The sequence below is a fragment of the Musa acuminata genome, chromosome BXJ1-8, assembly GCF_036884655.1.
Source record: "Musa acuminata AAA Group cultivar baxijiao chromosome BXJ1-8, Cavendish_Baxijiao_AAA, whole genome shotgun sequence".
In the NCBI taxonomy this organism is placed as follows: domain Eukaryota; kingdom Viridiplantae; phylum Streptophyta; class Magnoliopsida; order Zingiberales; family Musaceae; genus Musa; species Musa acuminata.
The window spans coordinates 42,687,439-42,746,001 of NC_088334.1; the positions used below are offsets into that span (position 1 = coordinate 42,687,439).

The window sequence follows — 58,563 nt, forward strand, 5'->3', positions numbered from 1 at the left end:
GCAGCGATGGCTGTGGCGGGACATGATTGCTTTGTTGCTTTGGATTAATGTTGCCGAGGTGTGCCGAGGTAGAGGAAATGACAGGCGACTGCCAGCTCAAATAGGAGAACACTGCGAAACAGGATAAGTAGCATCGGCGTCGAGCACCTAGACGAGGTTGTGCGGCAAGGATGGCAGCAGCAACACTTCTCACTCGAGTGAGATATGGGAACGAGGAGGAGAGGTCGCTGGCCGAGGAGCAATTGCGAGGACGACGGCCACCACGGTAGTGTAGGCGAGGTTCTTGTGAGGGCAGGAGGTGGCCGAGCAATCTCCAACTCTGGAACAGGAACTAGCGGAGCCGGAGGAGAGGTAAGCAGCAGCACTGCCCTTTCAAACTGAATAGAAAAGAGGAGCAGTAGAAGGCTTTGATAGAACTACCTACATCCGCGAGGAAGAAGGCTCTAATATCATGTAAAGAATTAAACGAAGAAGATAGAAAGATAAAAATCATATAAGAAACTATGAAATTTATGAAATGTAATTACCTAGTTCATTTAGATAGTACGCTCTTGATAGCTATTTATACACATTCAATAGGAAAGATTTTTCTCACCTGCTCAGAGATTTTCTCAATTACTTAGAGATTTCATCAACAGCCTCGAGGAAATCTTATCTGCATATCACTAAATGCAAGATCACTAAATGCAAGATCACAAGCATGAATTTATACGAGAGAACATGCATGACAGATCAAGACCTCTTTATCATTGCAAGATTCAAGATCATGAGTCAGGCAGTAGAGATCAAGAAAGAAAACGAGAAGGCACAACCGACTAAGAACTCTGTCGTTTCAAGATAAAAAAAATCACAACCATGAACTTATACGAGAGAATAGGCATCATAGATCAACAACTCTTTATCATTTCCAGATTCACGATCACAAATAAGGCACGAGGGATCAAGAAGACACGGATCTCAGAACCAAGAAAGCGAAAAGGCATAACCGACTAAGAACTATGTCGTTTCAAGATAAAAAAGATCACAATCATGAACTTATATAAGAGAATACACATCACGGATCAGCTTATCATTTTAAGATTCAAGATCACAAATGAGTAAGTCTGATCAAGAAGACACGGATCTCGGAACCAAGAAAACGAAAAGGCACAACCGACAGAGAGCTCCGTCGTCTCAAGATAAGAAAAATCACAAGCATGAACTTATATTAGAGAATAGGCATCATATAGATTAACAACTCCTAGCATTTCTAAATTCAAGATCACAAACGAGTAAAGCACGAGAGATCAAGAAGACACGGATCTCAGAACCAAGAAAACGAAAAGGCACAACCGACTAAGAACTCTGTCGTTTCAAGATAAAAAAGATCACAAGCATGAACTTATATTAATTAGAGAGTAGGCATCACAGAGCAATTTATCGTTTCAAGATTCAAGATCACCAACGAGTAAGGCACGGGGAATCAGGAATAAACGGATCTCACCTTGTAAACACATCAAAATCAGCGGGAAACCAAAACTCGGGTTTCCAGGTCTGTGATCGGCCGCAGCCAACCGAATCTGGATCCCAAGGAAGCTCAGCAACAACGCCCTCCTCAAGGGAAGGCATCGAGGGGTTGGGAAGAAGGCGACGATCCGCATCGGGTGGTGGCAACAGCGTCGGGAAGCTTGCGAAAGGGAGGAGCAGGGCTTCTCGAGGAAAGCGGCACCAAAGGGACCTCGAAGAAATGGGACGGTACGATGAGAAGGTATGGGGATTAGGCAACATATCCACCATCATTTATATAGCACGCACGAGCGGTGACCGATGTAGTGATCAGGCGTCATGATCTTTGATCATTAAAGAATGGACGGGCGAGATTCTATCTTCACCACCGCCAGATCGATTCGGAACCATACTAGCGTCACCGGGGAGCACTTGATCAAGATCAAGATCAGACCGTACGACTCTCAAAGAAGATCGGAGCGCTTGATCTGAAATTAAAGGAACTCGCCGCTTCATCCTGTTTTGATGGGCATGGAAAAAAAGGAATAATTAATTCTAATTAGAAACTAGGAAAACATGTGCGTTTGGTCCAATGGTTTGTCTACAAATTTTGAAGTCTATTATATATTTTCTTTTTGTTTATCTTAAAATGCTAATCACGTGTTGTTGTTTTGATGTAGGAATACATGTGATGATTACCACACGCCAATTCCTTCTTTGTTGGGAAAACCCACAAATGTTACTTGAAATGGGAAAATTAGAGTAATTTTAAGAAAAACTGAGAAGCACATTAACTCAAAACAGTGTTTGCCTTCAAAAGATTAGTTTTGGAGATTGAGCTCCCAAACGCCATCAGAATCCTGCATAATTTATCATCTCTTCGAGGTTTGGTGGAAGTGACAGCGAAGGAGATATCTGATACGCTTTGAATTTGATTACGGCTGGAAAGAAGGAATGGCCACATCACCCGGGATTTGCACCGGGGGATATGCATCCGTACGTCTGACCTGAATCAAGTTTTCGGATTAGGATCTTTCTTGGGCTAAGAAAATGTAGAAGAAAGTTCCACAGAAATCTGAATCAGATATGCGCAGCATGAAATGTCCAAGAAAGAGAGACACCTGCATGCAGTAAAGTTGAACCACAGCAACTTGGAATTGGAAACAAGGAAACCAACAGAGTACACCGGAGAGCAACACGATCGAGATGTGATAGCTTGAAGCAGCCGAACGGCAACTTCTACGGCTTCGTCGAGACTCTACGGGGAGACGTAGCTCATGAACTCGTCATCGCGGAGGAGCGCGGCCATGGTCTCCGGCGCCAGGCACACCTCCAGGTCCACGCTGCCACCGCCCTCCCGCCCCGGGAACGCCGACATCTTCCCGTCGAACTTGTTGGCCCGGCCGCTCCGCACCGCCGCCGCCTGGCCCCATCCGAAGTCGTTGCCTTCGTACATGGGAAACCGGTGGGAGCTCCCCATGGTGATCCCCGCGCCGTCGGGGTTCCCCAGCGGGAAGCACCGCGGCGCCGCCTCCCACTCCGCCACCACGCGCCGGACCGCCTTGTTCCCGTAATCCGCCACGCTGCGGTGCAGCAGCTCCGCCGCCCAGCGGAGGTCCCGCCCCGCCACCTCCGCCACCAACGCCTTCGTCGGGGTGCTCTGGATCGCGTTTCCGAAGTAGTTCGCCGCCACCCGCGGCGCCACCCGGCCCCGGCAGTTGACCGCCATCCGAAACGTGGTTGTGGCCTCTGCTGGCAGCCGCGTCCGTGCCCGCGTCACCGACCGCCAGACGTGGGCGCACAGCGACTGGAAGGACGAGATCTCCTCCTCTTCGTTCGACGCCACCGTCTTCCGGTCGTAGCTGTTCTCGCCGTAAATCTGCGTATTTGGGAGGTCTCCGGCGGCAACACTTTTGGCGCGGCAGTTGGCTCTCGATTTGAGGTCGACGATGGCCTCCCGGCTGAAGTGGAAAATCCGCTCCCGAAGTGGCGCATCCACGGGAAACGTCACCTCCGGGCCACGGCCGCCCGGAAACTGCAGCACCGCCTTTGAGCCGCCGAAGTAGTTGCGGCGAAAGTCCGGCGGCGCGGGGGAGCCACCGCGGCAGAGCTCCGCCCATGCGTTGAAGAAATTCCAGAAGGACGTCCCATCGACGATGGCGTGGTTGACGGCTGCGCCGAGGAAGAGAGCGCCATCGGCGAGCTCCGTTAGCTGGAAAGCGGCCAGCGGGCGGAAGTGGCCGTGGAAGCTGACGGCGCCGTCGAAGGGGAAGAGCGACTTGACTGCCGACGGCACGTCGGAGGAGGGAGGGAGGAGGTCAGGGAGAGAGAAGGAAGCGGCAGTGGCGTAGGAGAACTCAGCGCCGGCGTCATTGCAGGAGATGAAGATGCGACCGTCAGGGAGGGTGCAGAGACGGCCGGCGAGGGCAGGGAAGAGGGAGAAAGCGCGGGAGAGGGAGGAGGTAAGGAGGGAGACGAGCGAGGCGATGGGCACTGGCGGAGGGAGGAAGAAGAGCCCCTTCTGTATGTAGTGACACGACAGCATGGGGAGGTCGGAAACCGAGAGCGGGAGGTCGCCGAGGTCGGACTCGCGGTCAGGATAGACCGTGCATTTCGATACAATGGCGACAGCTGCTGCAGGAGCAACAGTAGAGGAGGTGGAATTAGGACCAGTAGCGATGAGAGAAGCAGCAAGAGAAGAAATGGAAGAGGAGGAAAGGTTTGGAGACATGGCTAATTCCATCTCTGCTGAAAGCAGCAGCTGCTCTCTTTGCACTCGGGGTGGTGGTGTGGGCTGTGGGAGGGAAGCTGGGACTCGGGGAGAGCTTATATAGGGGAAGGAGGGAGATTAGGTGCATGCGTTTCGGCACTAATCTCTCGGTTGCAGAAAGAGAGAGAGCAAGATTGGGGGACTAATATCAGGGAATGATGTTTTCATCTTCCACAACAAGTATTACTACCTTAGGGCCTGAGCATTGCTTGCTATAAACTAATACAATAATCCATCAGGCTTGGTTGGTGGATTATTGTAGCAACCAGACCCAGTTAACGAGCAGTGTCATGTCATGCATGTATAAAGAAATAGGAGTACTGCAACCGACCATCTCTGGGTGTTTACTGAAGAGAAAAAAAATTGGAGACTTTTCATTGACCTTCCTTCCTGAGGAGCCAACCAAATGTTGTGTGTGATAGTTCTCTGTTTTTCCATGGATCTCCCAGTAAGATTATCGGAAACTATCTGAAACCTACTACAATGTGATTAAGATCCATGCAAAAGAAACCGATCAAACCCAAGAACAACAAATGAATCACTCACCATCGTCTTATTTGGCGACTGCTGAAGTCCACAATGTCATCATCAAAAGCAAAAGAAACGGGAAGAAAAACTACGTTGGTTCATGCAACTCCAGGACTCGATAGTTAGCTGTGTCCAGGCTGCTGGTTCATGAACTCTGAGATCCTCCTTCCAATGTTTACCGCCGCCCAAGAATCTTTGTTGAAGGTGGCGCTCGGTACTCGCCACCGCAGCTCTCCGTGTCCAACTCACTTGTCGTAGAAGGTACATGGATTCATCCTCGACTGAGAAGGGACAACTATGTCGGCTCTTTAATCTATTAGCGAGATGAGCTGGAACGTATCGGTAGATCCCCATGAGACCAAGTAATGATCGAGCACTCGAAGGCTCTTCTCCCATCTGGCCATGAGAGCAGTACCAAGTCAACGTCTCTTGGACGCAATTAACAAGTGCTGCGTAATGGGGAAGATAAAAACTCGAGTGCCTCTCCCCCCACGTGTAAGTGCCGACCTCCCTCCATGCAGGACCAGACGCGACGGGGGATTTGAAGGACTCGTGGACGGCGACGCAAGTGGTCCAGCTTCATACTGGCCAATCTCACACCCAGGCTTCATAGTTATCTACAGGAATAGGTTATCTCGCGCCGCCTCTGAGTTCACTCGATGACAGTCGATGCATGGCAGTTCCTCTTCCTCGGAACCATCCACTTTGACGTCTATGCAGCAGTCGGCTGTCGGTCGAACGGAGGAGGCAGTGTTTGCACGAGAGAAGCATTGTCCATTGGGACATAGATGCATGGATGTCTTCTGAAACAACGGTGAGGAAACTGCTTAAGTAACTGCAAAGGTGAGCACATAGACGTTCGACAAGCAAGGCTGGATAAAGAAGCAATCGATGGCATCGGTGGTGGTTCGAACAAACACAACGGAGCTGTGCTACAAAAGAATCGTAAGACTCACTGTTTCAATCTCTAGGAAGAAATAAGGGATAGGAAGAAAGTTGAAGGTGATTGAATACCGTTGACACGCACCGTAAGTACATTTTTCACGCTCATTCACCAGTGTTTGGCACAAGTCAAGCGAGCTGAACTCTCTGTCATGCAAAAAAGTTGGACGCAAATTGAGAAATTTTCTGTAAGAACACTATCAAGAGACACCTAAAAACAAGACAGTACACAGTAAAAACCAAAGTGCACAGTAGATTTGCTGACGAAAGAAACACGAGGCAAGATAGAAGCAATGTCCCACTTGGATAATACCTCCGTCACGTCCACAGTCTAGACAAGCCTGTTACTTCCCTAGAATACTCACTCGATGTTCTATGAAACGCCAAAAGAAGGATCAGCGAGAAACGCAATGTTCGACTTTGTGTCCTTGTTCACTTCAGCCGTCTTGTCTTCTCAAACAATGCACTATAAGCAAAAAAACCAACAACATGTGTTCTAGTATTTCTTCTATACAATTAGAAGGAACAGTAGTAGAGATCACGATGAACAGGCTTGCGATGGCCAAAGCAAAATGACAGCCATCACAATCATCAGCTTGCAGAAGGAACCACGGAGACTGTCATTCATGTCTGATGCAAAGCATCACACGTCGAAGTTAAATTCAGCATGGCCTCGTTCAAGGAACCTCATCTCCTACAGGATATGGAACTCTTGACTTATCCACCAAACTAGCTGCTGCACGACACAAATAGGCCTGCGATAGGTCACTTAGATTCTAGAAAGGGCATCCGAGTTCTTTTTTCTCAGTGCCTTTTGATGTGTCACGGTTGACAGGAAAAGAAGGGACACAACAAATCATGCCATGACATGGCACTACCATAGGCTGGCAGGTCATATAATGAAAGAGCGCCTGTTTCTTTCACCAGATACGATGTAACTGAGCGCAAAACATGATGATCCACTCAGAAGCATAGAAAGTATGAATGCCTCCTCGGCATGGCGAAACTTGTTTTCTCTTCTGCTACAGATCAAGCCGATCGGACGAATTGCTGCACGGGTATCAAACGTATCAAGACGACGCAATGCTTTTCATCATAGAGAAGTGGCGAAGTGGTCATCTTCTCCGTGGAAATGTTGAACTGGTTCTATGTAAACGACGGAGAGGGATGGAGAAACAGCGGGCGGAAGCAACTAAGCAAAATGATATATATATATATATATATATATTTGAATGGCTGATTTAAAATACTTAAGTTAGAATTAACAATTATATATATATATATATATATATATATTTGAATGGCTGATTTAAAATACTTAAGTTAGAATTAACAATTATATACGATCAAACCCTCATATGTAACCCGTTGGAATGTGGGATTAATTTGAGATGTTATATCTTCTCTTCTTAAACCTCAACGAGAAAGAAAAATACGGTTATAAAATAATATTCTGTATGGTAAAATGATTAGAAAGAGAATAAAAGAGAAAAACCCTTTTTTTCTTGGGTTAAATCACCTGCTTTTTGTTATTTTTATTGAACTTTGTCCGTGGGCTATTAAAGCTAACTTATTGGCCATGGCGCGCGTCTTATTGGGCCGATGAGATGCTACTTACTGCGCATCCGCTCTCGAGCGCCGAACGTGGATCTTGTAGATGACCGCGTTCGGGGCCGCGTTACGCGTGGCGTGCTCCCCGGTTCTTAGCTCCACGCGTGTCCTTGCTATGGAGGCACCGGAGTTGCATAAGAGCTCACGAAGGAAGGAGATGTCGTTCCCAGGGAAAAGATGGAGGGCTCTGCGAAAGAGAGGAGGGAGGAGGCGGGGAAGGAGGGGCAGCAGCAGGTGCAGCTGCCCACAGAGAGTAGCCCCTACGTGAAGTACGAGGACCTGGAGGAGTACAAGATGCAGGGCTACGGCGCGCAGGGGCACCAACCGGTCGTGGACAAGTGTGGCGGCGGCGGGACCGACGCCCCGACCATCTCCGGCAGCGGTCTCTCGGAGAGCCAGGCCCACGCTTCCACCGGCACCGGTCGCCAGGGAGTCCCCTAGTTAGCTAGAGATTTCCGTATGTGGGAACTTGGTGTGCGCTTGCATCCGTGTGTCATCGTGCATGTCGTCCATGGTTTTCCGTTCACATGCTTCGTGTCTTTGGAGAGAAGAAGATAATGAAAAGGAGGAGAACATGAAACTTTCCCACCGCTTCAATGCTGCTGCCGGTGGCAATAAGAAGCCGAGTGCTGTATGATCGTTGTCATCTCGATTTTGTTTCTCGTTTATTACGCTCGATCCAGGAAATAGTCAACAGCTCAGGTCAACTCTTTGACACCACTAGTAAAAGATCATGAGGATGATATATATATACATATATAGCAGATGGAGGGGTGATGGAGGTGGTCAAGAGAGTGGGAGAGAGAGTGGTAGAAAGGGGAGAGGGAGAAGGCAACGGTGGAGGTAGGGTGGAAGAAAGAGACGAATATAGAGGAGGAAAGTAAAAGGGAAGATGAGAAAGGAGAAAACCGGGGAGAAACAGAAGATGACATGGGAGGAGTAGTAAGAGTAGAAGAAAGAGGTGGTTGGGAATGAAGGAGAAGGAAAAAATGACAATTTAAGAAAATTAATGGATACTATAAGTTTTAATTAAATAATTAAGATTTAGTTGAATGGATCTGATTTATTTTAAAAGAATCTTTTCATTTAAAAAAATCAACCCAAACATAATAAAAAATAATAATAATAATATTTTTAATAATTTAATAAAAGATATTTAGATAAAGTAAAAAAAAAAAAGCCATCTGAATAGACCTTTTTTTGGGGTAAATTGCCCATTTATATTGGAACAGCAGTAGTAATCCCGAGTACGCACCAAATGGTAATCCGACTTCCGGAGCAAAGGCCGCTCGCCTGCTTCGTCCACGGTCGATGAGAACGAGGTGGGTCCGCGTACTAATTGTTAGTGTTGTAGCAGTTCACGTGTATCGAGTCAACACGCGACCACCGAACTTGTTTCCGTGAGAGCGGACGATGTGGTGTCTCTTGCCTCGTCCGAGACAGGTGATCTCCGGGCCTCGTCCGGGTTGGCGCGGCAATCAGGAGGATTCAATGCCCATCGGCGGATAAGTTTCGTCCATAACCGTCCATTCTGTGCCCTTTTCAATCTCAACCGTCTAACTGGTCTGAAGATGAGTTGTGATCCTTTTGAGCCCCTCTCTTTACCCGAAGAATTTCCCGTGCCGCTGCCGAACAGCTTTCCCTTCTCCACGACATGAACAGAGCTCGTACTGTTCCTGCATCAATAATGCTTTTTTACTTGGCTGAGGGCTATTCGAACGTCTCGTGTTCGTCCTTTGTTCTGCCCTTCTTTTCCCGTGTGTGAATCGTCAACAAGTTGATGTGCACGGCCATGGCTCCATTCGTGCAGGACTTCCAGCAACAGTTGATGTTGCATTTGTCCGATCGTACCAATTGAATAATGCAGAGGCATGAGTAAAGCATCATATTGCATATCACGTTCTTCCCATTCATTACAAGACACAAACAAAAAGCACAACCAAGCCTGCCGCATGCAAAGCTTTGTGCCAGGGTAAGGAGGAGGAAATTAGGTGGCCCTTTTTGAGTAGAAGATGAGGCAGATATCTGGAGGGTCTTATTACAAACACAAAAGAAGAGCTTCTGAATCATTTATTTCATTCTTCCTGCCTGCTATCCATCCTTGCTTTCGATCGAAGCAAACCAACATTTACCCCCACTTCAGAAACCAATATAGGTGTCTTATTGCCAATAGAATAGACACCTGCTGCTCCCACCATTCCGCTCCTTCTTTCTACATCAACAACACAACTAGTAAAGACTCAATAGGTCCACTCCTGAGGAAGCCCACTGACAGGGGTCGTCATGGCCGAAGGCCGGGGAGGAAGACTGTGGTGCCTCCCCGGGTTTCTTGGGCCCACGAGTGCATCTGATGTAACAACACTTCGATGAGAACAGAGATCAGAAACGGTGCACAGGTGAGTAGAACCGTCACATAACTTGCCTTGCTCGAGAACAAATCCGCCAGGGCAGCCTGTCTGTGCCTCCAGATTCAAGTTCAACGCCTGAACGACTCTTGCCGGAATGAACACTGTTGAACAAGCTGCAGCTATCACAAAAAACAGGACAAAACAAGCAGAAACCTCCCATCTTTAGCCAGATTGTAATCCATCGTTGACTAATCTTCGACAAGCAATATGCTGTGATCAAAGCGATAGGCAAAGGAGAAGCAGCGAGCGGCGTTACCTGACTTCTTCAGTGGTTCGGTCTTGCTCCCCGCAGTCCGGGGCAGGAAGACGCCGGTTCCGATGGACTCCTTTCTCGCGCCAGAGCTACGAAGGAAGACGGCTCTCATCCCAGATCCATGATGGGGTCGACGCTGCATCTGGAACGGAGGGCATCCGGAAGGAAACGAACCCAAGGAGAGGGCGCATCTGTTCCCTCCATGGCTCGCTCCTCTTCTTGCTTTGATTTGCCTTTCCCATCCCGCCGACAACTGCTGCTGCTTCGGGTGAAAGATCAATTTATTGGAACCAACGAAGTCAGTCGTACAGATCGCAATTTTAACGGGACAGACTTATGGGAGGAATTCTGCGCACGAAGAAGACGCACTCGAGCTGCCTGCAGCTGGTGGCGGGCGAGGAAGGGACTGGTCGACTTGCTCGTGCATGGCTTCCTCGGTTGACTCAGAAGCTCGTGTTCGTAGACTCGCCACCGACCATGCTCGGCATCGGTAAGCTTGGACCACATCGTCTGCTCCGCGGCCTCATGGAGCGGATCCCAGGCATCCCCCTTCGGCGGCTCCAGCGGAGAACACGGAGGAGAAGACCTCGCCGTAAGTCGATGCTTTAACGGTGAATTACGGCGCAAAATCAGCGGGGCTTTGACGCGAACCAGGCGCGCAAACATCGAGGGCTTCACAGATTCACTTACCTTCGCGTCGTCGCCCGCCGACAACCCAAGAATCCCCGAGTCGTCGTCCAGGAGGAAGGAGTGAGCCATCTGTCGTGCGAGGCCGGCCAAGTAGTCTCCCTCCTCGTCGCTCTCGCTCTCCGTCACTGGCTCCACCGCTTCGGCGGCCGGTCTTCTCTCCTCTCTCTCCGTAACGAACACGTCGTCGAGAAGCTCCGAAGGAAGCTGCAGACTCCCCACCCCGAACTCCTCCGCCATGTCTCGGAGCACTGCGGCGATGCGTAGCAGAAGAGGAGACGCTAAAATAGCAGCAAGCACGGACCGGGGGGTCTTTTTTGCTGGTTGCAGAAGAAACAATAATAGCCGACAGCGGGCAAAGCAAGGCTGGGTTTCGTCTGCCTTCTGTTGCTCCCACTCCCTTCGCTTTGGGCCCCAAATCAAGAAAAAGCAAGCAGTGGAGGCAAGAGAGAGAGAGAGAGAGAGAGAGAGAGAGAGATCGGTGCGCTCCCTCCCTCTCTATGTTCGAAGTCGGGGCAGAGAAGGATTTATTGGCGCCACTCACAGAAGACGACCCAAAGCATCACCTTCCACCATTTGTGCGTACGTTGTGGTGTAGATTAGGCCTCAAAGAAAACAATTCAATTACTTGAACCATTACAGCAGAGAAGCTTTGGCCATGCAGAATAGAAAAAAGAACCCTACAAGGAAGGAAACAACAGGACGAAGACAACCCCACAGCACAGTATCAAAACACTGTGTCCAAAACAGATGCCACCATCTTGTCTAATCCAACCTCCACCTGCTTAATCTCGGCAGCAATCAAATGTTAGCTCAACAGATCCAGGAAGAGGCGCGCTCGACGACGTGCTCCCTCCTACCCTTCTCTTTTTGTCTACACGTATTAGAATAAAGGCTGGTGGTGGCAGGTCTCGGTGCGTGGAATCCGAATCCTGGGCATCTGAGTTCGTGGATCACGAGGCATCTTCTCGATACGACAGCCGACCGATCTCTAGTCGCCTGATTCGGGTGGGAAGCCGGACGGCGAGTTACACGTTCGAGTATGACGAACGAGACACGTCTACACGTTGACCTTTGTATTTTATTTCGTTACGATTTATTAGAAAACATTGTTATGATTTCAAATAATAATCTATCTATGACCGTAGTTGATATGGTTGTAAGGGTGCATCAAATCAAGATAGATGTTCCACGTCAACGAACAAAGAGGCCATCACAGCAACGATGGCAGAGCAGGCGAGTTAGGTTGTGAGAGATGAATTGGTTGCGATGATTGATGTGATTTAGCGGGCGAAGCGCCTGAATTGGCTCAAATGATTGAGGAGTCGTCGGATTTGGGATCGCGTGAGGTGGTCCTCAGATTGGTTGTGCCTTTCGATACTAATAGGAAAAACATCGTTTCTCGTTATTCAATGTATGATCTTAATACGATGTTTAAGATAACAAAGAAGATAGAAATCATCCTCCATGTGAACAATGGTCCAAAATAAATAATTATAAATTATCCTCTTATCACCCGTATGAATATAAAAAAGCTAACGAGAGATTGTTAAAAGACGATTAAAAGTTATCTTCTCGTAGAATATTTTAAGAAATATTTTGACCTTTTCGATAATATATAAAAGCTCATATTCAATATAATGAAAAGAGATCACCTTTTTACCATTCTCGTCCATACTAATATATCTCGGATTCCTAACTTAAGCGTCGGAAGGATCAGGTCGAAAAACCTCTCCCGATCTCTATCTTCATGCATGTGGTATCTCGAGAGCTCGACGTTTTCACCTCGGATAACCCAATGCATATATGTCCAGACCACATTGGGCTGATCAAGACATCAACGACTTCTTCCCCTATCATTTTGACACCAAAAGAATGGCTCGATATTGCATGAACGATCATCTATCGACTCTTTTAATGAACACTTGAGCGAAGAGGCTTTGATCCTGACCCATAATACTTTCACCCAAGAGGGATAGCGACCACTTTTTTTGCATATGGGTGCATCCACCTCAACATAGATATCGACGTAATACTGATGTTTATTCAACAACTAGGGCTCTCACCCCAGGGACAACCCACCTTGAGCCACCTGATCGTTCCTACCGAGGTGTTCTTAAATCTCACTTAATAAGTATAGACACTAATATGCATGATAAAGGATATTGCTCTACTTTTGCCCTAGTTAACCCAACAGGCGATGCCACCGGCTTAGTTGTCATCATTGGCTCTATCACAATTAGCACTAGCACCCGTCAAGGTTCCTTGTGGTGTTGACATCATAGGAGCACTCGAGACCCGTCGAAACATTTGTTAAGGGGCAATTTAGTCTCCAATCTTGAATTTTATCATATTGCACTATCACTCTATCCTACTTGAATTTGAGGCCCAATCGGCAGAGCTGATGGAGGATTCCCTATGGGCCTAACTATAATAGATAGACTAGTATTTGAAACAGATGCGATGAGAGTTCCAATAATCGAAGGGGAAAGCCTTGATCGATCCCACCTCGAGTCGATCATCGATCATCTATAAAATCTAAGAGAAATCGATTTCAATGAACTTTCTACTAGTCATATGTGTCCTGTAAGCCAATCACATGAGTAATGACATGTATGACATGATATGCACTATTTTTTATATTAATTAATATTTTATTATTATTATTATTATTATTATTATTATATATATATATATATATATATATATATATATATATATATATATATATATATATATATCCATGGATCTATGCAATGAGAATCGAATGAGATCACGATAATATGATCGATTCGTCTTTAAACACAAACCCTAAATAATCCCGATCATAGGTTACTCAAGAGGGATATTGAGATAACTAGATAGACTTGTATGTTGTATACTCGTTCATATGATGGAAGCGACTGGTCTCATAGTTGCTCATGTGGAGACACTATGGATACAATGCAAGTGCTCATAGGAGAATGAGTTCACTAATTGATCCGCTCATGGAATGTTCGATGGTTAATAATGTCTTATTATTAGACATAAATTCTATTGTCTCAATGATGTATCTGATCTTTAGACTTTAGATGTCAAGAATATCATAAATGAGTACTCCATTGATACCGAACTTATAGGCTTGAAAGTTTCAGATCTAACATAATCGATCATTAGGAGTGACAACGAACCTTATGAGGGCTATTACGTATCGATAGAGGATTATCCGCTCTCGATATTATGAGAAGAATATTTCATGTGTTCTTGCTCATACAAATCCCTAGTTATAGTCATTCGAACTGAGATAGAAAGAATTCTCCGAGATAATCCGATTAGAGCGAGACTCGAGTAGAAACTGTATGGGCTTGACAACACCATACCCGGTATATGGTCTCTGGGATATTAGATGAATGAGAGACTATATATATACGATAATTGAGAATAAATAGCTCTAAAGGATTGAATTCCCTTGTATCGTCTAGGGATTGCAATATAGTGGCCTACTACGTCCGTAGTTGATGAGTCGAGTGACTTATTATAAAGATAATAATTCATTAAAATAGAAGGAGTTCTGATAAGTATAACTTACGGCCAACTCAATTTTAGGCCTCGAGGGTTAACACATATGGTAGGTATTACGACGAGTAGAGGTTCGGATATGAGCTATTCGTTGGAGCTCTTATCTTATTAGATATTTAAAAAGTTCATGAATTATTGGATCCTATGAATGAGATTTAATAAGAGCCAATGAGAGATTATTGGGTAGAGACTCACTAATATAAGGGCTTGGGTAGTTGGATGGAGATCCAATACCTAATATGACAAGATCTATTAGGAATAAGTTGATAGCGAGCTTCTATAAATAAGAGGAAACCAAATGACTATGAGTTATACTTTTTGGCTATCACATTTTATTCTCCTCTCCCCTTCTTATCTTCAACATACAACCCCTTATTTGGGGCGTATAGACAGTAAGAAGGGGTAGCCCCTTCTTCATTACATGGTGTGCATGAAGAGGGAATTTAGACAATGATTTGAGGAACGTCTTCACAATCCCAATCGTATGGATCATTAGAGAAGGACAATTGACCTCTTTCATTCTCTCTTACAGATATATAGGAATTCAGAGATATACGATCTAACACAATATCTATTGTACATATAATTTTCAGTTTTGTGAATTTTTACACGTCAATCTTTATGAAACATTTTTTTCTATGAAAAATTCTAAAATTACATATTGACAACTTAGTATTTTTACTCGAAAATACCACCTCAAGCTATATTGTTCATTACATCCAATTGATCTCGATATCAACCATTTTTTCTCCTATGAATCAAACACGTATAGTGACCTTTACTACCGTCGTTACGTACGCGACAATCATAGTAATCTCAATCCCATAAAATGACAATAACAGGATTGTCCGTTGGTGAGCCGTCTTAGGATTTTGGTCACTCACGACATGACATGTGGAAGCGACTTATGCCAACAACAGCTCCATATGTCTCTGTCTACACGTCCTAAATATCTTACTAATTGACTAGTATTCCTAAGACTCTCGTAACACAATATTAATACTGCAAATACAATGTTTATACAAATTGTATACAAAACATAATATTTTTTATACTCCACTATAATATTTTTTGGTATTACTGAAAAACACTGTAATAGTGTAGAGAACAGGTTCCATAGGACAAAGAAAGAAAAAATATATTCTAAATATCAGGCAAAAAAAAAAAAAAACAGAAAAGGAAGACAAGAGCCCTACCCACCTACCTACACATAAGGGATCTGACTGTTCACACCCCTACCGCTCTTTCATACCCCTTCCTCCGACACCCTTAAGTTGACATAAAGTTCGTGAGAGGATGGATGAACCACGTACGGACTCGGCTCCCCTACAGCACGACGCAAGCCCGATGAGTGCAGATCACATGCAACAAGGGGGATCTGAGTTCATAGATCATATATATTATTCTATTATACGGATGCAGAATCGATTTTGATCAATCGTCATGGTGAGATAACATGAAGTGGGGAGTAATGGATGGGCGACAAGTCAATGGCAGGTTGGAGAACATGATGTATGGGCACGCACCACAGGAGGCCTCCTCCTCAAGTTGATGCTTCCAACTTACCAACCCATCTCTCGTGCAGTCATGGGCCTCCATTCTCGTGCCGCTTGCAATAATAGAGGAGTCAAAGTCAACCCCGAACTGCACTGCTTTCTTAAGTACCAAAAGTTTCTGATGAAAGTTATGGCATCCTAACATGTTGGGTACTGACACAAGTTTCATATGCCTCGCGTTTCTTCTCAAGCGTACCTAATCGAACAGTGAAGTGCGGTGATGTTCGTTCTATCACAAGAACAGTCATCCAAGTTAGAAAGTTAGGAATGTTGTTGACGAGGTACGCCGAGGCTACCAAAACAAGATGCAAACAGCCACTCCTCCTTCCGACCATTCAATCAAACACCCTGTGACAGCCCCCACGTCAATCCAAGACTTCCTTTGTTCGATTTAAGACAATAAAAGTACCAAATGTTAGGTCGAAACGGAAAGAATATATATATATATATATATATATACATCAACTAACTTAACTGATAAAAATCTTGATAATTTATCACAACACCCTATATGTATCCATATCCATGATGGTTAACTTTCACGGATCAAGGGGGAATGGAAGCCACAACATAATATTTCCTTCAAAATATACCAGTAGCATTCTCATTCCATGTGTCTTCTCACTCTACCCAACAGACGTTTCAAGTCTTGCATGAGAACTGGTCTTGACCATTGCTGTCTCTCTCACCAGAAATGGAGAAAGCAATGACCGATACTATAAACACCTACTAACATGGAATTGAAATGAAATATATGCGTGCACACAAGTGTAGGGAATGGAGGACGGTATGCATACCCCCACAAATCTAAACAAAAACATGTTTATATTTATTTGATAATACGATAATATTACAGAGCAACCCTGCATCCTCGGTGCAATAAAGTTGGAGGTGAGGGCCTGATACTACTGTATACTAACTACATCAATCTCAGAACACAAAATAGATAAACCACACAAGTCCACATTTAGCACAGCCAAATAACTAGACAAGTCTGCTCCTTCACTTGTACGTTAATAGTCTACTAATCTCCAGCCTACAGATTATAAAAGAAAAATCAACTTCATGGGCTGAAAGCAAACTGTCTCGCCACATTATGCATGACTACTGGGACAATCAACAAGTTTTGTAGCTTCCCGGACACCTACCAGCATCACAAAGGAACTGTTGAAATGTAAATTTTAGAAACTGCCTCACTGAAATTTGGAACAGCCAATGTGATGACAGTATCGGTAAAGCGAAAACAAAGTTGCAGGACAGCAAACGCATTTCACTATTGCTTGAAAGCAAAGAAGATGTTAGGCATAATTATCCAGATTGTGAGACTTGACACCACCACATCAGCTTAATTGCATTGTTTGCCTAGCTTTGGTAGAATACCAAGCATTTAAATTAATGTTATCGAGGTTATTAACATAGTGACCGACAAAGTTGTCTACAGTTTCAGATAAGGCAGTGCCAAGCAAGCAGATTATATGCCAGAATGACACTTACCAATACATAATTTCTATGTTGAATCAATAGCAAATAAGACCATTATGTAAATACAGTGGTTGCAATAAACAAGAAAATTAGAAATTGAAAATAGAAAAATTCTAAACTAGATCTATCTAACGTAAGTAGTAAATAGAAAATTTGAACTTTGCGACACATAGACAAATGTGATATGTAGCCACATTTGAATGTAATTAAACACTTCAAGAAGCAGCATGAGCTAAACAGAAGTCAAAAAATGCTACTGTATCAGTAACCTAAGATAATTGATAGTTGAATGAAATATGGGGATTAAGTCTAAGCCTACGGCTTTGGCATACCTTCTCTATACAAACAGAGAGCAAATTGATTTTGCCTCTTCAATAGTAAAGTGAACCTGAAAGAGTAAATTTGGAGTGTATAAAAGAGTTACTTTCCATTTAAAGACATGAAAACTAGATTAAACTCATTCTAGAGTTTGATCTTACCTTGCCACCATTCACCTCTGTCAGCAGCATGCCTATTGCCCCAGTCAACCCCATCATCAGTTTTATACTGGTAAAATTTCAAACAGGGTGAGTATGAAATCATAACAATGTTTTTTTCTTTTAACTTGGTATTCCAAGGTACATTGAAATAAGATCCTTAAAATAACCAAGAGCAAAATCTTCCTATGCAACATGTAAGGAGGTGTCGCGTACACTTTCTGAAGTTTCAGTGGTCTGCATGGACAAAGAGCTCATGTAGAAGTCTCTACCACCATAATGCACAGATGATCCGAAACATGGTGACTCTACAGATTCATTGGGATGGACTGATTTCTCATCTTTGTTCTTGGTGACTTGTCTTTTAGTTGGACAGCCTTGCGATTTGCAATCTGAAATTACATACACATATATGATTGACTTCTGATTGTTTTTGAACAAAAATTCAGTTTGAGTCCAAAAAAAGGCCGCCTTATATAGACCATCCACCAAAACAAAGTTCTCTAACAAGAGGCACATCGACTTTTTGGTGACACTAGCAGCAGTGAAACAAGATACAATGATCAAATATAAACACTCTTATTCTCATACAAAGACATCAATTTCCAAAGACAGTTGATTTTTCTTCAAGAAAGAAATGATCACCGGTGAAGTTCTTACAAGTGGAACATGAAGTTTAATCTAACTAGTGAAGACACCCGTGAAAATGCCCTTAAGAGTTGTCAAGGAAGAAAATATCACCAGCAAAGCACTAAATCAGTGGCACGTGAACTTCCTCTACTACTCTCAAGTTCACTTTTATTGAGTCTGAATCCTTCTATTCACCACTGAGAACAGGCATCAAATATATTGGTGATATCCGCAGCAATTTGATCCAATAAAGACATACATGCACATCATCACAATAATCTTAGAAGAATATAGTACTACAAAATAAGGCAACTGTTTCAATTCAAGATTGACAGTTTTTGTGCAACTTTACAACCTCTGGCCTGCAATGACCTGGATTTATGTGTGATTGGGCATTCTAATCATCGGTACATGTTCCATTGAATAAGGAACATAAGTTTGTAAGTTCATTACCAAAGTACTTATGTATTATTGTATTTATGCTCAATAATTCTCATACTCTACTGGAAATATTATCCGAATATTGGTTGCTACAAGAATGTAATGTTTGAGGAAAACTAAATTTTTACTGGCTCGAAAATAAATCAAGTCTCATCCCTGTAAAACACTGTAGCTAAAAGGTACTGTATAGGGTAATGTAAAACAGGCAGATTTCTCCCCTTTTTTTGTGTGTGTTGGACGAAGAGGAGTAGGAGGAGATTCTTGTGTTTGTATGTGTGTCGAAAGATGAAAAATGCATAGGAGTTAGCATATGAGCTGCAACAGCATTAAGCATTATCAATTACCTGAGGTTGCTCTCTGAGCGCTCGCACTGCCACCTTCGTTTCTCTGCTTGTTCAAGGTCCAGCAAAAGTCAGAATGTGATAGATCCTTTGCAATCACCTAGCATCATGGAAAGGGAATAATTAGGTCGTCCTACCATCAGAAACCCATGGAACCAAGCAACAGCAACAACTATGGCGACTAGGAAAACCTTCATCCCAATCCACCTTTTGTTTCAAGAACGAAGAGCAGAACCCCTTCAATTCCACAGTCGCACAAGAAGAACAAAAGGAGAGTCGATTTGGGTTGCCACAGATCTAGAATACAAAGGACAAAGGACAGCATGATGACAGACAAGGCGCACTTACCGCGGAAGCAGGAGGGATGACGGTGCTGAAATAGCCGGGGGACGATGACGAGGGATTCGCGCCCTTCCGCCCGGGAACCTCATCCGCTTGCGACGTGAACGAAGGAGAACAGTCGTCCCCTTCCATCGGCCCTTTTACCCTTCGATCTCCTCCTCTCTCAACAACGACTCCTCTGCTCGATCTGCGTGTGCTATGAGAGGGCGAGGGAGGCGGAGATATAAAAAGAGGACGAGAGGTACACACGGGAAGGGCGAAGAGCGCAAACAAGGGTCGCGATCACCAGCTGCTGCTGCTGCTGCTCCCGAGTCGTCTCAGCACCTTCTGGCTCGCATGTGCCGGCATGGAAACGTCTCTTTATCTTCGCTTCTCAGAAAGAAATCTCCAACGATGAATAGAACCTCAGCAGACTCAAAGCCTCCCGAATCCAATCAAATACGTGTTTTCTTCTTTGGATTCAGAGTCGCCTCCGCCCCCAATTCTCTCTCTATTACCAAATATTTAGCTCCGATCCATCGCCCTCCTTTCTTGCTCTCCTCAAATCGTCGTAGTTTTCGTTGGGCGTGCACTGGAGGACAAGAGACCCTGTGGGGCCCACCGTATCCGTCAAAGTGCACCTGAGACCAGTCGTTGCGTGCCGGATCGACACGTGCGCAAGCCGATAAAGAACGGCCACAACTTCTCAATGCAGCGAAATGCTTTCCCCGACACCCCAAAATATGACGCCCAAAAAGGATCCGAACCGTCACTTTTTGATCAATACCACAGTGTGTATCAGCTTGATGCAATCCCATGGTGGATTTGTGGGTAGATGCAATGCATTCAAAGGGTCAAAGATACGTTGTAGACCTTGGTGCAAATGTCGTCCCGGATTGTTCGACTCAACAAGGAGACAAAAAAAAAAAGAGTAGTCTCATATGTGAGAAATATGATTCAGAATTACAAAATTATGGCCTCTTTTTTATGATAAGATCATATTTAAAGACTGCCAAATGCCAGATTCATCATGTACGTTAAAAAATGAGGTAACTGCATATGTCACGGCACCTCTTCATGTGATGGTGGGAAGGAAGATATATGCCCTAGGAGTTCCAAGGTCTGTAGGTGAGACTTATCCACTTGAACATGGCCACCAAGACTACAGGAGTTGACTCTTATGAATCGACCTTATCTTTATCATGCCTAACTCTTATCCACTAGTCTCTTTGTCGATATCCTTAGCTTATCTACTAGAAAGATGAAGAAGAATAACGTAGATGTCATGTCACTCTGCGATCTATTGTTCTTAAAAGAGAGTTTACGAACCTGAGCAACATAAAGTACTGACTCTTGTGATGCCACTTGAAAGCACTCCCAGCCATGTCCCAAAGTCGAGTATATGATCATATCTGGCCTCGCGTGTCCTGAGCCTCGCACAGCCGGCCACTGGGATCTGAAACTGCACAACATGTGTCATAGAATTCAATGTTGCGCCACTTGCATTTCTCCTGCATGATAACGAGGACGAGGATAAGAGATGACCTTTCACGCCACATGCTTTTGGTACCTTTCGCAGATTAAAATACTGGGAGAACTTTATATCCACACCAAAGAGCTTTGCCCCGTCACAAAGATAAAACGTCACCATCGTTGCATACAAACAACAGACTTTTGCAAGAACAATTCACATCGTTCTCGAGCTTTCAAAAGAGATTGGTGGTTCGGCATTCAGATGTTTAACTCCTGAAAAGTATGCATAAAGATATAAATAAAAAGCAGCATAAACAACAAGCACACTAAAATGCAACCATTTGTTTGTGGTGATAGAGTAGCAGACCTGATACAAGCAGCAATCCTTCCGAGTCGTTGCCAACGATGCACATGTACCACCATATAAGAAAAAGAAGGTGACAGACTACTGTTTGAGAATACCTTTGAATTCCTTTTCCCCAATGGATGTGACAAAATATATGCTTTGCTTGTGCTTACCTGAATGGGCAGCAGCCGGAGTTTCTCTCTATCAAGAACAATTTATCATGGATATACATACATATTATTTACATCCTTGTAAACCAGACATTGGATAATTTATATATAAAATATTGTTTGGAACTTAGTATTGCAGCTGCTGCTTTTACTTGAAACATAAAGCAGTATCAACCATGTGGCTCCCCAAGAAAAATTATGGGACTTGTGAGCCAAACCGTGCATGAGCAACTCACTCTTTGCAATAACTGCTCACAGCAAGAGAAGTCATTTTCATGTAGGAAAGCTTCGTGTTAAGCGGATATGGTCCAGGGTTCGCGGAAGCCCATATTTATTAACAGCTGCATTGGCAGCTCTGAAACCTTCACCATAGGCTGTTGAAGTGTCATGAGCAATTTGGTACATGAAGAATTGACCAAGCTTCTTCTCAATATCCGACTTCCCTGTTTTCTTTGACAATGGCATCCAGGATGATGACGACGAAGAAGAAGAAGAAGATGATGAGGCGTAATTGGATGAGGATGGCAAAGTTGTTGACCCTGGCATCACCTCAGATTCAAGCCACATATGGGAAAGAGCCTGACAGATGCCTTCCTCCACCTCGGCGCTTAAATTACGGTAGCCTGGTAGGAAAAGGAAGAATTGGGAAAACAAATCCAACCAATCAGTCAAGAGGAAACAAATAATGAGAGCAAACAGTGTTTCTAGAGAAAAGGAGAAAGAGAGTTGGATCCGACATCTAGTGATGAAATTGTTTGCAATTTCACATCTAAAGGAGAATCATAAAGGCATCTGTAAAAAAATAAAACTATTTGAAACTTGACACCAAATGATGGAAGAATCGCAACCTAAACAATCGAGAATATACCTTTGAGACGTAACCAACCATGCATTAGCTCATGAGCAAGGATCGAACCTGTTAATAGTCTGCATATAGAAGGAAAGGAAAGATCAGGATACCAGGCATAACTTGATGAATGAAATGCATATTAGCGGTTCAAAGAACAAAATCTTGACAAAGTGACTTCCATGTGCATCCAGTTCAGCTTTCACAAAATCCTACCCTGATATCACAGGAAGCACAGGTTCCTGTATTGCATAAGCATGTTAACATAACATGACACGGTAAAATACCCACATGTCAAATATATTATCATATTGGATAAATAAGTTGATTATAACATAATGATCTCAGCACTTCAGTTAACTATGATCATGCTACTGAATATAAAAAGAAAACTAAATCAGTAATTGCATAAATAAAGTTATCTGACTTCCAACATGATAACAAGAGGAGACCAACCTGGGAAGGCCATACAAAACGAGAATTGCAGTAACTTCACATTTACGGGTCAACTTCTGTGGGCAAGTCCGCATGTCCAGAATTCTGTTTCCCCAAATTCTTGGCCTTTTATGTATCTATATGTTGGGAACTAGAGAGCTCAGACATCAACAGTGTCTATCATAATCAAAATGGAAGGAGATTGCTTACACTGCTAATTGTTCGTTCCTCAGTAAGACATAAGCCTCTTATTTCGGGCTTGTGGTGATGACCCTGATATGAAAATGTTTGAGAAATTAGCAAGTTTCCAGGATATGCATGATAAAACTTGAAACAACCAAAGAAAGCTTACATCTTTCTCTCCTTCTATGGCTTCATTAAGAGCCTGCCTTTCAACCAATAGCATTGGAATTTGTTGATCTATTCTCATGTACAGTCCTTCATAGTAATCTCTAATTGAATGGTACAGGGCTTGACAGTCACCAGCATCCATGATGGCAGAATCAAGACATTCTATGCACAAGCTACGGCCTTCTCCTAGAGAGATATATCTAGTACTTCTTGACTTCAATACAAAGTAAAAGAAGGAAAAAACAGATATTATTTAAGATGGATGTTCTAGATATCATGAGCATTTCTTTTGCTCTTAATGACAATTTTCATACATGAAAGTTCCTCCAATAAAACAATTGTCTTCCATACCTCCATTCTCTCACAACTACAGCATCGAGGTGTGCGGTCATGTTCATGTGAAGGACAATATTTTTGGCCCCAAAAGGGGTGAGCTCTATACTCAATTAAACCAGCCCTGTTTGTTGGTATCTGTTGAGAGAAAAATGAAGAAAATTCATTTACATGCTTGCTTGCTTATATTGTAGCATGTTATTTCTAACTCAACTTTTGTAAGAGAAACAATTAAACCATTTCTAGAAAAACTAAGAGACATATTTTGGAGATCAATTAAGCTACCAGTTAATTCAAAAGTTCCAAATGGAGAAGGAAAAAGACACCACTGACGATATTCATCTTTTTAAGAAAAACATAAGTAGAAGATTCACTTTCTAAGTTCAACAGCAGATTCAAGTTTGGGTCAATAATATCATTGTTACAAAACCATAACTATTTGCAAAGCTTATCTATTTGAGTTTTAGAGGTCTCTAACACACGTGGGATCCCTATCCAATAGTACAACATCTATGAATGTCAAAACAAGAAAGTTTAATTCTCATTGTGATACAGATTTCATTCTGGAAAGGATTCAGTATCACTGTATTGAAATAGACATATATGCTGATATCTAGAGAAAACTTCAATGATGGTTCTCAAATCGACAATCAATGATATCCAGTCAAGTTAAAGCAAATAATAGTCTATTAGTCTCTTGATTTGCGCAAGGAGGAGATACAATAAAGCCCAAACAGTCTGTGACTAACATATATAGCATGAAGTACCCACAAACAGGCAACCTAGAACAACATGAACTTCTGCATGGAAAATTATTCTGTAATTTTCTAATGGCAGTGTTTGTTAAACACATTTATTCAGTGGTAAATGACAAACTGCAAAGTATCGTGACAAAAATTCTTACAAATTCATGGCAGACATCACATTTGGGGTGATGCAACTCCTTATAACACAACTTGTGGTATGGATTACTGCCTGACAAAGAAAACTAAAACAAGCACCATCCTTAAGATCTGCTTCACACAAAAAACAACTCAGAAAAGACAGGTGCCAGTTAATTATTTAACATGCTTTAAATAAGTGAAGCAACACTTTTATCAACACACCTCAGCCTCATGAATAAGCTGACCACAAGCATAACATCGAAAGCATTGTGGGTGCCAAAAGATTCCCATGCAGCTTAAGTAATGTCCACAACCTATTTCATTGTGACAAACACCACAGATTCTGCAGGCCACAATGAACAAGCATAGTTGTTAGGTAATGTGATGTAGGAAGATGGCATATAAACTAGAATTACAAATCAAACCTATATCCTCTTGGCAAAAACTGTACAGGTTGATATGGTTGAGATGAGGGCATGCTCAAACTTTCTTGGATAGCTTTAGCTAGCTCATCATCATCATTTCCCTGGCCCTTGTATCCTGAAGATATCTCAGAAAATTGCCAGACAATAGGTAATCAGCACTTTAACCAACCTCTTCAACATGGAAGGGAAACCATATAATTCAAAATCAAGAAGCTAGACTTATAATTTGAAGAAGACTGAATAACTCGAGTATCAGCTCTCCAAATAGTTAAAACCTACCATTAGGTTTCTTGGCATCCTCTGCAAGAGAAAGGGCAATCGCATGATCCAAATCTTCATTTTCACCCTTCGATTGGTCATCCTGATAGTAGCTTGTGCAAAAAAAAATTCATGCAATGACATATAAGAAGAGCAAATGGACACCTTAATGAAATTAAGATAAATTTCTGAAAACTGTGTGTATCAATATGTAATGAGGATAAGGCCTATTCTGAGAAATTTGACATCCAATCTGCACAGCCAAATGAGATAGAATCTTTACCACTGGTTTGACTGGTTTATGCAATGAGTTCTCTCCCCCAGTTACACTTGAATGGTCTCCATTTGACACTCCAGCATCTGTTCCTTTGAAAAGCTTGCGGAGCCACCTCATGAAGCGAGACCTTCTCTCAATAAATGATGGAGCTGTATGTCCTGATCAAGTGATGAAATTTTATATTACTATAAGATCATGATCAAACATGAAATTCGCTGATAACATGCCCATCATGTTATGTAATTCTTAACAAAAGAAGACTTGATGCAAGCTGTGTTATTTACAGCTGACATCTTGAACATGTGAAGCTCGTGTTTCCTCTCTGAAATGCCATTTTCCCAAAGATATTTCCATTGAAAGTAGAATACTCAACATTCACTAAATAAATTCTCTTAGTGATTAGAATAAGAGTTTGAATAATGTGAGGTGCTGATGCTTAAGGTTTCATGGCATTGCATAGCATGACAATCCCTATATAAGAAAATAAAAAAGATCTCTGATAAATTTTAGCCACTTGAATAAGAAAATATTAAAATGATGTTTATATTTCTGATACAAACATTTTTATCAACTAGATAAGAGTCATTAACATATAGACATCTTTGCTTATTTTTCATCATGCAGGTTTTTATATTGTGGGCTTATAAAGTACTGCAGATTATAAATTTTCATATAATAATCACACATGCTTGAATGCATATATACTAAACAAATATATATGCAGTATGTACCCATGCACTATATATGAGTAATTGTATATACAATATACACAAAACCTATGACATTAATGCAAATACATGTGGATAACATTTATTCCCTATGTGCATCTAAAAAAAAATTGTTCCTGAGTCCTGAAACAAGGGGAACCTTGAATCAGAACAATTAAATGATCAGGTATTCAAACTTCAAAAGTCAACCAGTAGGTTAGTTTATACACAAATTGCACAAAGAGATTTTTCTTCGTGACATAAATATCAATTTCTATGGTCCACTGTTGCATTACAAAATGATTTATTGTTGCAGCAGCCAATATGCGACTAAATGGAACGAGCATTTGTCTTGTTCTGGGGCATGAAAGGACCACAGGAAGTTGGTGATGCCCTTTTCAAGGCATCCAGGGGAGGGTTAGGCAGGCAGTGGCTCTAACGAATAAGTGAAGGATGGATAAGAAAATTTGTGTGAGAGAGTTGACATCAGTAGCAGAAAGAACTATAAGATTCCACATGGGATCATTAAATCTTGACAAGTTTCTCTATTTACGAAGAATGATCAATATGCGTTTATTGTAGAGACAGATCAACCAGGATAAAAATAAGGATTATTTCAATCCTTAGGATTTTCATCACTCTAGTGTGGAGTTATGTCAATGAATGTCTTCTAATTCTAAATTTGCTCTGATTAAAAAGCAATGTCCCACAATTTCCTCGCTTAGAACTCTCTAAAGCCTAGCTAGAGAAGAGAGAGATAGATAGAGAGAGAGAGAAAGAGAGAGAGCTTAGGGCTTCTTCTGTTGGTTCACATATGCTAAGATTTGTGTATTTGGAAGCTGAAGCTAGGTGAAGCTAGAAGTGGGAAATTATCAAAAGCCCCTATATTTTGAGGAAGACTAGTCATAGTGAAACTATGGTGCATAAATGAATGCAACTCTATCAGCTTGTGACATATCAAACCAAAGCTATAATTTATGTCCATGTCCTTCGTCTAAGGAAAAAATTGACACTGATAATACATTCTTTTCTGTGATTCAGACATGACAGTGATTTTTTCACCTAAGACTATCATTCACATGGGACTTCTATCCATGTAAAAAAATGTTTTGATCTGCTCAATTTTTATTCCATTGCAATGTATTATTGACCACTCTCAGATGCAAACCCAATATGTAAAACTTGAATTGGTTGGGGTTGATTTGATTTTTTTGTTTTTTATGTATGGTAAGGAAATTATTTGAATGAGACCTTCCTTCTGATACCATGTTAAACAAACTACTGGTCGTTATCACCCCATCTAATATCTCAAGCTCATAGATGAGACATGATCTTTCCTTTTATCTTCTTAGCGTATTGAATTGAAAGATTTTTCATCTATTACTTTATATTTTGCGTATTGAATTCTATTTTTTCATCTGTTACTGTATGTCACTGTGCATCTGTGGAGTGGATAGTTGACTGAGTGGCCCTGCAAATACTTTTGAAGGAATTTGATGCTCTTACAAAGTCACACGTCAGCGTCAAGGAATTAATGCTCATTTATCGATTCCTGTTGATATCCACAACTCACCTCAAGAACCTAGACTGTAATTGGCATCGCCATCAACCCTCGCAAATTCTTTCAAGGAAAGGGCGGTTTATCTACATAAAAGGGTTCTACAAGAAGACGAAAAAGGTAGATGATTCCAGAGTTTGTCCTTTCCAAATTGATTATGATTCATCTAAATGTTACGAATACCATCGACCGATAAGTAGCCCTAAAATAAGCACTTCGATATTCTACAAAGACTTCGCATAAACAGATCTAAGAAACGAGCCATCAAGAAGGAATCCAAAAATAGTAAATAGTTCTCTGTTACCTTGGACGCGAGGCCGGGAGTGGCAGCTGGAGTTGGAAGAGGCCATTGCGGCGGCCGGAACCGGTGCCGCGATTCCACCACCAAGAGGAAGGGGGGAAGAGAATGGACTCTGAGGGAACAGGATGTGAAAAGGAAGGGATGTAAAGGGGAGGTGAGGTTGGAAAGGAAGGGAGTGGGGTGGAGCAGAGGACGGGGGCGGCGGCCCAACGATGAGGCATCTCAAAAAGCTTTCCGCAATTAAGTATGCACATAGAGAGAGAGAGAGAGAGAGAGGTATATAGATATATAGTGGAGGGAGGAGGAGAATAGCGTGAGAGGGACGGTGGAGGGATGGAAAGAGAGATTCCTTCGTCTCCAAAAGGAATGCGTAGAGCGTAGAAGGAAAGAAAGAAAGAAAGAAAGAAAGAGGAGCGACAGGGAGAGGGAGAGGCGAGCGGTCGCGCTTCGATATTTCAAACAGGGTCGACGTGGGTCGGATTAACCGAACCATGTTACTCTTTTGAGGGTCTCCCTTCCGTACCACGCACGCAAAATCATATATACATAATATCCCCTCCAAAATAAGTATTATATCATTTCGGCTCTCCTTTTTCCTCGTTCTTCCGAGTTTTGACGGCTTCAAACTCGCAGTTTTTATTCTCTTAAAGAATCTTTAGTGTTCTAATGATTTGATTTCGTTGAAACTCATATTATGCTTTATTGTAAGAGCATTTGACGTTCGATGTGTTTTCCAGCAACTGTTTCCTTGCACGGCTTTGGAGTTTAGACTCGCATCAATATTGAATGATCTGATCCATGGATTTCACACCTCTTCGTGAGTGGCCAACTTATACATGTCTGCTATCTTTTCTTCGTGACTTAGCTTTCGTTTCTCTTTCAATATCTTATTTTTAAGAAAATTGCATGTATATATCCTTCTCAATTAAGTGATTTCTATATCTTTATAATATTTTAAAATGTACATGTTCAAGTTAACGCTTATGATTGTTATTTAGAACCCTAAATACTATTATAATTTGTTAGAGTAGAATTTGATTATCCGATTGGCTTTAAAGTCACCTTTATTCGAGCTTATGTCTATCATAAACTTGATGTTAGAAGATAAGTGAGTTTGAAAAAAGATCACGTCGAAAGCATACTTAACAAAGCTCATCAATGCTTAAGTCAATAAGTATTATATTGTAATATTTTGATTAGTCCTATATGGTAAGATTAAGATCAATAGTTTAATTCAAATGAAGTTGATAAATCAATTAACCCATTAAACACATATTTTGATCACATAGCATGGACTAATTATATATTTTTAGCGTTTGGGTCTCCATACTTTAAAAAGTTACATTCACATTCCTACAGTTATAAAAGTGAAATAAGTATATCTATTTATTCTAATGATATTAATTTTATCAATAAAAAAATAAAAATAAAGGGTAAAATATAATTTTAGTATTCGATGGTAGACATCGTCGGTGGCGAACAATAGCATTGCTTGCATCAATGGTGGCAAACCCCTCTCCAATCGCATCTACATTAGAATCAATGTAGATGTTGAGCGGTCGTCGCCCTCTAATCCATGCTCCCTCGACAAGCGTGTTAGATTGCCTTCCCAGTGAGTGGTTACTACTGTTGGACTAAACCATCACCACCGCTCGTGCCTCCTTGATCATCCGCAACACCTCCCACATTGGCTACTGCTTCTTCACCTCGATTGCTACGCATACCATCGTGACGTTCAATAGCATCATAGCTTCTCCTCGAATGCCTCGTTCCCGGATGGCCTAAGGTCCTTATTGAAGTTGTTCCACTCCTCCCGCATAAAGCGAACCCCCTTCCAGGACCTAACGAAGGAACATGACAGTAACATCCCCTAGTGGGTCAGCTTTGTGTAAGAGGAGGAGCCGTGCTCCTCCACCGGGGGATGTTCACTCTGTGCAGTAGGAGGAGCTATGCTGATCCACTAGGGGATGTCGGTGTCGTACTCCTTCACTAGGTCCTAGAAGAGGGTCCATTTCGTGTGAGTGGAGAATCAGAATGACTTTGTTGAAGTCCTTGGGTCGTCCAGGAACGAGGCATTAGAGAAAAAGCTGACAATGTTGCTAAACATTGTAGTGGGTTACATAACGATCGAGGCGGAGAAGCAACCATCTATGCAGAAGGTGCTACAGATGATCAAGGAGGCGTGGCGGAGGTGATGGTCTCATCCAATAACAGTGACCACTCGCTGGGGAGGTGGTTGGACATGATGTAGAGCTTGTCGAGGGAGCATGGATCGGAGGGCTACAATCGCTCGACATCTGGGTCAGCATTAACACAAATACAAAGCGAGAGGGGTCCGCCACCACTAGCGGCAATAACGCTATCGTTCGTCACTAAACGTTAAAATTATCTTTTTACCATTTATTTTCGTGTTTCCATCGATAAAATTAACGTCGCTAGAGTAAATGAAGCTAATTATTTTATTTTCATATCCACCAACTAATTAGATCAATATGTAATTAGCCTCGCTTGAGCATCACTCTATCAACTTAAGAAATTAACAAGTTAATTAGTTCATTAAACTTGGATTGTAATATATGTTGTCTAGGGTCACAAATTTAGTTTATAGAGTAAGGGATATTTTTAGGTGTCAATATGATGATGATGAGGTGTCAGCATGTGATGGTGGCGTGCAGGAGTCTTTTAGATGTATCATCGTCCACATATCGTAACTTTTAAAAAAATTACATCAAAAAGGTCAGTTATGTATGGTATATAATTTAAAACAATAAATATTAGCAACAGTCGATCATAATTAACCTAACTTTTCTAGATGAATATTAAGTAAATGGATATATGCTATCCTAATATTTACAAGTGTAAATCTGTAATTTTGAAAAAAAAATTTAAACTTATATAAAAATTTAGACGTTTATATTATACCTAAAAGATCACATATATATATATATATTTTATTTTTTTTGTATATTACAAAATATGCACCGAGTTAAACATCTGCCGCACCGAACATTCCCGCTAAAAGATTTCTGATCCCACATGGCTAAAGCTGGACCCACTTGAAAACGTTTCTGAGAACACCACGTAGGATGATACGGACTTAGGTGAGGTCGTTCGGTACGCGTAATCTCACTTGGGAAACACCGTAACGTAACCAAATAGGATATTTTTGACACGGAGTCGATAAAACGCGGCAGTGATCACCGCATTCACCCACCTACCCTCCCTTCCATCGGCACTTTCGCCGCTCCGTCGGCGGCTTCGCAAACCCCGCCCCGGTCACTCCTTCCTCTTCGTCGTTCCCTCCTTCACCCTCTCATTCTTGTCTCTCCCGATCTTCATCGCTGTAATCGTCCGGTCGCAAGAACACACACTTGCGGTTCGTGCCAACAGGGGCGATTAGGAGGAGGTTTTATTTTTGTTCGATCGATCGTGGTCGATCTGATGGACCCGGAAGTGCTTGATGGCATCATCGGCCGGCTGCTGGAGGTGCGGACGGCGAGGCCCGGCACGCTGGTCCGGCTCGCGGAGGCGGAGATCCAGCAGCTCTGCACCGTCTCCCGCCAGATCTTCCTCGGCCAGCCCAACCTCCTGGAGCTTGAAGCCCCCATCAAGATCTGCGGTCAGCTTCGACCTGCTACCTTCCCTTCGACTGATTTGCCTTGTTTATTTCTTGGCTTGATCGTGGCCGTGGCTCGTTCTTGGATCCCAGGATTACTGTGCGTGTCCCTTTGTTTGCTGGTTTTGATTCGATAATCTGGAATTCGCTTGGGGAAAGCAGGACAAATTAATTATATCAGATAAAGTATACGAATTAGGGTTTTTTTAGGTGGAAAAGAAGCTGAGTTTGTTTAGGAATCACAGATAAAAAGCATAACGTTCTTTTAGGTGGATGGATATCCAAGGGTGTTTCTTGACTCTTAGAAGTCATGATATTGTAATATCTACGGTGTCTTATGCTTTGTCATTCCTGTTCCCCTCTTTGGTGCTAACTGTCGTTTTAGATACTGTGCCAATTAACCTTTCAAAGTGGTCAAGAAAGTTTAAATTACAAATTCCTTGTAAAATTAGTAACTATTAGATCTTTACTTAAAATCTATATAAATATCGTGTATGATATCTATATCTCAAATTGATAGTGCAATATCTGCACCCATTCTTTAATTAATTTCACTCACTTGATTTAAATATGAAGATGAAAATCTGTGTTTGTATGAGGAGAAGCAGGTACTGCTTGTTTGCTTCTTGTTGATCACGAGGGTCAAAATGAAATCAAGTTGACAGGCTACTACCAAATCTGTTGAGGCTATGTGCTTTGATCTCTAGTTGGAAAAAGCTGTTCTCACATGCAACTGGATGATGGAAGTAGGTTTTGCAAATCTAAGTGGTTCTCCAATTGAGGTACAAACTTGTGAAAGATCTCACAAGTTCAACTGATTACTCAACTTGGAATGTTCACTTAGGATAGCTTGCTGAGCTGTTGAGGTGTCCAAGGGTTTATGCAGATCATATCTCTTGTGAAATATGAACTGATTCATCAACTTGGAATATTCAATTATACTAGGTTTACGCAGACTACAGCTCAGTTTATCTTGCTGCATCATGGCATGAATTAATTGCATGCACCAGATGATATATAAGCTCCAGAAGTAGTGGACTAAGTACCTGAAGGTTCCTGCTTTTCCTTAAGTGAAAAGGAGAAATGGAGCTACAGGAAAAATGATTGAACAGGAAGCTTCACTAAAAGTTTACAGAAAACTGATAGATGCAATCATGTATATGATACAGCCACAATTGGTCATATAGAGTCAATACAAATGTTTACTTGATACATGGAATTTGTCTTTTGATTTGAACAATCCATGTATTTAGTTAACTAATTTGTCACTCTGATCTTTCTGTGACTGATTAATGAGGATCAAGAAGTAATTTGATAGAAAATCATGATAGAAGTGGCTTTAATTTATAATGCAGCCTATCTACATCCAGCAAGCATCTGTGAGTCATTTGCTACATTTTTTTCATATCCTTTACATGTATTGAGTTGCTGATCTGTGCTCTTGTGATTGCAGTATATTTTTGTCTGTTATCTTAATGCCTGTTTGGTGCAAGGAAAATAGTAGAAGATTTTCCTCTCTTTCTAGAAGTGTTTTTCATATAGAATACATGTAACAGACTCTTTTTTTTTCAAAGGGTAATGTGGTGAAGACGGGATTTGAGTCTATGACCATGCAATAATCTATCAATGTATTTACTTAGCTTATCTGACACCTTCGGTTGGCACGTAACTTGCTTGGACCTTGTGATACATGAACTTAGATTGGCATGTAATTTAATTTATTTAGTGCAAGTTGCTTGTTTAATTCCAATTTTAGCTTTACACCACCTATAAATGTAGTGTCTTTGAAAATAAAAATTATATGTATGAACATTTTCTATAAAGTGGGGCCATCTCATTGTTGTCATAATAGGAAACAAATTAATGTGATTTCCCAACATATCAACATGTAAAAGAATGATGTTTTGGTACAATAACAATAGGAAGATAATGCATTATATTTCACATTAGCATTAACAATAATGATTTGTAAAACCTCATGCAACAGCATATGTAGAGCCATGCTTCAAGTTCTATAAACCATCTATTTTTTGAATTTTATAATGTAAGATAGACACCTGAGGAACACATATTCAGACCTGTAAGTTGAGAGTTCCCACATATACTAGGCATGAAGAAGTAGTACAATAATCTTGGTGGCAATTTCTGGCTCATATGTGTTCGCCAACAAAGAACCTAGTACTCTGATCACCATTGTCAAACTGGGTCTGTCACACAAATGTATCTGATGACAGAAGCTTGCTGAACAACTTCTTACATGTTTGAAGTGGTAATTTAAAAACAAGAAACATGACCAATGTATCACTGAGTAATCCTGCACAAAATGCATTTAAGTTATTGTTGCATTCAAATTTTTGATAGAATCAGCTATGGTTTTAAAAAGTGGTTTATACTGCCTGGTGGTTCAGTCAGCAGACTGTTTGGTGGCATGTATCAGGGCTATCTGCATAATCAGACGGAATACAACATATGTTGCTGCCTAATGCTGCATGATGGTTAATGATTCAAGATGTAGTTGGATTTTTTATGTTTCTAATGTTTGGACTTCTGCTAAGCTTGCATAGTGAGTTTTCATATGGTCATAGGATCTACTCATGTATATTGGACTAGTCATGTGATAAATAAACTATAATTTACTTTATTATAATGTCATATATTTGCTGCTAACTTGCCTTATTATGCTTGAGTGTGTTATGATATATTGTTGTCTACATGTTAAATGTGCTGGGTTGAATATATTTCATTAATTATTTTTATATTTTATATATTTTTCAATAGAATAATGTTGTGTGTCAATATGCTGCATGTGCACTTTGTGGTGATATGACTGCTTGGACATTGCTTCCATTTTTTCTAACCTTGTTTGCATATAAACCCCTAGATCAAATTATTGAATTTAGTCTCTGGGAAAGTCTTGTTCAGAGTTGACCAATAAACCCTCATTCATCAAGTTGGTTGAACCTTTTGTTGACAATATTTGCTATAGATAGGCTCGTTCAACTCAAGTCGATTTATCTGGGTATCCTATGATTAGTATTATGTAGATTCAAATCTGGAATGGCATTGAACTATGTTTGGGTTTTACTTCTGGTGATGGGTTTAAGGTTTGGTTACATGGATAGGAATCAGACTTAACCAATTTTGTAATAAATATTTTTGTATTTTTGGTGTCAAAATGAACTGGCCAAAACAGAAATCTGAACCAGATTGGTGCACTTGGTTCAGTTTGGCTCAGTTTTTCCCTTTCAATTGTGATCGCTTTGTTTTGGAAAGTTGAAAACCAAGCAACTATCAGTGCAATTTCAGCTTCAGGTCTAAATAATTCTTTAAATGGAACCGAACCATATCTCATATATTTATATATATTGCATATAAAACCATCAAAATAATATGTTTTGACTGTATTTTTTATATAAGCTTTACGCCCATAAGTTTATCTCAGACATCTTTTTTGAAGCCAAATAAAAAAATGAAAAGAATAAAAAATGTTTGCTTGATTTTGATTCTTTTTTTTACTATGGTTTGGTTTGGTGTAAAGTTCTGCAAATGAAACAAGTTCAGTTTGGTACAAAGTTTTCATAAGACTGAACTGAACCATGTGGCATGTGCAGACCTTATCACTTTTTCTTTTTTAATTCTATCTTTTTTTCCTTCTTCAGCCCAAGCCTTAACACTCTTTTTGTTGCTGCATTTGCAGTGCTGCAATGACCAGAATGTTAGGAAATTGTTCGTCGATGCCTGGCTGCTGTTTTATGCATGATGAGGCACCCATGGCTGATCTCAACATAGACGGGCCATGGCTCTTTGGCCAAGGTAGCTGGTCTGAAGACTGGTTGCCATCCTCAAATGTGTTAGTTGTTGGTGCAATTCCCACCCCCTGGCGCTTTGGATTTCATTGAATATTGGCGCATAAGGTTTTGCAAGATGACACCAACTCTAATTGGCGATGATGAATTGACAACTGGGAAAGATGATGTTAATGTGTTAGTCCTTTGACATCACATGGTCGATAAACCGAAACATATTGTTTACTATTAATTATGATTTATACTATAGGTCTTCACCCTGTCGTTTTCCTGTGAAAACTGGGACATATATCTATTGCTGCTTGCTTGTAGAGCCCAAAACATAGCCACATGTCTAAACTCATAATTACATTCACCTTAGAGCTAACTCTGCTCCTTTGTAGTTATTTAGAATTGCTAGAGCAATATTAACATGCAATATTCACACAAATGCCCTTTGTTTGATGTAAAGAGAGATGATCATCTTGTTAATGTTTATACGCCTTATGGTCATTGTGTTGAAGTCCTTTACTGATTGATTATTCCTTTACTCTTTGTGTTTCAGGTGACATTCATGGCCAGTATAGTGATCTCTTAAGGCTTTTTGAGTATGGAGGTTTTCCTCCAGTTGCCAATTATCTATTTTTAGGTGATTATGTGGATCGGGGAAAGCAAAGCTTAGAAACAATATGCCTTCTTCTTGCATACAAAATTAAGTATCCAGAGAACTTTTTCCTTCTGCGTGGAAATCATGAATGTGCTTCAATAAATAGGATATATGGATTTTATGATGAATGTAAGAGGAGGTTTAGTGTGAGACTCTGGAAGATCTTCAGTGAATGCTTTAACTGCCTTCCTGTAGCTGCCGTTATTGATGACAAGATCTTATGCATGCATGGTGGCCTTTCCCCTGATCTCTCCAAGTTGGATCAAATTAAGAGTTTACCTCGGCCATGTGATGTACCTGAAAGCGGTTTACTATGTGACTTACTTTGGGCAGATCCTGGTAGAGATGTTCAAGGTTGGGGAGAGAATGACAGAGGGGTCTCTTGGACTTTTGGTGCTGATAAAGTTTCTGAGTTCTTATTAAAACAAGATTTAGATCTTGTCTGCAGGGCACATCAGGTAATAGGTCTAATATGTTCTTGTTTATGAACTTTGATTAATGTTCATATGTCTCCAATCCATGCTTTGCAGGTTGTGGAGGATGGCTATGAATTCTTTGCCGACAAACAACTTGTGACGATATTCTCAGCCCCAAATTATTGTGGTGAATTTGATAATGCTGGTGCTATGATGAGTGTTGATGAAACTTTGATGTGCTCTTTCCAAATTCTCCAGCCTGCTGAAAAAAAACCAAAATCTCTGTTGCCAACCAGAATTTAACAACCAAATAATAAACTATGATCAAGGTCAGTCACACCAAAACCACAACTCTTGTCTCCTTACATTTGTTAATTGATCTTCAAAATTAATAATAAAATTTTTGTAGTATTTCTGTAAATAACTCATTCGGCCATCTTCTTAGATTGAGGCTATATTAACTCTATTACGTTGACACTATTGTGATGATTGAATACTGCACTTGCTTAGGCTTGCATTTTCATCTTGTTGGAATTTCAGATTGCAAGCAAGCCTTAAATCAGATATTAGTGGAGAGCAACTCTTTTAGAAGAATGTAACTGACTGATTCAATTGGGGTTTTGACATAGTCATACAGATTTATTGTTCGATGGAACAGGTATTGATGACAAAAGAATTGGATTTTAGGCTCCTCTAGACTTTATGGCAGGATACTTAAATTAGTGTTCAATGAATAAGTTGGGAGAAGAAAAAAAAAAAGAATTGCAGGAACATTTTCCTTCTTTTGGTAAAGGTATTGATTTGTCTTCTAGACTTTGCATTGGTAGGAGGCTCATGCACTAGGCCATCCTGTTTTTGGACAAATTAAAAACCTAGCAACCTTGCCCCACTATGTATCTAAGACTTGCAAGGGTTGCAATCTCTTATTTCTTTATGAAACTTCTGAAAGCAGAGAAGTTCATGGATCTCTTGAGAGAGTAGGCTCTTTGAATAAATCCATTATCTGTGATAAATTAGGATTTGAGAGATATCTTTTCTGCAAAATCACCGAAATATGCTTCTTGACTAATATTTATGGAAACCACAGTTTTACTCTTATGGCATTTGTTTATCCATGAACTCCGATGTCAGAGGTTTCAGCTTCCTTTAAGGTCCTCTCGTCATTTAAATACACAAATGAAAATAACAAATTTGTCAATGATATTTTAATTTCTCACATAACTTCTGTGAAACTTTAGTCCGACTGTTTCATCTCTAAGCTTAAATGATTTTATAAATGGAGATCTCTGCATGAAACTGGTGGCTTTTGAGATGGTGCCAGATTGGGAAAGGACTTCACCTGCAGAAAAGAAATGCTCAAATGCCCAACTAAAACATGAAATTAGGTTCATCTGGATATTGTGGGCCTAAAAGAAAATGTCATCTCCCTGCACATGAAAAATTTGGAGCTTAAGCAGGTGCACGAACTGGTTCAATAGATATCAAGGTCTAGAAATCTAGAATAGCTTTGGATATCCACTTCATCAAGAATATGTCTTTGGTGAAACAGGCTTGCGCCGCCCTTTCACTTTCGATATTTGAATTTACAAAGTTCCTCGGGCTCGCTAAACCTTTTCCCAGAACATTTGAAAGTTAGCTGTGATTGCTATTTCCTAGCATGCCTGAAACTTCTCAACCTGTTCTTTTGTTGCTTGTGCTTCATTCTTGGCTGCTATTTGATTATTTTGTTTCTTGATTGGGTTAGCCGCATAAATTCTATAGCCAAGAGGGTCTAACGTCCGTGTTCAAAAACTATGTTTGCCAGGTTAAATCGACTGCATCAATTGAAGATAACAAGGCAGCTGATACTCTTAATTATAGTGAATTTGAGATGCAGTTAAAGAGTGGTTGTAATAAGATGCCATTGGCTGCATGGGCGTCTGCTGCAATCAAACTCCCGGACTTCATCGTAAATGTCAAATTCCAGAAATTATTTTTTTGTACTCTGAAACTGTATTGTATGTGCACATATTTCTTTCCATATTTCTCCCATTTGGAACGATGAAGAAGCATAGCTGCAACTCTTATCTAGAGAACATAGGGTAACCTCTATCGGGGATTCACATAACTTGAGTAACAAAAGAATCTAACCAATCTTTTTTGATCTACATGAACTAGTTAGCAAGACCAGCTACAGAAAACTTGATGTAGGTCTAATAATTCTTTTTCCATGTAGGTCAAATAGTTTGACTCGTATTGGCTGCTACAACTTATTAGTTAGGGTGAAATAGGAATCTTGTTTTGTTGCTGCTCTTATTTTGTTGACCCAATTCACATTTTACTGGACTTGTTTGTTGTTGCTTAACAAGCACACGTTGCCTGATTTCCAGTCGTAAGTGATAGGGATTACATATAAAAATCCATCAGCCAATGCTTGGGAATCACAAAAATATATATTTTAATTATTTATACTTCTTTTTTGAACATTTAGCATTTACGGACGGAATCACTCGATTTATTTCTGAATAAACTTATTTCAAATTCTATCTTATTTAATAATTATCTCTCTATTCTCATTATGACTATAGTAACTATGTATATTTTACTATTTCTTAATCAACTTGCACGCTGAATGATTCTTAATCGTCTGATAGTTATTCTTGTCTTATTCCTTGTCCAAGGTGTTAACGCCGTAGCACATCAGCGTCGGAATTAAAAGCATCTGCCAAGGTATATGCCTCAGCGGTGTTCGTGGAATTTTGACAGCCGAATCTTCGTCGACCAAGGGAGACGAATCCTTGTTATGGAAATCAAACATCGAGAGACGAAGAGTCCCAAATTCTCTCTCAATTTTCGCTTGTGATTCACGGCCCGTGGAGTCGATTCCTCTCCTCAAATCGACTCGGAAACAGTGGGGCAATTCGTGGTAGCGAGTCGCGTGTCCGAGTCATCCCTTCCAACGGATCCTTATCTTGGAAATCACACATCCAGAGACGATTCGTCTTTCAATTTTCGCACGTGGTTCACGGGCCGACGGACCACCCACCGACTCGGAAGCAGCGGCGATTCGTCGTAGCGAGTTGCGTGGTCGAGTCATCGCTTCCCTCGTTCTGGATAAGCTCGCCAGATCTTGATGTGGATGGATGTCGACGAAAAAAAAATGGCAGGCGTTGATCACAAGCGCACCCACCCACCCACACCATAAAGCACGCCACTTCCGCCCGTGGATAAACCCAAGGCAGAGCAGCCGAGACTTGGCAAAGAAAGAAAGAAGCGAAAGCGCGTATAGAAGACGCAGATATGAGGTACAACATGGTGGTGTTCAGCCTGGTCCTCATGGTGGCGGCCGCCTTCTTCGCCTCCGCCACCACCACCGCCTCCTCCTCCCACCCGGAGCTCCGCTCTGCGCTGTCAACCAAAGGTCAGCGTGTTCTCCCAACTCTTCCCCAGCTCGATCACGAGATCGACGCCTAACTAATCAGCTTCCTATTTGGTTTCTGGGTCACGCAACAGGGCACGAAGAAGATGGAGAAGGAGTAGGAGAGAGGAGCAGGCAGAGGAGGACATGGCCGTGCTGCGATCGGTGCGGCGGGTGCACCAAATCCACCCCGCCGCAGTGCCAGTGCCAGGACATGGTGAGGTCGTGCCACCCATCGTGCCGGCACTGCGTGCGCTCCCCGCTCAGCGTGTCCCCGCCCTTGTACCAGTGCATGGACCGGATCCCCAACTACTGCCGGCGCCGGTGCACGCCGGAGCCGCTCCTCGCGCAGTAGTATTCGAGCCAATTAGAGGGTCCGGAGGTTTTGCCTTGTTCTGCTTGAGATTTCCGTGGTGGTGTTGTTCCCACCCTATCGTCTCCATTCACCCATCAATAGCGATGTTAATAGTGGAAGGCATTCTCACCCATCGACATTCTGCTTTGTTCTTCATCAGTTAATTTAGTCCCGTTTAGCGCGCCCAATATTTGCAAGGAAACAGTGGATGCGATCCGCTTCCGGGAAATTGTTGTAAGCTAAAGCATCGTTGATATCGGTGGTTGTACACACTTAAATTACAACAAAATGACGATGCTTTCGGCCAGCGATGTCGAATAATACCCTTAAATTTGGACGCTTTCGATGTATTCTTCTCACCAAGTGGGAATAAAAGAATACTTTGGGTTCATTAAAAATAAATAGCGGTTGTTGACAAGCGTTGTGATTCTGAAGAAAGATAAGGAAGACGCAATAGCAAGGAAATAATCTTTATTGATTACTTGGATTTAGTCTGCTTGTTTGAGACTTGGTGTGCAGTCCAATTTGAGTCAGGTTTCTGTTGAAAGCAACTTGGGGAGTACATGATCCATGTTGGGTCTTTTACTTCTCTCTTCTTCCAGGCAACAAACTGCCATCTCCACCAGCATCTCTGCTTGCTTTCAGTTGAATTGCCCCTCCGGTCTCCAATCCATTACATCTCCTCGTTGCCCCATTCTTTCCTTCGGTGCGCGAACTAGGCTCGTCGGTCTGTCGTCCGCTCTCTCTTCCGATCCCAAACTCAGGTTAGCTACGATAGGATGATGTGTAAAAGCAAAAGTTACTATAATTAGTTTGATACAGTATCTATTTATTCAGGTAGAAAGGGAGAATTTTTTTTCAAGAGCAACAAAATTTTCTCGTGCAGTTGAAAAAATCTCATTTGTTATCATGCCTCTACAAGATTGAGCTTCGTTAAGGATATCGATCTTGGACCGATACAACGAAAATAGTTTACGGGAGAAAGACTTCGTGAGTGAGTTTGCTAGTTGATCAGTCGTATATATGTGAGAGATACGTTGTTGATGTTTAACAACTTGATCTCGCACGAAGTGATAATCGATAACAATACGTTTCATGCATGATTAAAATACTGGATTGATATATAAATAGGTAGCTCTAACATTATCACAATATATTATAGGAGTAAAGACAGAGTTGACGTTGAGTTCCTTGAGGAGATTTGTGACTCAATTAAGTTAAGTAGCAACAGTAATGAATGCATAGTATTTAGCTTCAGTTATAGACCATACGATTATCCTTTTTCTTCTTAGAACTCTAACTGATTTGATTTACTCCAAGGAAGATAATATACCTTGACGTGGATGTTTTATCATTAAAGTTCCCCACCCAATCAACATCAACAAAGGCATAACGATGAAGTGGGGTGTATTTACGGAGAAAGAGATCATGATTGAGGGTCCATTTAAGATACCGTAAAATTCATTTGATTGCAGACCAATGCATAGTAGAAGGTTGGTGTATGTATTGTAATGATTTATTAACTGCAAATGAGATATATAAACAGGTGAGAGCCAAGTACTTGTCGGTATTAAGTAGAGTCCGTAGTAGGGCTTCCATCACAAGTGATTCACTAGTAAAAAGGAGATTTGTAACTTCTTAGTCATGTTTATCTTTGATAGTAAGTCTTGAATATACTTTCTTTGTGATAGGAGGAGATAGGAGGAGACCTAAAATGTAAATATTACTTCCATTATCAAAAAGTAACTAAGGGTCCTAGAGAAAATCGATCAATTACTTTAGAGGTCAGTTACTGTAGTGACAGCAGTGATCAAGGAGGAAGAGGGAAGAGGTGGGTTGCTGGCAAACAAGTTCTTGTTGAAGGAGGTATTTAGCTTTGTGTTGGCTGGTTTAGTTGTGCAATATTCAGCAAAGCTGCAGATCTTTGTTTAGCAGTTCCTGCGACTAGGGATTTGGGCCGTGAAGAATGTGAAGAGTATTGCTACGTGGAATTCTGGCAGCACGGGTGCTTCCTCGGTGAGGATCACTATTGTCCTTTTCTTAGAAGTGACACAGTGATGCGCAACAAGGGAATGAAGAGTTCGCAGCACTCGAGATGGCTCGATACGATGTTTGAGAGGCTGAACAGCGAGGAGGGAGAACACATCGCCTGCGATGTCCTAGGCTTCCTTGGTGGTGGGCAGGCTGTCGATCTTGAGGAAGCAGTTGACGAGGAGGTTGGGTTGGCGCTGGAAGTAGCTATTGCCCGTCTTCTCACGTTGATGATGGTGTATTTGATGTCCAGGGCGAAGAGTTCTTGGATGATCTGCTCTACCTTTTTTATGATGCTATTGTTGAAGCCGCCATACAGGTGGCGATCGCTGGAAGTCGTTTGGGCAAGCAGATTTGTTCAGCTGAATGCGTAGCCTGGAGGAGCAAATCTATTGTGAGGACTGCTGGTGATCTATTAGTTCTTGAAGTCAGTCACCATGAACTGCACCTCTCTGTCAAGTAGTTAGGAAGAGGGAAAACAAGCATATCACTGAAGTCATGGAAGAGGTTACCGACATATCCGCTAGTGATGGCCTGAGCATCGTGGTTGATGGTGCATCGAGGAGCCTTACTGCCTATTTCGACCGCGAGTTCTCTGACACCTTTGAGGCAAGCCTCGTCCCCCTTGCGAGGAAAAGGATGAATCTGCCATAGTTCTTTCTGCTCAGTTTTCGATTCTCGCACATGTATAATAGATGAGGCATTCCGGGTATGGCTAAGTTTCACTTCACAGATTTCTCGTCGAGTAGCAAGAGAGTTAGTGAAGGTTTTGGAGACCACGTTGCTAGTACTGGGCCTAGAAATGATGTGGTCTGGAGACTGCTCTGGAGAGAGCTATAGTAGTGCAATGCTGTTTGCAGTGCTGGAGAGAGCTACAGTGCTATTTGCAGAATTGGAGAGAACTACAGCAGTGCCGTGCTATTTGTAGTGCGGTAGAGAAGCTGCAGCACTATTGGAGAGAAGGTGCAATGGATTGTAGCCGTCAGAGAAGAAGGTGTAGATCTACTAGAGAGCGACTTTTTGCTGATGAAGAGAAGGGCAGCCTCTTGTATGGATTAGACGACGATGAGAAGAGAGCGTCATCCACAACACTCGCACTTGGACTCTCACGAGGAGTGGTTGCGTCGTTGCTCAGGTGTTGTGCGAGTGGTGGTAGATAGCGAGTGGTGGCAGAGTGCAGTCCTGGTAGCAAAGAACACAGCGAGGAGATAAATGTTACTCTAAGGCAAAGGCTTTGATACCATGATAGAATGAAGTGTAAGAGTAAAAGCAAAAGCACATTACAATTAGTTTGATATAATGTTTATATATATATATATATATAAAGAGAATTTTTCTCAACCGAGATTTCCTCGTGCAGTTACAGAAATCTATCAAGCTCAATGAGCATGACACCATAGCTGTAGACGTCGACCTTTGAGGTGATGGGCAGATTCGAGGCCCACTCGGGCGCCATGTATCCTCTGGTTCCTTGAGCACAGGAGATGCCAGAATTCATTCAACCTCTTTTCAACAGCTTCGCCAATCTGACGACTGTAATCTTGGGCTCGAACTCAGAATCCAATAGTATGTACTCAGGTTTGACATCACAATGGATGCCCCACTCGAAGCACTCACGGTGGAGAGAAAGCTAAGCCTCTGGCGACGCCCACAACAATCTTGAACCTTTGGCTCCACCCCAACATGCTCCCATGGAAGAGGTGCGCCATGCTCCACGAACTCGGAGACCAAATGCCTGTGCTTGCCTTCCGAGCAGAACCCCCATGTTCTCACCAGATTCATATGGTAGATTCTCCCTGTCAATCTCAGTTCGGCCTAGAACTCCTCTTCTCCTTGGATTACGTCCTCTAGCTTCTTCACGGCCACCACCCTCTCGTCGTCTGAGATGCCCTTGTACATGGCTCCTGAGCCACCGCAGCCGAGCTCGTCCTTGAACTTTGCAGTCTCTCCCTTCAGCACTCTGTATATGAACTTCCTGAATTGACTGGATACCACGTTGTCCCCTTCTTCCAGTGCTCGAGGATGATCTCCTCTGAACGTGAAGAACCATCCTGAAGTAACGAACAGGATTTGGATCAGGCCGAATGCTGATACGAACCCATAGAAGTAGTAGACCCATTTAGTCCTTCCGTTACTTCTCTCATTTGCGATGGCAGAACCAGTTGTGCCCTGAACCTTACCACCACCTTATACGGGACGATGCTCTTCTGAAACACCAACTCCGACGATCGCTTTGCCTCTTGGGACTTTATGGAGCGTGATGCTTCGGATGTCCGGGGAGCTTTTCCCATTAAAGAAGGCCTATAATGCAGGCCTTAGTAGGAACAATCCCTGACGCAGAGCCGCTTACAAGATTCCAGGGAAACCCTGATCGTAGAGTTCAGATGGATGCCCTAGAGGTTAGTCTCGGGTAGCTCCACGAGACTTTATTCCTCGGATTATTACTGTATTGGGTAGCTCCTAAGGTATAACTTGTACGAAGATGTCGAAAAGGGTTTCTCAACTTAATTCCCTCAAGTTAGTAACTAGAGATAGATAAGTATGAATGTGAATGATCAAAAAGTGATCCCCTTCATTATGTTAAAGGTAAACTTTTATACTTGGTTGTAGCCTATGATAATCTCTTACTGGCCTTTTATCTATGCGGGGGGACAATCTACAACTACATATCTTGGATCCTTGTTTACATGAGCAAACAGGTTGAGTGTGACATTCGTCTTCTCCTTCTAGACATCACACGAAGGTCATGTGTTAGATGATGATGTTCTCTTTATTATTTGTATCCCTCCCCTCTCATGGCGTGCTTCGGGGGCTTTATCAAGAGGGATTCGAAGTGAGACGTCTAGATTATCCGACATGTTATGCTTATGCCTATTCAATTGATTATTCGAATTTACATATTAGGCGGACATTGACGGGGTTGGGGGCACCCAACCTGCGCCTTGAATCAACAACCTTCATCCCTTAGCAATGGGTCATTCCTCGTCAACAAGCCCTCCTCGAGAGCGAGGTATTCACGACACTTAACCCTCCGGTCATGGAGGTTGATAACAATGGGGATCGATTTCCTGACCTCCATATCTCAATGACAAAGAAAGCAAGGGGCCAGTTCCCGATCTCTGTAGCTCTTGGTAGTCATCATTTTGGTCAACTCCTTGAACCTCTAACCTTGCGAAAGTGACAGCAGCAACCTCCAACCTTGTGAAAGCAACAACAATACTCTTGATCATCGCCTCTTTAGCCCTCTATGGGGTCCAACAAGTAAGGTGCAACAATAGTAGGAGCCGCAATGCCATGCACTGAAGAAGGTTTGATTTCTCGATCTTTATGTCTTGGTAACAAGGGAGGTTGGGTGCTCGACCTTCCTACCTTGGGTGGAGGAGGGGAGTAGGGTTTCCCAACCTTCATGGCTCAATGGCAACAAAAAGGGAGGGTGGGGTTTTCCAACCTCCATGGCTCGGTGGCGACGAAAAGAGAGGCCAACCTTCCTACCTCGAGCGAAGGAGGCTTGATTCAGCTCAAGGTGCCCACATTAACTTGTGTTTGCTTTGGGCTATGAAGACTCCCATTGATGACCTGCTCCTCCCATCACCGAGGAACCCACCTCGGGTGGAGGGGCTTTGTTTCTACCTAGGGTGTATACTTCGGATGAGGATTACAGTGAACATTGTGGTGGACTACAATGGGTGATTGACACAAGCCCACGAGCAAGCAACAAGAGTTGTGGGCGATGTTGGTGAGGATGTTTCTAGTGATAACATGGGCTATGGTGAGGACTATATGCTAGGAGTGTGGGCGTTGTTGGTCATGATGCGGTGGGTTGTGAAGACTCACATCATCAAGGGACTCACCTCAAGAAAAGGGAGTCTATTTCTACTAGAGGTGCCCACAAATCTTGATCCTTCCATTTTTTATAATACTTGCATGGACCACCAACCCGATGAGCTACATTATGCAATGGCCTACCCACCTCGAGTGAACGAGTCAACATTCGACCTCTCTACTTCAGATACTCTTTCCTTTATATCTACTGCTGTGATAGATTTACTTTTATATGGGTCAGGTTTTCCCTACTCACTTCCTTGGGACATATTTTTCGTTTTACTTTTTGTCATAGTGTATTTCTTCTCATGGGGTCAATTTTTTTTTTATTCACGGGCCTAGCACATTCAGCCTCATGCCTCCCACAATAGTGAGTTTCTTCATATGTGAGTCGGTTTTACTAACTCACATGTCTTAAGTACATTTTGTCTTGTGTCTTCCATTGTGATGGGTTTCTTTTTACGTGGGTTGGGTGTTTTCGACTCATATGGGAGGCACATTTTGCCTTACACCTCCATCGTTATGATTTTCTTCTTGATCGGTTTTTTTTTTCGATTTATGAGCCTTGGATATATTCAACCTTGTGCCTCATGCTATGGTGGGTTTCTTCTTATGTGGCTCGAGTTTTCTCGAGTTATATGCATCAGATATATTTTGCCTTGTGTCTCATGCTATAGTAGGTTTTTTCTTATGTGAGTTAGGTTTTCTCTAATTCATGGGCCCTTGGTACATTCTTTTTATTTGGGTTAAGTTTTTTGGACTCATATACCTTTAACACATTTTGCTTTATACCTTTGACCGTGATGAGTTTCTTCTTATGTGGGTTAGGTTTTTTTGACTCATGCATCTCAGACACATTTTACCTTATACCTCTCATCATAGTAGGTTTTTTCTTACGCAGGTTAGGTTTTCTTGGCTTATGCACTTTAGGCATATTTTGCTTTGTACCTTCCTCTATAGTGGGTTTCTTCTTACGTTGTGTCACGGACTTAGCTAGTTTTGCCTAAGTCGTACAACACCCTTGTGTGTCCGTCCGCAAAGGTCAGCCTCCCATAGTCCTTTAGGACCTACAAAAGAGAGAACAGGACAGAGAAAACGCCTTACTTAGGATCCACAAGCAAACATCTCCGAAAAACACTTTATAGACAATGCAAATTACAAACAGACTTTACAAAGTCTGAACAGTTGCACAACAAAGGGTAAAATGGTTCATTACAGATTGAGAATATCTCACACGTGTCCACATGACACAACCTTTATTTACAAGCCTAAAGCGGCCACCAATCTAACTAAAATGAGACTATTAAGCCTTCGGTCGTCCCTCTACATGCTGTACAAAGCCTGAACACACCAAAAGACACGGACATACATAAGCATTACATCAAACATCCTGTTTAGAAGTTTGTCCGTGACATTCTCCCCCACTTATTCCTTCGACGTCCTCGTCGAAGCTTTTGTCGACACTGCAACTCCTCGCCTTTGCTGAGTCTTCAATCTTCTGCTCTAACTGCAATGCATCTATTGGCTCCCAACTGCTCTCCGCTGCTGTTTTTTATTTTTTGAGTAGTCGAACCTTTGATCCGCCATGCTGCTTCAACTCGCCAATGACTCTGACTCTAGTGTGGGGTTGGCTGAGTTGTGTTGATCCCTGTTGGTTCCTACGGATCCTCCAGATGAAGGAAAAGACCATCCTTACTGCGCCAGTCTCTCAAATGCCTCATGCTGCTTGAACTGGGTGGATGCTTGTTAGAGCTTTAACGAGCATCGTCTCGCAAACTTCTGAAGTTTTGGGTCCTTCCTCCACAAAATTTACTCAATGACTCTTCTTTCAATTAGTTGTCACATCCAAGTAGGTTCGCATCACTTTCGCTTTCGATTGGCATTTCGTTGGGAAATGAAGCGGACAATCTACTCTTAGTAATACTGATCACCGTTAGTGAGGATTTGACAACTATTGTCTTCTATTATCTTCGAAGGGTCTTTGAACATATGCAGAGCTCCTTTGTTGGATAGATAAGAGAATTGGGGTACTCGATTTCACCCATTCTCTTAGAGTTGACAAGGCAAAGGTTACTTGACTTCGCCCGCCTCCTTGAGGTTGTACTCCATGCATCGAGCTGGTTACTAGCATTCGCTTGCTCTTTGCTCACACTTCTGAAGCACTTGAAGTGTTTGCACTCCTTGCGTTGAGTTAGTTACTGTGATTCACCTTCTCAATGCCATCGAACTTCTGGAATGCAGAAAGTTTTCACCCAATTTGGAATGATTCTCTCACAGGTTTGGTCGCCTTTGGGATTGTATCGTCTTCTCCATCAACCCTGCCACCTACTCCATTGAGTAGCAAAGGTATAACACCGCATACTGTCTGCTTCGTTCCTTAGTCATGCACTCTTGCCTGACCCGAAGTCCTTCACTTTCGGCTATCTTGATGAGAAGCTCATTGACATCGGTCTTACGAAGTTCCTTAGCCTTTGCCCTTCAGCCTTGTCTCGGTACTTGAAGTTTGCCTCTGCATGCTTCACCTCCTCAGCCCCTTACACGACCAAGCGCTCTCCCTCTATGAGAGCAAGGGATTAATGACTTTCACGAAAGTCTCGCCTCTGCGGTACCATGGCGCTGCCATGCCCATGGCCCTACTATCCGTCGCCTCGCATCTACATCCCTTTTCTTCATGATCAGCAGATATGTCTTCGTGGCACTCCTTTGAGTCCACCTCCATTCTAACTGATGCTTGATTTTGGGTAGCTAAGTCCCTCAAGACTCGTCGTCACTTCCTCGCCCCTTTCGACCTCCTACTTCAACACTTCTGTATTCTCCAAGCAACTCCCTTTGGTCGATGGAAAGACAGACTGCAACTCCCATGCATGGCCTCTGCCATCATGTTGTAGGGTTTGCACCAATTCTGTTCTCCTTAGCTTCCTTGGTAGCAACGTTCGCTTACTCGACATTGTCCTCTGACTTGTTAGGCTCCCTTAAGCGAATATGGGCTCTGGAGCAGTCCAACTCTCCAGCTGCTTCGATCGTACCTCTGCATGATCAAGTCCCTCTCATGGGACTTATTGGTACTTGCATTCGAACTTTTTCCATTGGTGGAACATAGCCCCAATATGCTGATGACCAAGGCTTTCATCCGATGTAAAATTCGATACACGCACGAAAGACCTGCCTCTGCGGTACCATGGCCTTCACTCCTTGAATCCATAGCCCTTTTTGTTGTCATGTTGTTCACCGAAGTGGAGCTTCCAATAGCTTCCGATCATACCTCCGAATGATCTAGTCCCTCACGAGACTCGATTGTGTGTATCGCATTACCACGAACTGTTCCACCACGATCCACTGCACCATGTCACCTCCTGGTGACATCTCTATTACATTCTGATCCTTGTGGGATGAACTCGAATTGTGAACCCTTCATGTGTGGCCTCTGCCAATACATCGTAAAGTCTCTTCCACCTTTGATTTTGTTCGTTCCTTTGGCAATCGACCTTGATACCCACTCTTGGGTCACACCTAGACGAAGCACCGCTCTAGGATAGTTCGTCACCTAGTAGCTCCCGAAGTCCCCCAACTTCGCTGCAATTAGTGCACAATTGTCTAGATCCTGGGCCTCTACCCCTACCAGCATAATCTTCGCTGCACACCGCTTCCTTTATAGCAACTTGAATGATAACACTGTGGCATATTCTTCAAGAGTACCTGCCGCTGCGTCCTCTTGCCCCGTGCTAAGGCCTTCTGAACTCAACTTCGCCTCCACTCCATGTTCCATCTTCTATACTGGCTCCCTTCATGTGGCTTGGGTACTTCATCAAGTTACACCCAAGTTGCTCCACTCCTCATTTTTGTATTAAGTTGATAGTGGCCCTCGCGCCCACCATTCATGGGTCAACCCTCCCTTGAGTCCGATCTCCATATCAACTCCAAGTGTGTCTTCATTTGTGTTGCTTTGGGTCGCTCCCCCACTTGATCTCACAATGCATCCACCAATGCATTCTCTCAAGCAAGATCATGCAAAGACTCCTCGCCGCTTGCTCAGTCCATTGAGCTTCGTGGAGTTGTTGTTTGTTGAGGTACTCCTCCTCAACTTGTGAGGTTTGTTACACATGATTCTCCCTCTAGAGAGCTGGGACATATCCCTTCTAGATAGCTATCCTGTTGGAGCAACATCTCTCTTCGTTTCAGAGACCACTATCCCCTTGGATTACTCTGATCTGCTGAACAAATTGTGCATTGTTCTGCCTCCTGCAAACACACTTACTAGATTGCGACTCCACGTCAATACAGCCCCCACTGCACCACTCAAGGCCTAGCAACATGCTGAACTCGTTGCACACTTCAGCCTCCTACGGACGTATCCTTCACATGCCGAAGAGAAAGTTTCAATGCTCTATGGCGCCAAGTTTCGATCGCCTTGGGATGACCGCGAACATTCCATCGTCCATATACAAGCCATGCATGAGTACCGAATTCTTTGAGTTAGTAATTCCCCTCACCTTTGTGAGCTTTGCATAACTCTTTCGGTCGCTGAGCAACTTATTCCACCTTGGATGGTCTCATCCTTTACCAAGCGCCTCGCTTGCCTTGAGCACCATCAAGTATGGTTGTCAATGTTGAGTCGTAGCTCAAACTCAGCCATCTCAACCTTTGTGCGCTCCGCATTCTTCCAAGCTTGTCTGTTCTCGTGGTGCCTCTTGCGCGAAGGGTTGGCCATTCCTCTGAATGCCAATCTCAGATGCTCGCTCCTCTGAGCGACTCCTTTTCCCTACATCTTCATGCCCGTTTTTCCCCAAACGGTCGCGCGTGTGCTGATTGCCCTCAACGCAGCCCCGCTAGGTCCCCCACGTTTGCATGCTAAGTGTTTCTATGAGTGCTTGTCCTACTCTGATACCATCTGTCACGGACTTAGCTGGTTTTACCTAAGTCGTACGGCACCCTTGCATGTCCGTCTGTAAAGGTTAGCCTCCCCGAAACCTCTCATGATCCCTTAGGACCTACAAAAGAGAGAATAAGACAGATAAAACGCCTCACTCGGGATCCACAAGCAAATATCTCCGAAAAACACTTTATAGACAATTCAAATTACAAACAGACTTTACAAGCTCTGAACAGTTGCACAACAAAGGGTAAAATGGTCCATTACAGACCGAGAATCTCTCACACGTGTCCACATGACACAACATTTATTTACAAGCCTAAAGCGGCCACTAACCTAACTAAAATGGGACTATTAAGCCTTCGGCTATCCCTCTACATGTTGTACAAAGCCTGAACATACCAAAAGACACGGACATACATAAGCATTACATCAAACATCCTGTTTAGAAGTTTGTCCATGACAGTTGGTTGAGTTTTTTTAACTCGTGCATCTCAGACATATTTTGTCTTATGCCTCCCATTATAGTGGGTTTCTTCTTATGTGAGTCAGGTATTCTTGACTCATGCGCCTTAAACATATTTTGCTTAATGCCTCGCCTCGCGGGTTTCTTCTTCCAATCTCAACTCAGTAGGTTAAGGTCTCATTTTAGATGTAGAGACTTGATCAAGTTGGTATAGTCTTTTTAAGCAATGAAATTTTCTTTCCTCCACTTGAAAAACCTACGCCTTAAAAATATTCTCTCTTTTTTAACAACTAGCACCAAAGATATGATAGATAAAAGCTTGATGCTTTAGGTATAGTCACCTTGACCTAACCTCCAGTAATGCCTTAAGGGTATAACTTCTTTAAGTTTGTAATGCATCATACTCTCATCAGCACCATCCTTTCTGTTAAGGCGATAGTTTCCATCACGAATAACATCAATGACAAAATATGACCCTTCTTGGCTTAGTGCTAGCTTATCTCGGGATTTAGTTGGGATCTAGTTAGGTCATAAAGTTTAGTTTTTCGAAACACTAAGTCCCCTAGTTCATCTTCTCGAGGGCGAACACTTTGGTTGTAAAGCTTGGTTATCGTTTTCTTATATTTTTATGCATTTAGATGTGTTTCTTCTTTAATCTCACTAATTAGGTTGAGTTTTGCTCAAAGTCCTTTGGAGATTTTCTCATCAAAATTTTCAACTACAGGTTTCAGAAATATTATCTTGGGTGGTAGGGTTGCCTTAATGTTAAAAGCTAAGCTGAACGATAACTCATCCGACTCGATCTTAGGTATCATTTGGGAGGCCCACAAGGTATCTCATCCACCCAAGTATCTTTTGCTCTAAGGACTTGCTTCTTTAACCTTTCAAGTATGGCTTAGTTAATGACCTCGATGAGACCATTGGTCTGAGGATAATTTATCGAGTTAAACTTTAGTTGAACTCTATAGGATTGATAGAACTCATTGAATTTCACATTATTTAATTGGGTACCATTGTCAATGATGATGACACTCGGAATTCCCAAGTGGGTGATGATATTCTTTCATATGAATCCGTCAACCTGCGTCTTAGTGATTAATGTCAATGGGCACTTCATAAAATAGTCAACTCCAATGATAAAAAATATTCGTTAGCTCGAGGTTGGTGGAAAGGGTCTGAGGATGTCCATACCCCACTGGCGAAGGGGCATCCATAATTGATTAGACTCAAAGAGACTGTCGGTTGATGTTGTCTTCATGTAAATCTTTAGCACATATTGTATTTTTGGGCATAAGCAATCTCATCCTTACACGGTATTGGATAATAGAACCCTTGCTGAAGTGCTTTGAAGGTGAGGGTTTGTCTATCATTACCCTCATGCACCTCGACCAGTACCTTCTCGGCTTTTTATAGTATTAGACGTCTAAGAAATGATTGATTAAAAAATATGTGATACAAGTGATTATTAATTATATAATACTATGCTTGATGATGCTTGACTCTCTAGGCCAATGCGGGGTTCGTCGGAGTGCTATCATTTTTGTAATATAGGATCTCATTCATTCAACTCAGCTCTTCCCCAACTATAGTCATGTTGTGCTTGTTTATGGTTGGGGCTATCAACATCCTTACTAGTAGCCAACCATCCTTCCTAGGTAAGTCGATGCTAATTTAGCAAGCGCATCAGCCTAAGTGTTTTCTTCATGAGAAACCTGCAACATATTAAGTTGGGAAAGGCTATGGGTTAATTTTTGCACCTCAATAAGGTATTTTGTCATGGTTGTATCTGCCTCGTAGTTCCCCTTCACTTAGTTCACGGTTAGTTATGAGTTATTGAACACTATGTCCTAGACTTGAAACTCTCGGGCGAGTTAAAGTTCCGAGAGAAGTGTCTCATACTCAACTTCATTTTCAGAGATTTTAAACATAAATCAATGAGCTTGCTTGTACACTTATTTCTTCAAGCTTTTTAGGATGAGTCTGATACCACCCCATTCAAGGTCGAGGAACTATCTCCGAATAGTGTCCATGTAGATGGGGTGTGCTTGTCAACCTCGGGCTAAGGAGGAGTTAGTTTTGAGATAAAGTTCGTTAGTGTTTGAGCCTTTATGGTAGTTCTTAGAATATATCGGATGTCAAACTCACCCATCTCTGCTAATCACCTTAGTAGTTGACCCGAGACATTGAATCGATAGAGAAATTGTTTGAGTGGTTGGCGGTGACCACCTATACAACATGCGCTTAAAAATAGGGGCGGAGCTTCCTAGTCATCAAGATTAGCGTAAGTGCGAGCCTCTCATTAAGGGTGGTATCGTTCCTTATTCGCTCAAAATATGATTGACATAGTAGATGTGCTTTTGAACTCCTGCATCATCCCGTACAAATATCGAGCTTATAGTTAGGTCAGTGGCAACGAGATAGAGGCTTAGAGTTCTGCTTAAGATAGAGAAAGTAAGCTACAACAACTGGATGAGAAGGTCCATCAACTTTTCAAATGACTTCTAGAACTCCTTAGTCTACAGGAAAACATTCATTTTCTTTAGTGCTAGAAAGAAGGGTAGACATATATCGTTAGATTCGGATAAGAATCGGTTGAGCGTTGTAATATGACCTATTAACTATTATACTTTCCTTATTGATTAATATGGGTGCATCTTTAATATGGCTCGTATCTTCTCATGGTTTGAGTCTATTCTCCTTCGATGCATAATGAACCCAAGAAAATTTTCTGAGTTGATTTCAAAGATGCACTTGGTTGGATTAAGGTGCACATTGATCTTTTTCAGAACTTAAAATGTCTTAGCCAAATCCACCATATGTGCGTTGACCATCCTGTTTTTCACTATCATGTCATCCACATAAGCTTCAATATTTCTCTCGATCTGATGCTTAAACATCTTGATCACCATCCTTTGATATGATGTTCTTGCATTTTTTAACCTAAAGGGCATATCTCTGTAGCAATATATGTCTCGATTCGTGATAAAAGATGTATATTCTCGATTCTCTAGTGCTATTTTGATTTGGTTATACCCTAAGAATGCATCCATGAAGATGCGGAGCTCATGACTCGAGATAGCATCAATCAACAAATCAATCCGAGGAATGGGATAGTTATCCTTTGGGTATATTTTGTTGAGATCGATATAATCAATACACATCCTCCAATTTTTATTAGATTTTTTAATGAGTATAAGGTTGGTGAGCCATTAAGGGTATTATATCTTAGCAATAAATTTTGTTCTTAATAACTTGTCTATCTTCATCATTAATTGCTTGCTTGTAGTTAGGAACAAACTTGCAAAGTCTTTATTTCATTGGGCATGCCTCGAAAGAAATATTCAGATGATATTGAGCTATGTTGGAGTTGACTCTTAACATGTCTCTCGATGACCATTCAAACACCTCGGTGTTCTCCCGAAGGAAATTGATAAGTTGCATTGGTCTTTCTTTATGAAGTGCTTCAATTAGCAGCTCTACTGGGTCAAGATGTGGAACGGACTTACTGAAGTCTTAGGAGTCCATAGGTGGCACTTTGGGTTGAGTTCTCTTCAGTAGGGAGGCTACCATCATGGAGTACTAGTGTGACACCCTTGGGTTGCTTTTTAACTCTCTAATGTCAACTCTCATAGGAAACTTCTATCAGGATCATTAGTTCATATATTCATCAATTAATTTCATCATCAAAATTCAGGATTGAAGAACTTGATCATCATATGATAGGTTGACACCACTACCCTCAGTCTGTTTAATGTGAGTCATCCTTTGATCACATTATATATCGAGAAAATATTTGTCACCATGAACTTATCCAGTATTATTTTGGGGCAAGGCTTATCTCCAAATGTGACATATAGGTTCATAATCTCAAGAAGCGAGATAGAGTTGCTAGTGAACCCATTTAGTGAAGAAGTCATAAGGGTAAGGTCGTTAGTTAATAACTCTGAGTTTTTAGAAAACATCAAAGTAGAGAATATTAACAAAGCTACTTATGTTAATTATGACCCTCTTCATCTGAGCGTTGATTATCCTTACTGAAACTACTAAGGCATTATCTGGGTTAAGGTACTCCATCTCTTTCTCACTAAAAGTTATTTCTAAGTCATCCTTCACCCACAAGCATAAGCCTTATGACCCGATGAGCTATCCTCTCGCCTCGAGATAGTTCCATCGATGATAACATTAATATACCTCTCTATCAGCACTTAAGGTAGGAGTGAGGGTTTTCAGTGCTTTCGAATAAATCACTCAAAGTGTCCTCATTGTATGAGCTTTTCAATTTGCTCTTTTAAGTTACAATAATCTTTCATGTCGTGACCATAATTCTAGTGGAATTAATAGTACTTAAACTTATTTCTTTTTGTCAATAGGGTCGTCATAAGGTGGGGATCTTTTAAGAGTTTTTTTTCTTTTATTTATAGAAAAACTTTAATTCTAGTTATATTCAGGGGGGTCAGCTCGAACTTTGGACGAGGTGACTCAAATCATTCATTTCTTCTCCACTATGATGACCTCAAGGTCAAGGCTGATTATGGCCACTCATATTTCGACCTTTTGCACAATTCCTCATGCTTGCTCGAGACCATTGTCTCGACAATAATATATTAATGGACCTTTTAAAATGCCTTAGGCATAATCGTCGGTGGTCTCACTATCCACGATAAAAAAAAAAAAAGCGAGATAGTTAGAGCCTCCATCATGAAGGTTTATATTATGAGTGACAAATGAGCATCTACAATGACTCAGATCTCGCTCGTGAATTAAGCGACAAAGTTTTCGAGCATTTTCTTCCTTCCCATGCTTAAGTCCAAGGAGTGTTGCCACTAAAGATCATGGGCGCACATTCCTAAGGAAGTAAAGTTTGAACTCCCTTACAAGTTGTAAAAAAGAAATAATGAAAAGTGGTTTTAAGCGGATGTACCATTCTTGTGTTAGGCCTCTTAATTTGATTGAAAATGTATGACACATTAGAATATCCGAAGTGTCATACAACGATATTTGAGCTTGGAAAGCTATAATGTCCTCTATCAAGTCAGTACTACTATCAAATACCTCCAAGGATGAAAGACAAATGTTTGTTGGAATCAATTCCTTTTGGATTTTTTTTTAGTAAATGACAATCGGCTCGAGGTAGGGTCGACAAGCACTTCCCTCTTTGACTATTGGAGCTCTTGTCACATCTCCTCCAAATATCGATACATTTACTATAATTGAATTCATAGGAAATCCTCCATTGAGTTCGTTAACTTAGGCTTATATTTAGGTAAGGTAAAGTGGTGGTGCAGTTCATTGAATTATATTGTTGGGAGCTAAGTGTCTCCTCAGCCATTAGTTCAACAAGTCTCAGGCATGTTGGGAAATTTGAGGTGATATCACATATGCAGCGGAAAAACAGAAAACAAAATCCTTGAATTCCTACAGAAAAATAATGTTTCATCATTATGCAAAGATTGATGCACAAAAACCCACAAAACCGAAACACTACATATATAAGAAAGATGTATTACCTAGAGAGATCGTATATCCCTGAAAACCTACAGATCTATGTGAGAAAATGAAGGAGTTCAACTATCCTCTTCTTTAGTGGTGATACACAAGGTAGGGGCTACGAAGACGCTCCTCAAATCGTTGTCTAAATCTCTTCCTAGTGCGCACCACGCAATCAAGAAAGGGCTGCCCTTTCTTGCAGTCCACACGCCCCAAATATGGGTTGCAGTATAAGGAGAAAACGGAGAGAGGAGAATAGGAGGTGACAATAAAAAAGAACCTAGCCCATAGCTCTTTGGTTCCCTCGTATTTATAGAGGCCTCATATCAACTTACCCTAACAGATCCTTCCATATTTGGTACTAAATCTCCATCCAACTACATATGCCTCTTAGATTAGTAGATCTCTACCAACAATCTCTCATTGGCTCTTATTGGATCATATTCATAGGATCCAATAATTCAGGGACTTATTGGATATATAATAAGATATGGGCTCCAACGGATATCTCATATTTGAACATCTATTTGGCGCAATACCTATCATATGTGTGTGGCCCTCTAGGCCCAATATCAAGCTGGCCATGAGTCATACATGTCAGAACTCCTTCGGGCTCAATGAATTATTATCTCTATAATAATTCACTCGACTCATCGATTACGGACGTACTAGGCCACTACATCGTAGTCCCCAAACGATATAGGGGAATCTAATTCATTAGATTTGTTTGTCCTTAGTTACCATGTTTCTATAATCCCTCAACCATCTAATACCCTAGAGACCGTATACCGGGCATGATGCTGTTAGGCCCATAGAGTTTCTACTTGAGTCTCGCTCTAATTGGATTCTCACGGAGAAATTTTTTTCTCTCAATTCGAATGATCCTAGCTAGGGATTTGTTTGAGCAAGAACACATGAGATATTTCTTTCATAACATCGAGAGTAGATGATCCTCTATTAACACTCAATAACCCTCGTAAGGTTAGCTACTACTCTCGATAACTAGTTATGCTAGATTTGGAACTTCCAGGCTTACAAGTCTGGTATCAAAGAGTGGAGTATTCATACAGGACATCCTTGGTATCTCAAGTCTAAGGATGAAATACATCATTGGGACTATAGAATCATTGTTTGACAATAAGGTATCATCAACAATCAAGCATTTCGTGAGCAAATAAATCAGTGAACTCATTCTCCAATAAGCACTTACACTATATACCTAGTGTCTCTAGACGAGTAGCTTTGAAGCCAACTGCCTCCATCATATAGATATGTATATAGTACAATAATCTGTCTGGTTATCATTGCATATATATATATATATATATATATATATATATATATATATATATATATATATATATATATATATATATATATATATATATATATATATATATATATATATATATATATATATATATATATATATATATATATATATTCATGTAATAAGTAATATAAAATGATAAAATATCAAATAATAATAATAAGCAAAATGAGTACATGTCATGTCACATGTTCCATCACTCACATGGACGTGATTGGCTTGCATGACACCTATGACTAGTAGGACGCTCTTGGAATGTTGGTACTATGTTGAGTTAGGGAACATCGGTGGGTGCCGGTGTTAGTAGCGGTTGGGCCGGGGATCGCAATCGAACAATGTTGTTTAAGGTGCCTCTGAGGTGAAAACCTCGAGTTTCTGAGGTGCCACTTGTATAAAAACTTGAGGTTGGATGGGGTTTCTTGACCTAGTCCCTCTGATGTTTAAGTTAGTAACATGAGATGAGAGTT

General features: G+C 41.8%; 6 protein-coding genes and 1 pseudogene across 15 annotated transcripts; 2 read left to right on the plus strand and 5 right to left on the minus strand.

Moving 5' to 3' along the window:
• Nucleotides 1-2,611: 2,611 nt before the first annotated feature.
• Nucleotides 2,612-4,312, minus strand: LOC103995034 (uncharacterized acetyltransferase At3g50280). The gene has a single exon (XM_018829871.2). It carries the CDS (start codon nt 4,226-4,228, stop codon nt 2,744-2,746), a length of 1,485 nt encoding a protein of 494 aa, XP_018685416.2. The 5' UTR covers nt 4,229-4,312; the 3' UTR covers nt 2,612-2,743.
• A 4,896-nt stretch (nt 4,313-9,208) lies between these two features.
• On the minus strand, nt 9,209-11,453 carry LOC135584420 (uncharacterized). 5 transcript variants are annotated; one of them, XM_065079806.1, is made up of 5 exons: nt 10,688-11,446; nt 10,367-10,600; nt 10,001-10,256; nt 9,759-9,863; nt 9,209-9,683 (listed from the first exon to the last, which is right to left on the minus strand). In XM_065079806.1, exons 1-5 carry the CDS (start codon nt 10,922-10,924, stop codon nt 9,577-9,579), a joined length of 939 nt encoding a protein of 312 aa, XP_064935878.1. In that variant the 5' UTR covers nt 10,925-11,446; the 3' UTR covers nt 9,209-9,576. The 5 variants fall into 5 exon arrangements, with proteins under 5 accessions (XP_064935878.1, XP_064935876.1, XP_064935877.1 ...); XM_065079807.1 differs by having other exon boundaries at nt 9,372-9,683; nt 9,759-9,857; nt 10,688-11,069; XM_065079804.1 differs by having other exon boundaries at nt 9,209-9,863; nt 10,001-10,253; nt 10,688-11,453.
• A 5,153-nt stretch (nt 11,454-16,606) lies between these two features.
• On the minus strand, nt 16,607-21,466 carry LOC103995032 (uncharacterized). Of its 3 annotated transcripts, none has more exons than XM_018830850.2 (9): nt 21,330-21,466; nt 21,035-21,235; nt 19,760-20,951; nt 19,517-19,688; nt 19,172-19,268; nt 17,973-18,148; nt 17,760-17,826; nt 17,613-17,668; nt 16,607-16,962 (listed from the first exon to the last, which is right to left on the minus strand). In XM_018830850.2, exons 4-8 carry the CDS (start codon nt 19,640-19,642, stop codon nt 17,652-17,654), a joined length of 483 nt encoding a protein of 160 aa, XP_018686395.2. In that variant the 5' UTR covers nt 19,643-19,688; nt 19,760-20,951; nt 21,035-21,235; nt 21,330-21,466; the 3' UTR covers nt 16,607-16,962; nt 17,613-17,651. The 3 variants fall into 3 exon arrangements, with proteins under 3 accessions (XP_018686395.2, XP_018686394.2, XP_018686396.2); XM_018830849.2 differs by having other exon boundaries at nt 19,517-19,697; XM_018830851.2 differs by having other exon boundaries at nt 16,607-16,942; nt 19,517-20,951.
• A 77-nt stretch (nt 21,467-21,543) lies between these two features.
• Nucleotides 21,544-28,217, minus strand: LOC135585900 (LIM domain-containing protein HDR3-like). Of its 2 annotated transcripts, none has more exons than XM_065079808.1 (12): nt 27,858-28,214; nt 25,295-25,446; nt 25,033-25,114; nt 24,754-24,868; nt 24,551-24,671; nt 24,349-24,432; nt 23,463-23,582; nt 23,113-23,325; nt 22,971-23,033; nt 22,782-22,897; nt 22,347-22,405; nt 21,544-22,101 (listed from the first exon to the last, which is right to left on the minus strand). In XM_065079808.1, the coding sequence occupies exons 1-12, from the start codon at nt 27,901-27,903 to the stop codon at nt 21,752-21,754; spliced, it is 1,521 nt and encodes a 506-aa protein (XP_064935880.1). In that variant the 5' UTR covers nt 27,904-28,214; the 3' UTR covers nt 21,544-21,751. The 2 variants fall into 2 exon arrangements, with proteins under 2 accessions (XP_064935880.1, XP_064935881.1); XM_065079809.1 differs by lacking the exon at nt 21,544-22,101 and adding an exon at nt 22,140-22,270 and having other exon boundaries at nt 27,858-28,217.
• Nucleotides 28,218-31,040: 2,823 nt separating this feature from the next.
• Nucleotides 31,041-38,386, plus strand: LOC135584399 (serine/threonine-protein phosphatase PP1). Of its 3 annotated transcripts, none has more exons than XM_065079811.1 (5): nt 31,334-31,473; nt 35,168-35,453; nt 35,821-36,380; nt 36,453-36,667; nt 38,143-38,386. In XM_065079811.1, exons 2-4 carry the CDS (start codon nt 35,441-35,443, stop codon nt 36,639-36,641), a joined length of 762 nt encoding a protein of 253 aa, XP_064935883.1. In that variant the 5' UTR covers nt 31,334-31,473; nt 35,168-35,440; the 3' UTR covers nt 36,642-36,667; nt 38,143-38,386. The 3 variants fall into 3 exon arrangements, with proteins under 3 accessions (XP_064935884.1, XP_064935883.1, XP_064935882.1); XM_065079810.1 differs by having other exon boundaries at nt 35,168-35,283; XM_065079812.1 differs by lacking the exon at nt 35,168-35,453 and having other exon boundaries at nt 31,041-31,473.
• A 1,141-nt stretch (nt 38,387-39,527) lies between these two features.
• LOC103995028 (Bowman-Birk type proteinase inhibitor DE-4) lies at nt 39,528-40,421 on the plus strand. The gene is made up of 2 exons (XM_009415512.3): nt 39,528-39,738; nt 39,831-40,421. The coding sequence occupies exons 1-2, from the start codon at nt 39,618-39,620 to the stop codon at nt 40,088-40,090; spliced, it is 381 nt and encodes a 126-aa protein (XP_009413787.1). The 5' UTR covers nt 39,528-39,617; the 3' UTR covers nt 40,091-40,421.
• A 3,060-nt stretch (nt 40,422-43,481) lies between these two features.
• Nucleotides 43,482-45,351, minus strand: LOC135680352 (putative receptor protein kinase ZmPK1; annotated as a pseudogene).
• Nucleotides 45,352-58,563: the final 13,212 nt, after the last annotated feature.

Excerpts from the sequence above, each read along its gene's own strand:
- LOC135584399 (XM_065079812.1), top strand. The coding sequence starts at position 31,296 with ATGGACCCGGAAGTGCTTGATGGCATCATCGGCCGGCTGCTGGAGGTG. Across the intron at positions 31,474-35,820 it reads AGCCCCCATCAAGATCTGCG|GTGACATTCATGGCCAGTAT; the intron begins GTCAGCTTCGAC and ends TTTGTGTTTCAG. Across the intron at positions 36,381-36,452 it reads TTGTCTGCAGGGCACATCAG|GTTGTGGAGGATGGCTATGA; the intron begins GTAATAGGTCTA and ends CATGCTTTGCAG.
- LOC135585900 (XM_065079808.1), bottom strand. The coding sequence starts at position 27,903 with ATGGCCTCTTCCAACTCCAGCTGCCACTCCCGGCCTCGCGTCCAAG. Across the intron at positions 23,583-24,348 it reads GTGATGTCTGCCATGAATTT|ATACCAACAAACAGGGCTGG; the intron begins GTAAGAATTTTT and ends TTCTCTCAACAG. Across the intron at positions 22,898-22,970 it reads AGGAACGAACAATTAGCAGT|ATACATAAAAGGCCAAGAAT; the intron begins GTAAGCAATCTC and ends CCCAACATATAG.
- LOC103995032 (XM_018830850.2), bottom strand. The coding sequence starts at position 19,642 with ATGGAAGGGGACGACTGTTCTCCTTCGTTCACGTCGCAAGCGGATGAG. Across the intron at positions 19,269-19,516 it reads TCATCCCTCCTGCTTCCGCG|GTGATTGCAAAGGATCTATC; the intron begins GTAAGTGCGCCT and ends CCATGATGCTAG. Across the intron at positions 17,827-17,972 it reads CCACTGAAACTTCAGAAAGT|TATAAAACTGATGATGGGGT; the intron begins GTACGCGACACC and ends AAATTTTACCAG.
- LOC103995034 (XM_018829871.2), bottom strand. The coding sequence starts at position 4,228 with ATGGAATTAGCCATGTCTCCAAACCTTTCCTCCTCTTCCATTTCTTCT.
- LOC135584420 (XM_065079803.1), bottom strand. The coding sequence starts at position 10,924 with ATGGCGGAGGAGTTCGGGGTGGGGAGTCTGCAGCTTCCTTCGGAGCTT. Across the intron at positions 10,601-10,687 it reads CGGCGGGCGACGACGCGAAG|CATCGACTTACGGCGAGGTC; the intron begins GTAAGTGAATCT and ends TCACCGTTAAAG. Across the intron at positions 10,257-10,366 it reads ACCAGCTGCAGGCAGCTCGA|CAGCAGTTGTCGGCGGGATG; the intron begins GTGCGTCTTCTT and ends CACCCGAAGCAG.
- LOC103995028 (XM_009415512.3), top strand. The coding sequence starts at position 39,618 with ATGAGGTACAACATGGTGGTGTTCAGCCTGGTCCTCATGGTGGCGGCC. Across the intron at positions 39,739-39,830 it reads CTCTGCGCTGTCAACCAAAG|GGCACGAAGAAGATGGAGAA; the intron begins GTCAGCGTGTTC and ends GTCACGCAACAG.